Source organism: Gossypium hirsutum, chromosome A05, assembly GCF_007990345.1.
Source record: "Gossypium hirsutum isolate 1008001.06 chromosome A05, Gossypium_hirsutum_v2.1, whole genome shotgun sequence".
NCBI classification, from domain to species: Eukaryota; Viridiplantae; Streptophyta; class Magnoliopsida; order Malvales; family Malvaceae; genus Gossypium; species Gossypium hirsutum.
Genome location: NC_053428.1, coordinates 52,466,983 through 52,539,071, shown reverse-complemented (window position 1 = coordinate 52,539,071; position 72,089 = coordinate 52,466,983). Strand labels below are relative to the sequence as shown.

Here is a 72,089-nt window from a genome sequence, read left to right as displayed (position 1 = left end):
ACAGAAGAACTCGAGAAGTGGGGCTAGTAGTAGAGGTGCACCCAGAAACTCTGCTTGAGCTTCAAGGGCAAAGCACGTGCAAGGAATTATGTCATACGTGCCCTAGAAAAGGCAAAGTCTCTCGATGTGATTACAGGTACCTTCTCTATCCATGATATATCTGTCATTGCTTTGATTGATCCGGGGTCTACCCATTCTTATATTTGTATGGAATTGATACCCCGTATGAACATGCTAGTCGAGTCCACTGAGTTTGTGGTAAAAGTGTCCAACTCTTTAGGCAAACATATGTTAGTTAACCAAGTGTGTAGAAATTGTCCTTTGACAATTAAAGGTTATATTGTTTTTTGGCTAACTTGATGTTATTGTCGTTTAATGAATTTGATGTAATCCTTGGGATGGATTGGTTAACTTCTCATGGTGGGGTAGTAGATTGTGGACGAAAAGTGATTGAGTTGGAATGTGGAAGCGGGGATGTTCTTCAAGTTGAATTAAGTGAATTGGATAATTTTCCTGCAGTGATATCGTCTATGACTGTAGAGAGATATTTGAGAAAAATGTGCAAAGCTTACCTCGCCTTTGTGTTGAGTTCTCAAGCATCTGAATTGAAGGTCGAGTCAGTACCAGTGGCATGTGAGTTCACAGATGTGTTTTTGGAGGAATTACTCGAATTGCCTCCAGTGAGGGAAGTTGAATTTGGAATTGAGTTAGTCCCTGGTACGTCACCCATCTCGATTACTCCATATAAGATAGCTCCGACAGAGTTAAAGGAGTTGAAAGTTCAGCTACAAGAGTTAACAAATAAAGGTTTTGGGAGACCAAGCTATTCTTCGTAGGGTGCTGTGGTACTTTTTTTGAAAAAGAAAGACGGGTCGATGAGGTTATGTATTGACTACAGATAGCTTAACAAGGTGATTGTAAAGAACAAATATCCCTTGCCAAGGATAGGTGATCTATTTGACCAAATGAAAGGAGCCACCGTGTTTTCCAAGATAGACTTAAGGTCTGGTTATTACCAGCTCAGAGTAAAAGAGTAAGATGTACCAAAAACTGTGTTTAAGATGACGTATAGGCACTACGAATTCCTTGTTATGCCTTTTGGTTTAACGAATGCCCTTGCGGTGTTTATGGACTTGATGAACCGCATTTTCCACCCGTATTTGGATAAGTTCATAGTGGTCTTTATCAATGATATAATGATTTATTCTCGAGATGCGAGTGAACACGCGGAACATTTGAGAATTGTTTTGCAGATCTTGAGGGATAAGCAGTTGTATGCCAAGTTTAGTAAAAGTGAGTTTTGGCTCCGAGAGGTTGGATTCTTAGGGCACTGATCACGTGATTCGTAACAAGTAATAAATATTTATAATGAAGATCAAACCTAGACTAACTATTATTACGACGAAAAGGCAAGCGCACCTATCGAACAATAGTATGTAATGGCAAGACCGGGATATCGTACCCAAGGGAACCAAAAGTACTAGTAATAACTATATTTTTATTATCTAGCCTAAGAATAAAAGGGTTTGTTTATTAAACTAATTATCTAAACTAATTAAATAATTTAATTAAAGCAAATAGAAAATTTGGAAAAAGACTTGAAGAAAAGCAATTGATAAAAACGACACCCAAGGAGGAATCCACTTAGATTTCACTTATTATCTAACTCTGAACCAGACGATTTATTCACTTGACTTGATCCGTTAGATCCCCTAACCTATGTTATTATCCCTTTCGAGACTAATAATGTCTAACCCTCAGTTGAATTAATCAAAATTTCTTTCTTAATTAAAACCCCTAGGGAAGCAGAAAACCACTTAATGGACTCCCATATTAGGTTTCACCCTAATCCAGCAAAATCTCGTAACCCTATTTCTAGGCGTTCGATCAACTCCACTTAATTATGCCAAATCTAGTCTTAGGCAGGGTCTATTCCTCCTCTGCATAAGCACTCAAATCATGAATTAATATCTGGAATATTAACTCAAGCATTAAGAACACATAAGTAAGAACAAATCAAGTATTTATCATACAGTTCAGATAATAATAACAAAATCCATCATAGGTTTTATCCCCCTTAGGTATCTAAGGGGTTTAGTTCATAATAAAATAAGAGTACATCTCAAAAGTATAAAAATAACAAAACATTAAGAAAACTCTAAAAAATCCCTGAAGGAATTCTGAGGGAGATCTTCAGTCTTGGAGTAGCTCCGGCTTTTGGGATGGATCGTCTGGCTTCCTTCAAGTAATCCCGGTGTGTGGTTCTGTATTCCAGAAAAGTTCTGGAAGAGGCCCCCTATTACGTCACACTTAGGGTGTTTATATAGCCTTTTGGATTAGCTTTCTTCCTCCCTAAGTATCCATTTTTCGTGTAAAATACAACTCTTGGAAAAAGGGACACGCCCGTGTGCCATGGCCGTGTGACGTGATTGCTAAGCCGTGTTCAATTCGTTAAATTGGACACGGCTGTATGGGTCAATGGCCAGGCCGTGTGAATTGTGAGAGCCTTGGTCGACACCCTCGAAGGACACGGGCGTGTGAGCAACCCGTGTGGCAAGGCTTAGGCCGTGTCATCTTCTCAATTTGGTCCATTTTGTCCCTTTTTTGCTCGTTTTTGGCTCCTTTTGACTCTTGGTGCTTCCTGAGTACAAAACATGAAATAACCAGATTAAGAGCACAAAAATCCACAAATCAAGTAATAAACATCCATAAATATGCTAAGTATTTGGGGTATAAATATGTATAATTTGGTGTTTATCAGGCACATTATGTGAGGTGATGGAATTAGAGTTAACCCAAGAAAGATCTTGGCTATTGTAGAGTGGAAACCACTGAGGAATATGTTAGAGATTAGAAGCTTTCTGGGCTTAGCTGGGTACTACAAACGGTTTCTTAAAGGGTTCTCGATGATAGCTACTCTGATGACTAGACTGCTATAAAAAGAGGTCCAATTCGAGTGGAATGATTAGTGCCAACAGAGTTTTGAGACATTAAAGGCTTTATTGACCGAAGCCCTAGTCTTAGTGCAACCGGAGCTGGGAAAGGAATTTGTGGTATATAGCGACGCCTCCTTAAAAAGATTGGGGTGCGTACTCATACAAGAAGGTAAGGTCATAGCTTATGCATCGAGACAGTTCAAGTCGCATAAGAAAAACTACTCAACGCACGATTTAGAGTTGGCCGCCATTGTACTCGCATTAAAAATTTGGAGACACCATTTGTATGGTGAGAAATGGCGAGTGTTCAACAACCATAAAAGCCTCAAGTATTTGATGACTCAGAAGGAGTTGAACCTATAGCAACAGAGATGGTTGGAGTTGATAAAAGACTACGAGTTGATAACTGACTACCTCCGGGAAAAGAAAACGTAGTTGCCGACGCTCTGAGTAGAAAATCATTATTCGCTTTGAGGGCCATGAACACTCAGTTGTCTGTGGCCAATAATGATTCAGTTCTAGCAAAACTGAAAGCTAGACTGGTGTTCCTTCAAGAGATCTGTGAAGCTCAGAAGGGTGATAAGAAATTGGAGGCTAAGACGACTCAGAGCAAAATAGATGGTGAATTAGACTTTTGGATTGGTATCAATGGGTGTATAATGTTCAAAGGTAGGGTTTGTGAACCCAAGGACCTTGATCTTATTCAAAGAATTCTACGAGAAGCACATACTGGTTGCTTGTCTATCCATCTGGGTAGTGTGAAAATGTATAACGACTTGAAGAAATTGTAAGTATGAAAATGTATAACGACTTGAAGAAATTGTACTGGTGGTTGGGAATGAAAAAAGACATTTCAGAGTTTGTTTCTAAGTGTCTAGATTGTTAGCAAGTGAGGGCCGAACACCAAGTACCTTCAGGTCTACTTCAACCTATAATGGTTCTCGAGTGGAAATGGGACTGTGTAACCATGGATTTTGTGTCAGGGTTGCCTTTGGCACCAAGGAAAAAGGATTCTATTTGGGTTGTTGTTGATAGGCTTACCAAGTCGGCACATTTTATACGGTGCGTACCAACTATTCCCTTGAAAAATTGGCTGAATTGTATGTTTCCGAGATTGTGAGACTTCATGGAGTACCCCTGTTGATTATTTCGAATAGAGATCTAAGATTTACCTCATGATTTTGGAAGAAGTTTTAAGAGGCATTGGTGATAAAACTGAATTTTAGCACGGCATTTCACATGCAAACCGACGACCAGTCAGAAAGAGTGGTTCAGATCTTAAAAGACATGTTGCGGTGTTGTGTTCTCGAGTTTCAAGGTAGTTGGGAAAAGTACTTACCATTGGTTGAATTCACTTACAACGATAGTTATCAGTCAAGTTTAAAAATAGCGCCTTATGAGGCTTTATATGGACACAAGTGTCGGACGCCCTTATATTGGTCCGAACTTAAAGAAAATCAGATTCACGGGGTTGACTTAGTCAAAGCAACCAAAGAGAAAGTTAAGGTGATTCACGACTGTTTGAAGGCCGCTTCGGATAGACAGAAATCCTTTGCAGATTTGAAACGAAAGGAAATTGAGTTTCAAGTCGGTGATAGGGTGTTTTTGAAAGTATCACTGTGGAGGAAAGTCTTTAGATTCTGTAGAAAGGGCAAGCTGAGTCCTCGTTTCATAAGACCCTATGAGATTACCGAGAGAGTAGGGCCTATTACCTATCGATTAGCTTTTCCCTCAGAGTTGGAAAGGATTCACGATGTGTTTCATGTGACCATGTTACGTCGATATAGATCGGATCCTTCACATGTGATCACTCCAACTAAGGTTAAGATTCAGCCGAACATGACTTATGGCAAAGAGCAAGTTAAGATTTTGGCTAAGGAGGTCAAACAATTGAGGAATAAAAGTATAGCGCTTGTGTAAGTTTTGTGCCATAGACATGGAGTCAAAAAATCCACACGGGAACCCGAGGAGACCATGAGAGACTAATACCCCAACTTATTCACAGGTAAGATTTTCGGGGACGAAAATCCCTAGGAGGAGAATTGCAACAACCCGACTTTAGGCTTAGTCGGAACAATGGTTTCAGGACCACAAATCTGAGGTCGAGAAATTATTATTTTTTATTTTGGTGTCATAGTAAGATTATGTGAGTGTATGAAAATTTTGGTGAATAAATTTTAGAGTTTGTGAGCCTACTTATGAAAAATGACTAAATCACATAAAGGGCAAAAGTTCTGTTTTACTAGCCAAAGTGTTAAATAGCTAGAGAACTAAAATTGGGGGTTTTTAAAGTGCAATTAAGCCCTTAAATATAGGCTGGTAGGCCATAGAGACAAAGATGAGACAAATTTCTAAGTTAGGTGAAATTTGGTGGCTTGTTTAACTAAAAAGAAAATAAAATAAAGAGGGAATGATATAATCTTCTTCTCATCTCTTTCTCCACTGAAAATACCAGAAAAGAGGGGGGTTTTGAAGCTTTAAAATTTTAGTTAGGTTATCCTCTTGCAAGAAATACAAAATCTGAACCTAGACTGGGGGAAGGCCAAGGAAGTAGATTAAATCGACTAGTCCCTACATTTTGTAAGCCAAGGTAAGTTGTATGTTAATAATGGAACTATATTGTTATGATGTGTGATTGAATTGATATTGCATAAATTGTTTTGACTGTGAATATGAGTATGCATGTTGAGAAATTAATGTAGTAAAGACTCCCGGTTGAACATTAGGAATAGAATTGGATATTCATACCATGACATTGGGTGATATGTGTGCTAGTGTAAGACATGTCTGGGACATGCATTGGCCACTTTACGAGAGCCAGTGTAAGACATGTCTGGGACATGCATTGGCTTCGAGAGATGCAAGCCAGTGTAAGACATGTCTAGGACATGCATCGGCATTGAGACCAGAGCTAGTGTAAGACATGTCTGGGATATGGATCGGCCTCGAGATATACAAGCTAGCATAAGACCTGTCTGGGACATGGCATCAACATCGATAAATGAGAGCCAGTGTAAGACTTGTCTGGGACACGACATTAGCCTTGATATATGAAAGTCAGTGTAAGACCTCTCTGGGACATGGCATTGACTTTGATGTGCTAGCCAATGTAAGACCATGTCTGGGACATGGCATCGGCATCTTATCCCATGTTTGTGGCTAATGAATATCTTGTAGTATTCCAAATGGTTCAATGGGAGATTTATGGTATATATCGAAATAAGAGAACTTATGACCATGTGGTGAGTGGTACATATACCTAAATGAGAATTACAAAATACTAGCTTAATTTACGTTGTATGTTTAGTAAGGAAGGAAAATGAGTAAGTTATGCTTATGACCACTTGTGTATTTTACATGAAGTATGAAATGTGAATTCAATAGGCATTGTATGCTTGGTGAGAGACAAATATGAACGAATAATATTCATGAACCCTCATTTTCATATGCAAATTGAGTTATATTGGAAGTATGATTCCTTATGTAAACTTGTAGTTATTCATTATTTACATGCAACTTACTAAGCTTTATGCTTATCTCTTTCCCTTTCCATTTCCTTGTAGTGCTGCCAAACTAGCCCGTGGATCGGATACCATCAGAGGCCTCGTTCACACTATCATTTGAAGCTTGGTATAATTAGTTCTTTTATTTTTAATATGGCATGTATAGGACCGTGACTTTTGATTTTTGTATCTTTGTTAATTGGCCAAATGTATTGGCTTAGGGTGAAACCTCTTTATTTTGATAAGGCCATAAGTTATGGCTAATATTTATTTATGATATGCAATTGATGATGTTTCCTGGATGGGCAAATTGCATGATTGAATAAGTGCATGCTTGGATTGTGATAGTGTAGTGAGGGTTGTTTTTAATTATCATGTTGTGGTTGAATTGGCCTTATGCTGATGGATGGAATTGGTAATATTGATGTGGTATAAGTTAGTGCAAGTAAGGGTGGCAAAAAGGCTTGGTAGATAGCCTTATTTTTGTCCACACGGTTAGACGCGCGGGTGTGTGTCTAAGCCGTGTGCGACACACGGGTAGAGACATGACCGTATGTCTCAACCATGTGGAGAACACGACCTCTCACCATGAGCGTGTGCCTTAGCCGTGTGCCCCTAATTGGTTGCTGACATTAGAAATAGAATGTCAAGGTTTTTACACACGGGCTACAACACGAGCGTGTCATGTCCGTGTGAGGGACACGGGCTATAGATCCAGCGTGTGCCCGGTTGTGTGAAAGCCCCTATAGGTTCGAATTTAGAATTAATTCCACATAAATTTGGGACATGGGCATGTCCCTTGTGCGTGGGCCGTGTGAACTACACGAGCCTTTAGCACGACCATGTCAAAATGACCACACAGGCGTGTTGCCCTTTCATACAGGCATGTGCCCTTGTTTCAAGTGACATTTTTCAAAGTTTTCAAAAGTGTTCGAATTAAACCCAAATCATTTCCAAAGTGTGTTTTGGGCCTCGTAGGCTCATATTAAGATTTTCTAGATTAATATTGAAAAGTTTTAAATTTGATCGAGTTTTTGTGACCCGAAATGATTGTATGCATGTGTTTAATTCAGGTAATGCCTCGTACCTAGTTCGGGCCTCGGACTCTGGTAAGGGGTGTTACATACAGAATATCATAATTGGGCTTGAGCCCATGTCAGATACAGATATAAATTCGGGCCTGAGCCCATTTCAGATATAGATAAGGTTACAAATTTGCAAATAAGATAATAGAATCCTACCCCATCCTCTACACACCATCTCCGACCATCCCTACACACCATGTGGGTTTTAAAACACCTACCCAGCCTTACACACCACGTTGTGCCAATGCAACACATATCAGATATAATGCAGCTATGATGCCAGATATTTGGCATAATCTGCCTTTCAGAACACTTCCTCCAATGTATATATCATCCCACCCCAATCACAGTAACAGAACATACATACAGAATTAACAAATAAATCATGCTTAACATGCTTCCATAAACAGGTAATAGATAAACAAACATAGGCATGTTCATAACCATATCTCAGTCTAACAGATCATTTGGTTATAGGGTTAGATAGCATTTACCGACTCCAAGATAGGCCCACGGTCGATTAGGACGACTCGTACGACCTTACAGAAAATTTCAGTAATATAGGCCTACACGCCCGTGTGGGTTGCCTGTGTGGGCCCTAACGCCCATGTGTCCTACACACCCAGATTGGCCTTGCTCGTGTGGATCACATGGCCTGGCCCAGTTACCACACACCTGTGTGGCCCACACAACCAATTCGGTCTAGCCCGTGTGGCCCACACAACCGCACTTCAGCCATCACACGATAGTGTCTTGCGCACAGCCTGGTCTTCGTCGATCACACGGCTGTGTCATCGCACACGGCCTACCACACAACCTACCACATGGCTATGTGGCGTTGATAGTGGGATTTTTTGGCTTTCACCAAACCTCATTTTTCTACTTTTCGGGTACACACCTGGTTCATTTTTGTAGCTAACGCAATTCCAAGAGCTCTAAAACCTAGAAATCGACATTCCAGAATCTGAATTAATAACACTTACGAAATCACAATCGAACTTAATTCACAATCGAAGCCTTATATTATTAATCAACACGCGCGAAAACTTACCGCTATCGAACAGAACCCTAAACACTTAAATCGTTGTAGGAACCCCAGCCAAATATTGCCCTTCGCCTAAATCGAGAGTAACAAAACAAACTCTTCATCAATCACTAAGTCAACTAGCATTAAGACTTAACGAAAACAAGACCTACCGAACGAACACAGTGCAAACATTGCACAAAAAGAACGATACAGATTCAAAAAAGAAATTGACAAGAAAAGAAGTGGAGAAGGCGGAGACAGATTTCGGCAGTGAAGAGAAGAGAAAGAACGTCAAATTTTTTTCGTGGGAACAATTTTGAAAAAAAAGGAATAAAATCAAATTATCTCCAAATCTCCTAATTCATTCCACTACCCCATTACTGATAACTTCCTCAGAATTCTTGTTTGATCAAACTCTCTCTGTCAAATGAGTAAAAATAAACTCCCATGCTCGCGCAGGGATTCAAACATAGAACTTCCACACAACACACACACTCCTTTACCACTCGAACCAACAGGCTCATTTTGATATGGTTTTAGAAATAATTTAATATAAGCCCACTGAATAGAGATCGGGCTTTATTACAAAAATAACAAAATTTGCTAAAGGTAGGGCTTGAACTCAAGACCTCACACACACACCCAGAACACTTAATCACTAAAGCAGATACATAGTAGTGTTAAAATTTTACAGAAGTAGACATAAGAAATTTGGGGCGTTACATGAGCTGTCAAAGTTGATGGAAATAGTGCAACATATGTAGTGGCAGCAACAAGCTTACTGGAGATATTTAAAAATTCGGGATGACTCAATGATAAGTGCTCTTACAAAAATATACAGTGACGCATTTTTTTTTTGCCTGAGTTTCCAATTTCATATTTGAACCATGAAGTCCACTATCGAAGAGGAAGCGCAGTAATTCATGCAAAAACAAAGATGATGGAGCAAAAGATGAGTCGGATTCTGAGAGATCTGAAAATAAATAAAAAAGGGGATCTTAACTTTATTTTATTTTCATTCTTAGGTTAGTTAATGTTTTAGGATTAGATTCTATTAGGATTTTTTTATCGTATAATAAAACAAGAGGTGGAAATAATAAATAAAGATGAACAAGTTGCAAAGTACAAAGTGTGGCAATAGATATATACATGTCTAGGATTGGATCTAAAGAAAGCTTGGTACTTAAGCAGTCAAATTGACTCACCTCCTCTTTTCTAGAATCCTACCTGGTGTATAGTATCTATTCACTTCTAACAATGAGGACATTATTCATCTTAATTAGGGGGCCAAAAAATTGAAATTATTTCTTCTCAGAATAAATTTTTCTTTTAATATGATTAGGCTATATTTTGTTCGAAAATTTGAAATTTTGTTAAGTATGCTAAACTTCAGTATGAATAAAATTCTATTATTTTAATAATTGCTATGTTGGCTGAATTATGACATAAATGTACTCTTAATAAAGCATGCAACTCATACCATAAAATATTTAGCTCCTTAAGAAAGTTAGGCATGCATGAAAGTTTAAGTCTCTAGAATTGACTTAGTAGTTTCTTGAGGCGAAATCCTAATAAGCACAGAATGTTGAAAATGATTTAGGAAACTTTTGTTTGGACCATTTGAGCCTTTCAAGCCAACCTTGATGAAATTTTATCCTTTGAAATCTAGCTTTGAGACTATATGGCCTAATTTTATTTGAACCTTTGCAATATTTAGCCATCACTTTTCTCTTAATTATCTTTAAATGGTCCAAAACACTAGACTCAGTATTATTCAGAATATTCTTTGAAAATAAGTTTGGGGGAGTTGAAAAGAAGTATCAAATGCTCAAAAAATTGTAGTACATACAGCAAAATACTCGTAACAAAAAAAGAAAAGAAAAGAAAAAGAGAAAAAAAGGAGAAGAGCATAAGTACTTGAAAGAAAATAGATGTAAAAAAGAGCATATGAGAGCAAAATAAGTTGGTGTATTGAAGGTAAATATTTCGAAGGTCCAATTAAAGCTGAGTCTAGGGTTTTAAGCCTAAATTTATCTATCTTTTACCTACCCCTAGCCGAGCCACGTTACATCCTATTTAAAAGACCTATTGATTTAAGTTTCTATGCTACCTACATTAGTGGAGAGAAATTGTCATGCTTAACATATGAAGGCATAAATTAAACTTTATGATTGTAGCTTAATCTTAAATAAGGGAATAAAATTATATTGGTAGGGATTTAACATGTCTTTATTGAGTAAGCATTTAGTCTATTTTTGCTTCATAAGAATAATTGAGATAAATTTGAATGATATGTATACTTAAGTAGTGTAAATCTAAAAATTCTTGTTCTTAACCATAAGTATACAAAATTCATAATTTTGGGAAGAATGTTGTTTTGAAGGAATTTTTCAAAGGTGTTTTCAAGAAATTCTTTTCAATTTGTGCATTACTCGGGATGAGCAATGAATTATGTTTGGGGGTGTGGAAACACAAAAATATACATACTTTTTCATGCCTCTTTTAACTCAAATTCATGTAAATTGGTAGTAATTCTTGTAAAAAATATATAATAATTATAAAATAGTTAAATTGTACTTAAATTATTAACATGTTTAGTTTTAATTAATTTTATAATAAATTTTGATTAATTTTGATAATTTTTGATAGATTTGCACAAGGGAGAAAATTGGCTTGGCAGACACTACTAGAAGCATAAAATCAAGAAGCGATTTTTGAAGCATCTAGGCGAATTTATTTTTCAGCCGAAGATGGTCAAAATTATGAATATTAATTCATAATATAATTAATTTTAATTTTAATCTAAATTATTTTGTGTTAAAGAAATTATTATTAATTAATTATGAAAAGAGGCCTAGTTGAGCTGAACCGAGAAAATCGATTCGACCAAGCGCTGGGCAGCCCAAAACTATCCTATATGCTAACCCAATCAGATTTTTTGGTGGATTATTTGGCTTGAAATATAGCACTTGAAGACTCTTTGAATTTGCATTCAAACCCCTCCACTCTTCATGCCTTTCCAGATTTGCCCCTACCTTAAAATAACAAGTTTGAAACCTTCAAACTTACACATGTGTGGCTGGTCATGGGGGAATCTATGGCTGCTGATTTTGGATATTTTTAGAAGCCTACTCAACCTATAAAACCCCCCTTGGCTGCTCATTTGAAACACATCTCAAAACCTCCCATCCTTTCACTTCTTTCTCACTTTCTCTCTTTAATCGCCTTCCATTGTTCTTCAATTTATTCCCCATTCCCTTGCCGATTCCACCTCTTGAAAAAGAGTCTTTCAACCACCATTTGGAACAGCATTCAAGTGTTCATGGAAGTTTCGGCTCAACAAGAACAAGCAAAGAAGGAGGAGCGGAGCAAAGTAATCAAGCCTCTGAGAAACACCGGCTTTGATTCTTGTTCCTTATCCTTTTAATTTTATTGTTGTTGTTATGAACATTTCTATGAATAATTTTGATGTTGATATGTTTAATTTAATTAATATGGCTTAAATTTAATTCGTGTTAGGTTGATTTCATTTTGTGCAATTAATTTATTAAAATTGTGTTTGTGTTGTTATAGGCCTTAGTAAGATGTTTGATTAAGTAAAACCATGATTAAGTTATTCTTGCATTACAATTGTAAGGTAAATAATGAATTAATTATTTAAACGGATTGAAATTGTAATTAATTGACACAATACTTAATCAATGCATGTTTAATCATCTAAGGTAACTGAAGGTTATATTAGCAACGGTATCTAACGATACATTAGCGTTGCATAACTTGCAAGATTATTATGATTAAACTATTTCCAGGTAGGAATACATTGTTACCTCATGTAATCTTTTATGTGCTTATGAGATTGAATTAATTGTTTGAATTGGCATAGAGATGTGTACAAGAGATTATTTTTAATTTCATAAGTATGTATATGCATTAACACATTTGCTTATTAAATTTTTTTTAATCGATTGAATTGACATAGAGATATAGTTAAGAGATAAATGGATTTTGGTAGGTGAGTATGTTCATAAGTTAGCAAATTACCAAGTTGCCGTGAATTTATTCGTAACAACATGAATATGAGTTTAGTAATTCTAAGTTAAGAAATGTAATTAATCTAACACAATTATGTCATCTTGATTAAAATCATCTTTTGAAATCGTGCATTGAAACTTTTATTTCCTTTTTATTTCTTTTACTTAGTTAAAAATCTTAGTTTTTAGTCACTTTCTCAAATCAAAATATTTTTCTTCACCAAAGTTTTTTTAATTGGATTCATAAATAATTCTTTTCACAGTCCCTATGGGTATGATAACTCGACATTTACACGTCATTTTTTTACTTGTTACAATTGTGTACACTTTCACATTTCCATCATTCCAATCCCCAAATCCAAATCTCGTCACGACGACCCTCACTTGACGTTGTGACATGAACTCTATTTTTGCCATAGCTATATCTTTTGGTGCCTGTTTCATGTTAACTTTTCAACCTAAACAATTGGTGTATTATGCACAACATTTACCTATACAAACCATTCCAATGGCATTCCAAAACATCATTTCAAAACTAATTCACACCAACAATTCATTATGCCACATTTGGCACCCAAGCATACCAATTCAACCTAATCTATCTCATTCTATAAAAAAATGTCTTTTAATCATTCAAACCAAACTTTACCATTCCATTTCATGCCTATATATTCCATTCAAACATTACAACATGTTACCAAGGCAAACAAATATACACATAAGCATTAGCTTTTCCCAAAATCAAGTATTAGGTGAGGTTTAACTAAGTTAACATTCCAAGCTAACATATATATACACCTATATACATGCCACATAACTGACTTAAAACTATCAAAATACTATTGATTCATAGCTGGAGTAAGCTTCAAGACAATCCGATAAACATGTTCCGCAAATTGATAATCTACAGAAAAAGGGAAAACAACTAGGTAAGCATTTCAAATGCTTAGTAAGTTCATAGGTATTAAAAGATAAATTTACCTCATTTTACAACTAAACATATCAAAACAATTATCTTGACACAACTTGCCTGACATAGTATTTCACAACAACAAGGTGAGTTCATCATATAACCGAGTCATTTATCAACTCAACATATAACATTTTCTTTCAATTTAGTACCTTTCACATCAAATCAACAATTCAATTCCATTTGCATAGTTTTGACATCATATAAACATTTGAAAACTAATCTCATTTCATTCTACTTCCATTTCTCTTTTACATTAAGGAGATAGCCCGATGAAATATAATGAACAAATTAAAATACATGGCTAACTACATCACACTAGATTGCTTGATAGAGCAGTAACTACACCACACCAAGGCACCAAAGTGCAAAGCCGTAGGCAACATATAATCATATAACAATACGTCCCTCCACCACACTAGGGTCTCTGTAGGGACATATAACTTGGCAATCCGCAACAAATGTTGGATTTTGGTATAATCAGTAATAACTTTGTATCATCACATATATCTCATACCAGCACGCAATTAACCATATTGACATTCCAATCATATCTTATCATTTATTATGCTCACTCAAGCACATTGAACACATATAACCATTTCTTTACAATTTAGTCCATATCTCAACTTTTTGTACCTAATCGTAAACAATTTAAATTACATTTACATAAAGAAAAATTCAAAATTCAATTGTATACTACAATTACATATAAAAATACCACATGAACTTACCTTACAAAAACATCAACAAACAAGATGTCTTGGAGTAATCCACAATTTTTCATTTTCCTCGATTATCCTCTGATGGTTCAATTCCTGATCTATACGATAATTCATTTCAATTTATCAATCCCAAATACCTTATATAACCCTATTTTATGCATATGAAATTTCAATTTCATTTTTCAAAAGTTCCATAAAATTTTGCAATTTAGTCAATTTAGTCCTTAAAACTGAAATTGCTATAAGTTTCAAATTTGAGCTTCAATTTCGAAACCGATCTCAATTCATCATTCTATAACCTATATTATCAATAATTATATAAACTTAATATCAAATTTGAAATTTATGCACTTTAGTCTCAATTTTCAAAATTAACAATTAAACTTTACAAACTAGTCCTTTTTCATATCTAAACTTTAACACCAATTTCATTAAGTATTCAAGAACAGAAACTTTTGAAAACTTTAAACAGGTTTGCAAAATAGTACATGGTTCAATTAAATCTGTAACCTCCCTAATCTGAGCTAGACGTTATGGCTAGATTGAGAATGCTACTTTAGCCACCGAAATGGTTAAGCTAACTTACATTAATTTTGAAGACCTTAAATAAACTCATTTTATAGAAAAAAAACCATAGTTTTACTTTTTGCTAGCTTAAAAACACTCATTTATTAGGTCATCTGTACTTAAGATTCATTTTATTATTAATAGTGTTGTTTTAGAAAAATTGTTTGTTCGTCAGTTTACTTTGTAAAAAACTTGATGTTACCTAATGCAGCTGAAAAACCATTACTCATGTCATTTTGGAAATCTAGTTGCCTTATCGATTTGGCTTTAAAAACCGATTCCTTTGCGATGCAGTGGAAATTAGGAAACAATGTCAAATTTTACTTAAACCCAAAATCATGTATTTTTTTATTATTATGCTTGAGTAATCCATGCTTGAAAAAAAAAATCCCCAAATGAAAAGTTACCAAGCCATAGACCATAAATAATTAAAAATTACAAACCAAAACCAAACAAATCCATCCATAATACTTATTCAATCAATCAAAAATTAACCATTTCATACTTAACATTTGACCGCCTCCGGGCGTACTGACATCCAAAGTGTGAATAGTGCAATAAAATAGAGAGTTATGTGGCAGTATCTACAAGTATAAATGTAACACCCCAAACCCGGCATAGACGTTAAGACCAAGACGGAAGAGTTTCATCTACCGTTATTAGGAAAACTAACTTTTGTAAATGCAGTTTAAAACAATTCAAAATTGTCTTGTAACACCCCAAACCCGGCCCAGACGTTATGGCTGGATCTGACGTGTCACATGGACTTACGACTTAGTATGCATTCGCTAGTTTAAGTGATTGGGGTGGTCTTTGTAAAAACAGCGGTTGAACAAAAAGCCGGTTTATCAATCTTTAGGCTATCCATTTGTTGTGCTTGTTGAGTCTTGAAAACGTTCATTAATTTTGAAAACCCGTGCAGCCTAACACTAGCAGTTTCATCATAGTATAAATATAATCAGAAAATAAAACCATAATGGAAAAAAGAAATTTAAATAGCGGCCTTATTACAACTTAAAACCCAAAATTAAATCAAAATATAAAAAATAATAAAAATAAACTAACTTAGAAAAACCAACTTTGCAGATGATGTGGCCACTCTGAATCCCTCACAGCTCCAAGCCCACTGTTGTTGGGGATTTCCTGCAGAGATGAAAATAAAGGGTGAGTTCGGTAAACTCAGTGTGTAACATAACCCAACCATAGCCCAAAACAGATCAAACATCAGAGTCAAACTTATTTGAGCCTTGGCCCAATACAGAAATCACAACGAAACCCATAGGCCCATAGCAGATACAGAACAAATATATCATGAATGCAGAAATCCCAACCCAGAGCCATCCATAACACCCCCGTACTAGCCTTACACCATGTGGGGAGACTACTCGACCCACACAACCGCTACACACCACAAAAATTGCAGCGAGGCTACCAGATATTGTGACGAAGTCACCGGATACAGATATTGTGGCTAGGCCACCAGAACAGATATATATATGTGGCGAAGCCACGAGATTGCAGCGAGGCTGCCAGATATTGTGACGAAGTCACCAGAACAGATATATGTGGCGAGGCCACTAGATTACAGCAAGGCTGCTAGAACGCTTCCTCCATCAATATAAACCCATGTCCCATGCAACAGAAATAATATGTCATGGCATACGTATACAGAAACAAAACATCATGCTTTTCAGAAAAAAATAACCCTAGGGGTAAAATCGTAATTTTGCATGCATAAAGGTATTTCAGTAATTATTACCTATTGCTAAGGTTTCATGCTCATTCTGACATTTACCAAGTAATCAGAAGTACTTACCTCGTCTTTTTACCAAGTCGGCCTGTTGGCCCATTGGCCCGTTTTCGGCCCATTAAGCCCAAAAATATCATTGTGCACGAAAATGCACACTGCACTCTAATCATCCAAATGCACCATATTCATTAACAACTGTGTCACGAGTGCTCGTACGCTCGCGAGTTCACAAAATACCAACGTTTCGGTATTTCAGCTTTTACCGATTCAGTCTAATGGAGGGTGTCGTTTACACACCTGGTTGATGACGATTGATGACGATATCTCCCACGCGATAATCCTACAATCGATCACTAACACATTAGACTTACGAATTAATGATAACTAACATAAATCCACGTCAACTAACCCAATCATCACACAAGTTAGTCATTTACGCACGAGGGGCAAAATAGTCATTTTACCCTCCAGGGGTAAATCGGTAGTCTTACCCTACAAGGGTATTTTAGCAATTCTACAACTTATCCACTTGGGCCTACGGACCCATTGGGACCACATGGCCCATTTCAGCCCATCGCGGCCCGAAATAGCCGTCCTACTGCTAGAGTAATGAGAAATACACACCTCTTAGGAGACTGCAGCTAATCCGCGCTCCAAACACTCTTAGTTGACGCCTAACCCAAACGAGCACGTCATAAAGCGAAAGGGATCAGCCAAGAAGGGTATGCCTACTCTCCTCATGGTTTGCTCTATTTAAAGCCAGCTCTCCATCTACTCTTATGTTAGCTTCTCGATGTGGGATCCCTCCATCACCAGAGTTTAAAACCAACACCAACTCTTGCCGTCCCAACATAGCAAAATAATCAACCTTTATGTGCCAAGGGATTCGAACCAAAGTCCTCTGACATGCCAACTCACGCCACCACCACTAGGCCATCAACTCATTTGTGTCATAAATCCAACACATTAAACTTTAAAGTGCACCTACTTGCTTCCAGATTTATTGAAAAGAAAAACCAAAATATATTGCAAGAGCCAAGACTTGAACCTTGGACCCCTTGCTTCCTCTATGGCGTCACTTCCTTGTCCCCTAAGTGGTGCCACCTTGCCACTACACCACACTCCTTTTTGTGTCATCTTTTACCCCTTTACTCTTAAAAGCCCAAATGCCAATTGCATCACATGTTCATAAAATTAAAATTCCGAAGACTACCACAGATTTAACTTAATTTTGGGCCTTCTAAAAGCCCACTAACCTACTAAAATATATATTTTAACCAACCAGAACACACACAAATTTTAAAAATCACAGAAACACAGAAAACCCAAAAATTGGGGCATTACAAATCTACCCTCCTTAAAGAAATTTCGTTCTCGAAATTTTACCTGAATCAAACAGATAAGGATATTGTTGATGCATCGCCACTTCTGGCTCCCAAGTAGCTTCCTATCTGCCATGATTACGCCACAGCACCTTTACTAGCGAAACTGGTTTCCTCCTCAAAATCTTAACATCTCGATTCAAAATCTACACAGGCTCTTCCTAAAAAGTCAAGTCTGTTTGGACCTCGATCTCTACAACCAGCACAACATGAGTAGGGTCAGAACGATACCGCCTTAACATGGAGACGTGAAAGACATCATGAATCCTATCCAACTTTGGAGGTAGCTCAAACTGATAAGCCACTGGACCCACTCGCTTAAGAATCTGATAAGGCTCAATGAACCGCGGACTTAACTTGCCTTTCCCACCAAACCTTAATATTTTCTTCCAAGGCAAAACCTTCAAGAAGACCATATCACACACAGAGTACTCAATTTCCTTGCGCTTCAAATCTGCATATGACTTCTGTCTATCAGATGCTTCCTTCAACCGGTATCTAATCAACTTGACCTTATCCTCAGTATCTGCCACCAACTCAGGTCCAAGAACCTGTCGTTCACCCAACTCGGTCCAACAACTAGGTGTACGACATCTTCGCCCATACAGTGCCTCATAAGGAGCCATTCGAATACTTGCCTGATAACTGTTGTTGTATGCAAACTCTGCCAATGGTAAGTAATCCTCCCAATTGCCTCGAAAGTCGATAACGCATCCCATCAACATGTCTTCCAGAATCTGAATAACCCTTTTCGACTGACCATCAGTCTGAGGATGAAAGGCTGTACTAAAGTTCAACCGCGTACCCAACGCCTCATGCAACTTTTTCCAAAACCAAGATGTGAATCTAGGATCCCGATCAGAAATAATCGACACTGGCACTCCGTGAAGTCACAGTATTTTCGCCACATACAATTTGGCTAACTTATGAAGTGAATAATCAGTGCGGACAGGTATGAAATGAGCATATTTGGTAACCTATCCATAATTACCCAAATCGAGTCCTTTTTCGACAGTGTCAAGGGTAACCCACTGATAAAATCCATGGTTACCCTCTCTTACTTCCAAAGTGGTACTTTCACTGGCTGTAAAAGTCTAGAAGGTAATTGATGTTCAGCTTTCACTTGCTGACAAGTCAGACATTTTCCCACAACTTCCATTACCTCTCGCTTCAATCCAGGCCACCAATACAAATTCTTTAAGTCGCGATACATTTTACTCCCTCCAGGATGCATAGCACATAGACCTCCATGAGCTTCTTTCAGAATTGCTTGCCTCAAGTCAGAGTCCTTTGGAATACAAACTCTACCTCGGTAACACAGAACTCCCTCACTGTTCAGTCTGAACTCAGAAGTATCCCTATTCTTAACCTGCCAGAATCGAGAAACTAGGGACTTATCCCTCGACTGTTTTTCCTTAATCTCATCCACCCAGGTCGACCTAACTTACAGTTCTGCTAACAAACTATCGTCGTCATACAAACTCAAACGAGCAAACATGGCTCTCAGATCAGATACAGTTCTACGACTTAAGGCATCGGCCACCACATTAGCTTTGCCTGGGTGATACTCAATCGCGCAGTCATAATCCTTAAGCACCTCTATCCATCTCCGCTGCCTAAGGTTCATCTCCTTCTGAGTCAGCAAGTACTTAATACTCTTATTATATAATACACCTTTCTCCGTACAGGTAATGTCTCCAAATCTTAAGCGCAAAGATTACCGCTGCCAACTCCAGATCATGAGTAGGATAGTTAACTTCATGTGGTTGAAGCTGTCGCGATGCATACGGTAAAATCTTTTCCAGACTCCGGCTGAATCAGTACAGGTGCCTCAGTTAGAACTTTCTCCAGCTTCTCAAAAGATTCCTATTATTTCTCAGTCCAAACAAACGGTACTCCCTTCCTTATAAGCTTTGTAAAAGGCGCTTCCATCACAGAAAATCCTTCCACAAACCTTCTATAGTACCCAGCTAACCCCAAAAAACTTCAAATTCTAACACTGACCTTGGTGGCTTCCATTCCAGAATCGCTTCAATCTTTCGAGGGTCCACCTTGATCCCTTTAGCAGAGACAACATGCCCCAAGAAAGTTACCTCTCTCAACCAAAACTCACACTTACTGAATTTCGCATAAAGCTCATTCTCCCTCAGCACTTGCACACAATACGAAGATGCTCATCATGCTTCTCCTCAGTTTCAGAATAAAACAGAATATTGTCGATAAAGACGACCACGAATCGATCCAAGTATGGCTGGAACACTCGATTCATCAGATCCATAAATGCCGCAGGTGCGTTCGTTAACCCAAATGGCATAACCAAGAACTCATAGTGACCATACCAAGTTCTGAATGTCGTCTTGTGACTATCCACCTCCTTAACCCTCAACTGATGATACCCAGATCGAACGTCAATCTTGGAAAATATTGAAGCTCCTCTAAGTAGGTCAAATAAATCATCGATTCTCGGTAGTGGGTACTTGTTCTTAATCGTTAGTTTGTTCAATTGCCAATAATCGATGCACATCCGCATTGACCCATCTTTCTTCTTTACGAACAACACTGGTGCTCCCCACGGAGACACACTTGGTCTAATGAAGCATCTATCCAATAACTCTTGAATTTGGGCTTTCAGCTCCACCAACTCCTTCGGTGCCATCCTATAAGGTGCAATGGACACCGGTGCCATTCCAGGCAACAAGTCGATTCCAAACTCAACCTCTCTGTTCGGGGGCAAACCCGGAAGCTTCTCTGGAAAAACATCTTGAAAATCCTTGACGGTTCTAACTTTATCCACTATCAGATCCTCAATTTCCGATTGGCTTACAAATGCCAAATAAGCCTCACATCCCTTTCGAATCCACTTCTCGGCTCTCAATGCCAACACCACATTAGACAGATAATCCCTACGCTCGCCTATCACCAAAACCTCCTCATCTTTTATGGTATTTAACATTATTCACATAGCAGCACAGTCCAGAGTAGCCCTATGCTTAACAAGCCAATCCATTCCCAAAATGAGATCGAATTCTTTGAAAGGTAGCTCCATCAGATCTCTAGAGAAAACTTTTCCTTGAGTTTCTATAGGCACATCTCTATACAGTTTATCTACCCTAACCGAGTGGCCCAAAGGACTTAGTACAGATACCTCACTTACGGTCTCCTCAGAGCGCACACCCAGCGACCCAGATATAGCACATGCAACATATGAATGGGTAGATCCAACATCTATCAACGCAGTATATGCCATACTGGAAATCAGAAACATACCATTTATGACGTCAGGTGCATCACCCTCCTCTCGGCGGTGAGTTGCATACACCAACGCCGGCTGATGAGCCTCAACAAATCCAGTACCCCTGCCAGACGCTCCTCTTCCTCGACCATTTCCATTACCACCTTTGCCTTGCCCACGTCCTCTCGGAAACTGTGGTCCAGTCCTCACTGGTTGAGCGACCCTCTGCTCTAAAACTTGAACCTGATCTGGTTCATGGGGACAATCCTTAACCCTATGCTTCATAGATCTGCATCGAAAACAAGCACCAGAACGTTTCCGACACTTTCCCATATGCATCTTCCAACAATTCCTACAGCCCGGCGGTCTAATAGCATTCATCGGTACTGCTCAAACTGTCTCCATTACCCTTGCTCTCTTAACATTCCTGTTCATACCACCTGAAAGTCCTAAATCTCTCCTAAAACGGTTCTAATCTTTCTCATGATTCTGTCTTTCTGTATGCTTCACTTCCTCAGCTATCTTAGCTTTCTCCACTAAAGCAGCGAAGTTACGCTCCCTCTGTGGAGCAATTAGCACCCTAAGTTCATCTCTCAGACCATCCTCGAAGCGTACGCTACGCTCATACTCTGTAGCGACAATCCCAGAAGCATACCGGCTCAGTCTCAGAAACTCAGACTCATACTCAGCCACTGACTTACTCCCTTTGACCAGGTTCAGAAATTCTTTCTCGTGAGCGTCCACATAACTAGCCCCAACATACTTACCTTTGAAGGCTGTCTTAAACAGCTCCCAAGTCATACTGTCAGTAGGAGTTCCATCTCTCACCGTGAGCCACCACTGATAAGCCTCATCCCTGAGTAACGATATGGCTCCCTTCAGCTTCTGCTTCACAGAGCAGTCTAGATCATCCATAATCCGCTCTGTAGCTTCTAACCAATACTCAGCCACATTCGGAGCTACACCAGATATGCCCCTAAATATCTCTGCTCCATTGGCCCAGAACCGCTCAGAAATAAACCCCCGAATTTTGTTTCCCGTACTTGCCCCAACAACCCTTTCCAAAACTCGGAGCATTGCCTGGGACAAAGCATCCTCCCCGGCACCTTGATCATGAGACTTTACCTCCGTTGCCAGTGGTACTGGTGCATCTGCTGCCGGCACATGTCCTGAAGACGAAGATTCAGCCTGAGCATTACCTCGGCCACGTTCACCGCCTCTTCCACGAGCTGCTCGTGTACTCATTTCGTATTATCTGATTAAGAATTTTATGAATCAGTTTAATATTTCAGTGTTTATTACAGATCTCTTATGAATAACAGTAATTCAGAGTTTGAGTTTGTTTCCTTTTGCGGTAGCCTAGCTACAGTCTCAGTCTACTTATCAGAGTTTCTATAGTTCCAGTGTTACCCTAACTAAAGTACCATGATAAGGTTTTGTACAAGTATATAATAGATATTTCAGAAACAATCAGAAAGGCTCAAAAAACCTACAGACTTGGCCCGGAGATTCGGTGTGCCACCTTCTAAAAAAACCTAATTTTAGAAAATCGATTTTAATCTGTAAAATCATCTATTTGTAAAGAGAAAATATTGGAAACATTCTCGAAAACAATTTAAAATCAAGTTAAAAAAAAGATTTTCGAAAACCTTTATTCAGTGTTTCTTTACAAACTCCCGTTTTTAAACCCGTTCCACAGCCGAGTTGTTACAACTTGGCTCTGATATCACAAAATGTAACACCCCAAACCCGGCCCAGATGTTATGGCTAGATCTGACGTGTCACATGGACTTACGACTTAGTATGCATTCGCTGGTTTAAGTGATTGGGGTGGTCTTTGTAAAAACAATGGTTGAACGAAAAGCCGGTTTATCAATCTTTAGGCTATCCATTTTTTGTGCTTGCTGAGTCTTGAAAACGTTCATTAATTTTGAAAACCTGCACAGCCTAACACTAGCAGTTTCGTCATAGTATAAATATAATCAGAAAATAAAAACATAGTGGAAAAAAAGAAATTTAAATAGTAGCCTTATTACAACTTAAAACCCAAAATTAAATCAAAATATAAAAATAATAAAAATAAGCTAACTTAGAAAAACCAACTTTGCAGATGATGTGGCCATTTCGAATCCCTCACAGCTCCAAGCCCACTATGGTTGGGGATTTCCTGCAAAGATGAAAATAAAGGGTGAGTTCGGTAAACTCAGTGTGTAACATAACCCAACCATAGCCCAAAACAGATCAAACCTTAGAGTCAGACTTATCTGGGCCTTGGCCCAGTATAGAAATCAGAATGAAACTCATAGTCCCATAGCAGATACAGAATAAATATATCATGAATTCAGAAATCCCAACCCAGAGCCATCCATAACACCCCCGTACCAGCCTTACGCCATGTGGGGAGACTACTCGACCCACCCAACCGCTACACACCACAGAAATTGCAGCGAGGCTGCCAGATATTGTGACGAAGTCACCAGATACAAATATTGTAGCTAGGCCACCAGAACAGATATATATATGTGGCGAAGCCACGAGATTGCAGCGAGGCTGCCAGATATTGTGACGAAGTCACCAGAACAGATATATGTGGCGAGGCCAACAGATTGCAGCGAGGCTGCCAGAACGCTTCCTCCATCAATATAAACCCATGTCCCATGCAACAGAAATAATATGTCATGGCATACGTATATAGAAACAGAACATCATGCTTTTCAGAAAAAAATAACCCTAGGGGTAAAATCGTAATTTTGCATACATAAGGGTATTTCAGTAATTATTACCTATTGCTAAGGTTTCATGCTTATTCTAATGTTTACTAAGTAATTAAAAGTACTTACCTCGTCTTTTTACCAAAGTGGGCCCATTGGCCCGTTTTCGGCCCATTAAGCCCAAAAATATCGTTGTGTACGAAAATGCACACTGCACTCTAGTCATCCAAATGCACCATATTCATTAACAACTGTCTCACGAGCGCTCGCACACTCGCGAGTTCACAAAATACCAACGTTTTGGTATTTCGGCTTTTACCGATTCAGTCTAAGGGAGGGTGTCGTTTACACACCTGGTTGATGACGATTGATGACGATATCTCTCATGCGATAATCTTACAATCGATCACTAACACATTAGACTTACAAATTAACGATAACTAACATAAATCCACGTCAACTAACCCAATCATCACACAAGTTAGTCATTTACGCACGAGGGGCAAAATAATCATTTTACCCTCCAGGGGTAAATCGGTAGTCCTACCCTATAAGGGTATTTTAGTATTTCTACAACTTATCCACTTGGACCTACGGACCCATTGGGACCACATGGCCCATTTCAGCCCATCGCGGCCCGAAATAGCCGTCCTGCTGCTAGAGTACTGAGAAATACACACCTGTTAGGAGACTGCAATTAATTTGCGCTCCAAACACTCTTAGCTGACGCCCAACCCAAACGAGCACGTCACAAAGCGAAAGGGATCAGCCAAGAAGGGTATGCCTACTCTCCTCATGGTTTGCTCTATTTAAGGCCAGCTCTCCATCTACTCTTATGTTAGCTTCCCGATGTGGGATCCCTCCATCACTAGAGTTTAAAACCAACACCAACTCTTGCCGTCCCAACATAGCAAAATAATCAACCTTTGCGTGCCAAGGGATTCGAACCAAAGTCCTCTCACATGCCAACTCACGCCACCACCACTAGGCCATCAACTCATTTGTGTCATAAATCCAACACATTAAACTTTAAAGTGCACCTACTTGCTTCCAGATTTATTGAAAAGAAAAACCAAAATATATTGCAAGAGCCAAGACTTGAACCTTGGACCCCTTGCTTCCTCTATGGTGTCACTTCCTTGTCCTCTAAGTGGCCCCACCTTGCCACTACACCACACTCCTTTTTGTGTCATCTCTTACCCCTTTACTCTTAAAAGCCTAAACGCCAATTGCATCACCTATTCATAAAATTAAAATTCTGAAGACTACCACGTATTTAACTTAAGTTTGGGCCTTCCAAAGGCCCACTAACCTACTAAAATATATATTTTAACCAACCAGAACACACACAAATTTTAAAAATCACAGAAACACGGAAAACCCAAAAATTGGGGCATTACATGTCTAACGGTTTAAAACAATCTTAGAAAGTCTTAATACAAAGACAATACTGAAATTACTGATAATATAAAAGGTGATAAAGCAAAATGACTGAGCTCCATTACGCCAACCTGATCAATACTATGAGTTACCTATAATTTAGTCAACAGACAAAATGAGTTGATAACTCAATATATATAACAGATACAAGTTCAAATAGAATCATAGGTATAATAGTAAATTCCCAAATTTGTGTTCAAAATCAAAATCAAAGGACATTTATTAAAGTCTTAACAATTTTGATGAAAAGTGGAACAATTCAAATTCGATACAGAATATATAAAAAAATTGAAGTTTTCTTACCCTATCTGCTACACACCATCTCCGACCAACCCAACACACCATAAAGGGGATTTAATACCCATGTACACACTACATAGTGTCGATAAGACACGTTCAACATGATTGCAAACTAGCTGCCAAATCAAATTGCAATAAAACGCTAGATACAAATATAGATTGTGGCTTAGCCATTGAACCAAAACAGATCACTTCCTTTATTACACAATTCCCATCCAATGCAGATCCAAACTATAGAAGTCAGATTCAAGAACGTCCACAAAATTATCCAGATACAATTCATAATTAGATAATATAGATCAATATCATTAATAGTCACTACATTTAGTATATTTTTATATAATCAACTACTCAGTCTTAGATCATTTGATAACAACTTATACAGTCTAATTCAGACCATACAAACCCTACAGAAGGCCTACTTTTGAGTCAAATGACGCCTATGGCCTTAGGGAGAAATCCAATTTCTGACCCAAACACCCATGTCGTTTCAGAAGGCCTAAATGGCTGGCATGTATGGCTCTACATAGCCTAGCACACACCTGTGTGTCTGCCCGTGGTACGTGATATCTGCGATAGGTTTTAAAAATTTATAATTAATCGTTCTTGAAACTAACTATTATCACGATAAAGGCAAGTGTACATATCAAACACTAGTATAGGTTTAGCAAGACCGGATTGTCGAACCTAAAGGAACCAAGAGTACTAGTAATTACTTTCTTTTTATTATCTAGCCTAAAAATTAAGGGATTTGTTTATCTAAACTAATTAACTAAACTAAGAGTGCACAGAGAGAAATTGGGGAAAAGCTTTTGGGAAAATTTGATTGATTAAGGCAATACCCAAGGAAAAATCCACCTAGACTTCACTTGTTATTTGACTCTGAATCAGACGATTTATTCATTTGACTTGATCTATAGAAATCCTTAAGTTATATTATTATCTCTCTCAAGACTAATAACGTCTAACTCGAGGTTGATTTAATTGAAATCTCTTTCTAATTAACTCCCCAGTGTTGCATTAACTCGATCTATGGATCCCCTTATTATGTTTCACCCTAATCCAGAAACATCTTAGCACCCTATCTCTAGGCATGTAATCAACTCCACTTAATTACAACAAATTTACTCTTAGACAGGGTCTTTTCCTCCTCTGAATAAAAGCATTAACTTGAATAAATATCCTAGAATATTAAAACAAGAATTAAGAACACATAACTAAGAACAAGTCAAATATTTATCATACAATTCAGATAATAATAACAAGATCTGCCTTAGGTTTCATTCCCCTTAGGTATTTAGGGGTTTTAGTTCATAATTATAAAAGAAAACATCTTAGAAGAATAATGAATACAAAACATAAAGAAAACCCAAAACCCCTAAATAGAAATTGAAGGGAGATCTTCAGTCTTGACGATGAATCTAACTTCTGAGATGGACCAATCGGCTTCCCTTGAGTAATTCCTTCTTTCCTACTCTGCGTCCCCCTTCTAAGTGCCTCTTCTGGTGTTTAAATAGGCTTTCGAATGCCTAAGATCCTTCAAAAGTGGCCTTTTCCAAATAGGGTTATACTTGGGCTCGGTAGGGATACACCCGTGTGACACGCTCGTGTGCGATTACTCCAGCCCGTAGTAAAGGTTGTTGAATCGGGACGGGCATGTAGTCTACCCGTGTAAGTCATGCTTCGATCTTGCCAAATGGGCATGGCCATGTGACACACCCGTGTGAGGAAGTCCAGGCCGTGTTAATTTCCCACGTGGGTCTATTTTCTCCTTTTTCGACCCGTTTCTCGCTCTTTTTACTCTCCTATGCTCACCAAAGTACAAAAAAAGAAATTAAAGTATTAGGAGCATCGAATTCACCAAATCTAAGGAGAAACCATCCATAAATGTGCTAAGCATGGGATAAGAATATGTATAAATTACAGTTTATCAAATACCCCACACTTAAGCGTTTGCTTATCCTCAAGCAAAATCCTAAACTCACAACCAAAATAAATTCTTCTCAATTTATAATCCCTATCAACAATTCTCAACATAATCCATAAGTAATCATACATTGAAAATTCAACTAAAAGTACATCAAAGTTTCAAACATTCCAAGTTGAGCATTTTATCATGAAAACATAGGTGTCTCCCCCCCTTATCTAAGTAATAACCTTTGATCAAAATATCACAGAGATTAACATCCTCACTTAAGATTCACTCAAATCACTCAAGGTGTTTAAGGACATCAAATAAAGCACTCATTAGTCAATATGAAAAGTTATTACCATAGGCTTGCATGAAAATCAAATCTCCACGACTAGATATTGAGATGATACATCAATCAAAAAGGTTTTTAGAGGGTTGTAACGTGGCTTTGGTTAGGAGGTGTGGTCACAAGCTAAAAGAAAAGGTTAGAATCGAGATTGAATTGAAGAAATCACCTAACTAGAAAAATAAATAATTATCAGTTGAACACAAGTGAGCTTCTTCTCAAAATATGGAATTAACACTCAAGCTCAAAAATGACGAATTACTACTAATATGTATGTAAGTATATATATATATTTAGAACAAGTCAAATAACATATAACTTAATTGTTGCAACGAGGAATAAAATATAGCTAAGCAATTAGTTCAAATCAAATCTCGACAAAAAATAGGGATCAAATTAGGGGATTTCAAAAATAACAAGTTATGGGTTAATATTGAGGGTAAATCAACTGATGGTTTGTTAGGCTCAAAGGGGTTCACTAAGGGTTAATTATGAAGGTATTTATTTGTGGAGTGAGTGGGTTAAACCTAAGTGCCTTTATCATCTTGACATATCAAATCAAGCGGTGTGGTCTTGACATGCATAATCAAGCAAGTTCTAGAATAACAAATCAATACTGACACACTCATAATAAAAGTGAGCACGAAAGAAATAAAATATGCTCTAAAGGCTCAAGATCTCACAAAAAATTTTGGCGTTTTGAAGTTTAAACTTGTGAATTTCAACTCAAGATAATACCTAAACTTAGGGAAGCAACCTAAAAGTTTTTAATTCTTCAAAAATAAACTTATCATGCGTGATTCTGTAATGTCTTAAAGTTTAAAAAATCAATGCATAAATGCCTATGTTTTAATTCAAGACATATTAATAAAAATCATAAATTAATTAAAATTTATTCTAATAGTGATATGAGTGATTCATGTGAGAATAAAATAAAATTCAGGGATTTCTAATAATGATATAAAAGACCCCCACACTTAAGATGTACATTGCCCTCAATATATAAAGATAGATATATTGAAAAATATAGATATATAATCATAAGATAGGGAGAGAAGTGAAGCTTCCTGAATGATGAATGAATTCCTTGAATTGGAGTTATAGAGAATAATAGGCCAAGGCAATGATGAGAGTGGAGGAGGATACTCCAGTGGTGGTCGAGCAGGACTTGGCAGTCGTGGAGAACCTTTTCCACTAGAGTTGCAAGTTCCTAAGTAATAGTAAGCTTCGGAGCTCCTTATAACTGTGATAGAATCAGGAACTTTTTAGGAAATATAAAGAAGCATAATTACTCGTAAAGAAATAGCCGAATAAAAATTATAAAATCTCAAGATAAAATAGTATTAAAAGGAAATAAAAAGTAAATTTCAAAATATAAAGATAAAAATAAAATAAATAATAGGTGTTTATAAAGAAATTGGGGCAAATGACCGTGGGGCACGTCCGTGTGCCCTCATTTCAGCTCGTGCGTTTCGTGGTTTTCGAAATTGGGCGCATTGGTATACACGGCCATGTTGCACAGTCGTGTCAATCTTCGTTTGCTTCTCCCACGCCTGTGTATGCAGGCGTACACCTATGTTATTTTGACAGGCTCGACCATGATCAGTGGGCACGGTCGTGTCATAAGCTCGTGTTAAATTTGGCAGGATTGCCCACGACCATGTCGCACGACCGTGGCAACTTATCAGATCCCGTGTTGGGGAAATGTTTTTGCTCTGTTTTCATATCCCGTGGTATGTGCACGGCCTATGGCACACCCGTGTGCCTGGCTGTGTGGTTCTGGAAATCCTGTGTTTAGTGACTCAGTTAGTGAATTAAATGTTAAAGAATAAATTTAAAGAAGTTAACACCGTTAGTGCTCGGGTTGCCTCCCGAGTAGCGCTTGTTTATAGTCTAAGCTCAACTCTACCTTGTGGGTATATTTAGGTAACTTTGTGGAGCTGTAGCTCCTCTTTATCATCTTTGAAATTCTCACCGTTATAAATTTTGAGACAATGTCCATTTACCTTAAAAATGCCTTGTGATGGATGACTTACCTCTACTGTGCCATATGGAAACACAATTTGAACTACAAAAGGACCTGACCATCTTGATTTAAGCTTTCCAAGAAACAACTTGAGCCTCGAGTTATATAACAGGACAAGATCTCCAACTTCAAATTGCTTTCTTTGCTTCAAACGGGCGTCGTGGTGGCGCTTCGTCGCTTCCTTGTATAGGCGTGAATTTTCATATACATTTGCTAGCTACTCATCTAACTCACTCAACTACATCAACCTGTTTTCACCTACAAGTTTGGGGTCAAGGTTTGAAATTTTATACCCTAGAATGCCTTGTGTTCTAACTCAAACGGTAGATGACAGCATTTCCCATAAACAAGTCTGTAAGGCGATGTTCCTATGGGAGTCTTAAAAGTAGTTCTATAAGCCCATAAAGCATCATTTACTTTCATTTCCCAATCCTTCCTGTTTAATTCTACTGTCTTTTCTAGGATACGTTTAAGCTCTCAGTTTGCTACTTTGATTTGGCCACTAGTTTGAGGGTGATAAGGGGTAGTTGTTCTGTGATGAACTCTGTATTTCTTAAGGGTCTTGTCAAATTGGGCGTTACAAAAATAAGTACCCCTATCACTGATAATTGCTCTAGGTGTACCAAATCGAGAGAAAAGTTTCTTAAGGAATCGTACTACTACTCTATCATCATTAGTAGGTAAAGCTTGGGCTTCAACCCATTCGGACATATAATCAACAACTACTAAGATGTATTTAGTCCCGAATGAACTAGGGAATGGACCCATGAAGTCGATACCCCAAACATCAAATATTTCACATGAGAGCATATATGTCTGAGGCATTTCATCCTGTTTGGATATATTCCCTGTCCTTTCACATTTGTCACAGGAGGTAACATACCTGTTAGAGTCTTTGAATATAGTGGGCTAATAAAAACCTAATTCAAGGACTTTATGTATGGTCTTATTTCCACTGTAATGTCCTCCAGTCGGTCCTGAGTGGCAATGTTCCAAGATTTTCAATGCTTCTGTCCTTGTAACGCATCTTCTAATGATTTGATCTGCACATTTATGGAAAAGAAAATGGCCTTCCGAGAAGTAGTTTTTCACATCAGTGAAGAATTGCTTCTTTTGCTGATGTGTCAACCCTTTTGGGATAATGTTAGCGGCTAAAAAATTTGCAATATCTGCAAACCAAGGTACCTCTTAATCAGATATAGCAAAAAATTGTTCGTCAGGGAATGAATCATTTATTTCAATGTCATCTGGCTCTTTGGTACTTGAGTTTTCAAGACTGGAGAGATGGTCAGCCGTGAGATTTTCAACTTCTTTCTTATCTTTAATCTCCAAGCCAAATTCCTGCAATAATAAAATCCATCGAATGAGTCAAGGTTTTGCATCGGTTTTAGTCAAAAGGTGGCGAAGAGCGGAATGGTCAGTATAAACGACAACTTTAGACAATATTAAATATGGCCTAAATTTATCAAATGCAAAAAACACAGCTAGCAGCTCTTTCTCCGTGGTGGTGTAGTTTTCTTGTGTGGCTGTAAAAGTTCTGCTAGCATAATAGATAGGTTGAAAATGTTTATCTCTTCGCTGTTCCAAATCTGCACCTACTACAAAATCACTCACATTGCATATTAGTTCAAAAGGTTAATTCCAATCAGGTGCAATTATAATTGGAGCTTTAGTCAGTTTATCCTTTAAAGTATTAAATGCTTCTTTAAATGCTTCTAAACACTACTGATCGAAATTAAAAGGCACATCTTTTTCTAGTAATTTAGTCAAAGGCTTAGCTATTTTAGAAAAGTCTTTAATAAATCTTCTATAAAACACAGCATGTCCTAAAAAGCTTCTAATAGCCTTAACCGAATTAGGGGAGGTAGTTTTTCAATGGTTTCAATTTTAGATTTATCAACCTCAATCCCTCTACTAGAAATTTTATGTCCTAACAAAATACCTTCTTGAACCATAAAGTGACATTTTTCCCAGTTAAGCACAAGGTTTGTTTCCTCACATCTTATTAACACTTGTTTTAAATTTTTTAGGCAAAGATGGAAAGAGTTATCGAAAATCGAGAAATCATTCATAACTACCTCCATGACATCTTCTAAGAGTTCATCAAAAATGACTATCATGCAGCGTTGAAAAGTAGCATGAGCATTACATAATCCAAAAAGCATTCTACTATAAGTAAACGTACCATATGGACATGTAAATGTCGTCTTTTCTTGGTATTCAAGAGCTATTGGGATTTGGAAATAGCGAGAGAGTCCGTCTAAAAAGCAGTAGTACATGTGCCCTGACAATCTTTCCAACATTTGGTCAATGAATGGAAGGGGGAAGTGATCTTTTCTCGTGGCATCATTTAGCTTCCTATAATCAATGCACACTCTCCAACCTGTGACTATCCTTGTTGGGATTAATTCATTCTTCTCATTGGCTACAATAGTCATGCCTCTTTTCTTAGGAACAACCTGCACTAGACTCACCCAAGAATTGTCTGAAATAGGATAAATAATTCCAGCATCTAAGAGTTTAATTACCTCAGCTTTAACAACTTCCTTCATATTGGGGTTCAGTCGTCTTTGGGCTTGCACTCATGGTTTATATTCATCTTCCATTAAAATTTTGTGGGTGCAAAAAAAAGGGCTGATCCCTTTAATGTCAAAAATTTTCCAAGCTATGGCCCTTTTATGCTCTCTTAATACTTGGAGTAATTCCTCTTTCTCCTTCGGTTTCAAGTTGGATGCAATAATTACCGATAATGTAGAATTATTTCCAATGAATGCATATTCCAAGTGATTCGGCAATTGTTTATGTTCCAGTCTGGGAGGTTCTTCAATAGAGGGTTTTTGCTTAAGTTCATCTTTTACCTTAATTCCCTCATATTCTACTAGTTTTGGGGAGGTTTCATTAGAGTTTAGTTTGGTTCCTATCTTAGAATCATCATCCACCCCCTTTCCTTGGGCGAGACACAGTTCCATCCTGTCCTTGTGTACAATTTCCTGAAAAGAATCTTGAGTAGCAAGATCAATAGAGTCGATAAAATAACATGAGTCATTTTGTTCCCTAGAAAATCTCATGGCATCATAAATTTTAAAAATAATCTCTTTGTCACCTACTCTAAGTACCAATTTACCATCACCCACATCAATTACAGCCCTAGCAGTGGCTAAAAATGGCCGACCTAAGATTAAAGGCACCTTAACATCTTCATCCATGTCAAGCACAACAAAATCAACAGGGAATATAAATTTATCTACTTTTACAAGTATGTCCTCTATAATTCCCTTAGGATATTTAACAGATCTATCAGCTAATTGAATACTCATCCTAGTGGGTTTAGGTTCCCCAAGACCAAGTAGTTTAAACATTTTATATGGCATCAAGTTAATGCTGGCACCTAAATTAGCTAGTCTTTATCAACATTCAAACTACCAATTAAGTAGGGAATAGTAAAACTTCCTGGATCTTTCAGTTTGGTTGGTAGTTTATTTTGGAGTATAGCTGAGCACTCCTCATTAAGTTACACTATAGATAAGTCTTCAAACTTTCTTTTATTTGTTAGAAGCTCCTTTAAAAATTTTGCATATATAGGTATCTGCAATATAGCTTCAAAAAAAGGTAAGTTAATATGCAGTAGTTTAAAAAGTTCAAGAAATTTACCGAATTGTGCATCCATGTGGTCTTTCTTCAACTTTGTTCGGTATGGGGTTGGTGGTTTATATTCTTTTGCCATTAGACTGTCATTTTTTTTAGGTTCGACCTCCTTTCTGTCAGCTTCTTGTGGTGGCTTCTTTTCAGATTCAGCTAACACTTTCCCACTCCTTAGTGTAACTGCTTTCACGTGCTCTTTTGGGTTAGGTTCAGTGTTATTAGGAAGACTTCCTGGTGGTCTTTTAGAAATTAGTTTGGCGAGCTGTCCTATCTGAGTTTTGAGCCCTTGAATCGATGCTTGTTGGTTTTTAAGTGCTGTCTCGGTATTCTGGAAATGAGTTTCTGACATCGAGATGAATTTTGTTAGCATCTCCCCAAGGTTCGGCTTTTTCTCTTGTTGGTAGGGTGGTTGTTGGAAACCTAGAGGTGGTGGTCTCTGATTCCCTTGGCCTCCCCATGAGAAATTTGGGTGGTTCCTCCAACCTGCATTGTAAGTATTACTATAAGGATTATTTTGAGATCGAGGATTATTACCCATGTAATTTAACTGCTCGTTCTCCATGTTGTGGCCATAGGGTGGGTATTCTGAATTGCTTGATCCACCTCCACTTGCTTCGCACTGCATTACTAGGTGAACCTGTGAAGAACCAAAAAAACTGTCAATTTTTCTATTCAAAAGTTCTACCTAATTAGAGAGCATGGTGACCGAATCAGCGTTAAAAACATTTGCTATTTTAGTTGGCTTTGTCCTCATGACTTGCCACTGATAATTATTCAGTGGCATCTCTTCTATAAATTCATAAGCATCCTCAGATGTCTTATTATTGATAGTTCTGCCAGCGGCTACGTCGATCATCTGTCAAGTCGAAGGATTCAGGCCATTGTGAAATGTTTGAACCTGTAGCCAGAGTGGTAACCCATGGTGAGGGAACCTTCTCAACAGATCATTGTATGTCTCCCATGCATCGTAGAGTGTTTCTAAATCCATATGCACAAAAGAGGAGATATCATTACATAATTTGGCTGTTTTAGCTAGCGGAAAATATTTTAATAAAAACTTTTCGATCATTTGTTCCCAAGTAGTGATTGACCCTCGTGGTAACGAGTTCCACCATTGTTTAGCCTTATACCTCAATGAAAAGGGAAACAACCGAAGGCGAATGGCATCATTAGAAATGCCATTGATTTTAAAAGTGTCGTAAAACTCTAAGAAATTTTCCAAGTGAGCGTTGGGATCCTCGTCCTGCAAACCATCAAACTGAACAAACTATTGGATCATTTCAATGGTGTTAGGTTTCAGTTCAAAATTATTCGCAGCAACAATAGGCTTAACTATGCTCGATTCATTTCCTATTAAAAACAATTTAGCATAATCGTACATAGTACATTAAGCAGGATTCTGATTAGCAGCAATTGCAGGAGGTAGCGAATTTTCTTGGTTTTCAGTCATCTCCTCGGTTGTAGTTGAAGTATCGTCCTCTTGCTCTTTTTCTATGTATCGTAAGCTTTGCTTTATTTCTCTTCGGTTTCTACGAACTATGTGATCGATCTCACTATCAAACAGTAATGGTCCCGACGGGTTTCTTCTAGTCATACACTATAAAAACCTGCCACGAACGAATAAAAGAAAAATTAGAAAAGAAAATAAAAATTTAAATTGCAAATAAAGTAGAATGGCTAAAGTAATAAAAATCGAGTGTTCCTAATATCCTAGTTCCCCGGCAACGGCACCAAAAACTTGCTACGTGATATTCATGATAGGTTTTAAAAATTTATAATTAATCATTCTTGACACTAACTATTATCACGATGAACACAAGTGTACCTATCGAACAGTAGTATAGCTTTAGCAAGATCGGATTGTCGAACCCAAAGGAACCAAAAGTACTAGTAATTACTTTCTTTTTATTATCTAGCCTAAAAATTAAGGGATTTGTTTATCTAAACTAATTAACTAAACTAAGAGTGCACAGAGAGAAATTGGGGAAAAGCTTTTGGGAAAATTCAATTGATTAAGGCAATACCCAAGGAAAAATCCACCTAGACTTCACTTGTTATTTGACTCTAAATCAGAAGATTTATTCATTTGACTTGATCCTAAAAATCCCTAAGTTATATTATTATCTTTCTCGAAACTAATAACGTCTAACCCTAGGTTGATTTAATTGAAATCTCTTTCTAATTAATGCCCTAGTGTTGCATTAACTCGATTTATAGATCCCCTTATTAGGTTTCACCCTATCTTTAGGCATGCAATCAACTCCACTTAATTACGACAAATTTACTCTTAGACAGGGTCTTTTCCACCTCTGAATAAGAGCATTAACTTGAATCAATTTTCTGGAATATTAAAACAAGAATTAAGAAAACATAATTAAGAACAAGTCAAATATTTATCATACAATTCAGATAATAATATCAAGATCTGCCTTAGGTTTCATTCCCCTTAGGTATTTAAGGGGTTTAGTTCATAATTATAAATGAAAACATCTCAGAAGAATAATGAATACAAAAAATAAAGAAAACCCAAAACCTCTGAATGGAAATTGAAGGGTGATCTTCAGTCCTGATGATGAATTCGACTTTTAAGATGGACCAATCGGCTTCCCTTGAGTAATTCCTTACTTCCTACTCCGTGTCCCCCTTCTAAGTGCCTCCTCCTGTGTTTAAATAGGCTTTAGAATGCCTAAGAACCCTCAAAAGTGGCCTTTTTCGAATAGGGTTATACTTGGGATCGGCAGAGACACGCCCGTGTGCGATTACTCCAGCCCGGGGTCAAGGCTATTGAATAGGCACGGGCGTGTAGTCTACCCGTGTAAGTCATGCTTCGATCCTGCCAAATGTGCACGGCCGTGTGAGGAAGTCGAGGCTGTGTTAATTTCCCACATGGGTCTATTTTCTCCGTTTTCAGGCCATTTCTCACTCTTTTTACTCTCCTATGCTCACCTAAGTATAAAACATGAAATTAAAGGATTAGGAGCATCGAATTCACCAAATCGAAGAAGAAACCATCCATAAATGTGCCAAGCATAGGATAAGAATATGTATAAATTATGATTTATCAGCCCGTGTGTCCCACACGACCTAACATACACCCGTGTTATCATCCCGTGTAGTCCTAAATCATAAAAAGTTGGTCACACAACCTAGACACATGCCTGTGTCTCTAGCTCGTGTGCTCTTTAATAGCAAACAGTGAGTCACATGACCTGGACATATGCCCGTGTCTCTGGCCCGTGTGATCCTTAATGGAAAACAGTGAGTTACACGGCCTGGAGACATGCCCGTGTCTCTAGCCCGTGTGGTTTCTAAAGGTAAAATAGTGAGTCACACGGCCTAGACACACAATCGTGTGATGCACACAACCTGACACACGGCTGTGTGGTGTTGACTTCCATGTTTTTCAGCGTCCAAATTTCTCAAAAAGTTGGGTTTTCAGTATGCACCTAAAGTGGTTTTGAAATAAGATCAACATAGAGGACTCCTAAGACCTAAAATGAACATTTAATAACCAATTAAGCAATAATTTGTAACAGACACCAAGATTAAGGTGCAACCAGTTTCGTCAAAGAATTTTGACATAAACCAAACTCAACACCACAATTACCTTTGTGCAAAATCGTGATTCATGAATCGAGAACGTCAGGAAAACCATTATCCTTAAGACCTTCTCCTGATGACATTAATCAAACATAAAAACAAATAATTAAATAGTTTAGCCAAAAAACCAACTTTGGTGAATGTGACAACAGCAACGATTTTAGTTTTGGAACCACTGAAGTCACGACATTAATGGAAACGAACTTACCCAGAAACAGTAGCAGATACAAAGTACGGATTTAAGTGAAAACCAAGCAAAAAAGAAAAAAGAAGCAAAGGAAAAGAGTGAAAGGAAGAAAAAGAAAACAAAAGTAAGAAGAATAAATAAATAAATATTGGAAAGGAAGAAAAAGGAAAATGTTACATTCTAATTTAACTACCGATCATAATTCTAACATGTAGCAAAAATATTCCATAATACAAGCACCGAAACTAGAACTCAAGACCAGATGGTATATAGAGGCTTAACTATTGAACTAGCAAGCTCATTCTTAACACAGATTCCCACAAAATTAAACTTAAGTCAAAGGCTCAAGAGTAGAGGTTAATTAAAATAAAAAAAATAAAACTTCCTAAGAACACTACTCGAACCCCTGACCTCAAACACATACGCAAAGTAGATAGCCACAAATACAGAGACTTAATTACAATGGAATATAACAGTCAGGCATTCAAAATTTTGGGGCATTACAACTTTCTTCCCCTAAAAGAAATTTCGGCCTCAAAATTTAAATGACTCAAACAAATACGAAAATTTTTTATGAATGGAATTTTTGGGTTCCCACGTAGCCTTCTCAGTACTATGATTCCACCACAACAACTTAACCAGAGGAACAATTTTCTTTCACAATACCTTGATATCTTGATCTAAGATTTGAACAGGCTCCTCGTCAAATGCCAGATTCAGTCGTGCCTCAATCTCTTTGACAAGAACGATGTGCGACGGATTAAACTGATACCGTCTCAACATCGAAACGTGGAACATATCATGGATCTGATCCAATTCAAGGGGTAATTCTAAGTGATAAGCAATAGATATGACATGTTTCAAGATACTGTGAGGTCCAATAAACCTCAGCCTCAAGTTGCCCTTACGTCCAAATCGGGGAACAAATTTTCCATGGAGACACCTTCAGGAACACTTGATCACCTACATTAAACTCAATATGTAACGCCCCCACACCCGAGACCGTCACCGGAGTCGAGCTTGAGGTGTTACTGAACATAATTTATCAAATTAAGAACTTCGAATCATTTGTTTCTACATTCATAACTTTCTAGTTACCTGCATCACATTTACAAAAAAAATCTTATCTCGAGTTACGAAACTCGAAATAAATATCCATAAATTTTCTCTAAATCTAGCCTCATATATCTACTTACTAATTTTTTCTAGAATTTTTGGTTGGCCAAATTAGTACAGTTTATTAGTTAAAGTTACCCCTGTTTTAGGACTTGGCTGGACTGACCTCTGTTTACTACGAACCATATATCTCTCTGTGAAAAATTTATATGACTGTTTCGCTTGTTTATAATGAAACTAGACTCAATAAGGATTCCAAGAATATAAAATACAACACCTAATTATTTTTTTACAATTTATGGTGAATTACTAAAGTTGGAACAGGGGATCCAAAAATCACTCTGGCCCTGTTTCACAAAAATTCAAATATCTTCTAACATATAATTCCTTTAACTGTTTCATTTGTTTTATGTGAAAATAGACATATTGGGCTTCAATTTCATATTTAGTCCATCACCAAATTCTATTTCTATGATTTTTAGTAAATTTTCAAACTCACATCTGTGTTGCTGCAATGTTCTGTTTATGGCAAATTTCATCTTTTCATGAGTTTTTATGGACTAGATAACCTATTAACTTTCCATGACATCAAACATGGTCTAAATTAGTCATTTCCATGACCTATCATTATCAAGCATTTTCTCAACCAAATCAGTGCCATATCACAAAATTATTTACACAAAATAGGTATATTGCTATACATGCCATACTTAAGTTTTACAAGCCATTTACCGAAAAGTGTCCTTCGGATAGTGTGATCGAACCTTCGACCTGTCCCGATTCCTGAGCCGGCTTGTTCAAAACTATAGTGAATAAAAAGGAGGGAGTAAGCATAAATGCTCAGTAAGTTCATATGCAAATAACAAGTAACATAACAATACAATTATACCAAACAACCTTAGCATAGTATCACCAAAACATATATCACATTTCTAAACATCATTCATCATCTTACCACCTTATCGTTGTTGTATCTATTTTCAACCTGAGGGTTAAGTACATACCTGTCCAAAGTGTCCATTTCACAACACTTACCAAAATGTCACTTGCATCTTAAGTGTTCTTCCATTTCATCATCAACGAGTTCGCATGCCTAGTTACATCTCACGAACTCGGACTCAACTCAACGAGTTCGAACATTCGCATCCGTAAGTGAACTCGGACTCAACTCAACGAGTTCGGATGCTCAACCATCCTAGTGACATGTCACTTGTATCCTAATCTATTCCTAAGGTTCAAACGGGATTTTCATCGAACACATATCCTTCCCATCTTCTGTAAAATACCGAAACCAATACTCTGTAGCACTTTATATTTAACAAATAATACACATAATTTGCATTTTATTCAAAAATAACCACAAGGCATATATTTCATGATAAAAATCAGCATATCATATAATTAACATCAATGACTTATAATTATGCTACATTATTCACACATGAACTTACCTTGGTACCAAAATATAATGATTTTGCAATTTAGTCCACAATCTTTTCTTTTCCTCGACTGGGGTCGATTCCACGTCTTTCTTGATCTAAAATAACACATTTAGCTTATTTAATACTCACATTATCAAATTAGTCTTTAATTCAAATTTTAGCAAAATTATAATTTTACCCCTAAACTTTTGCATATTTACACTTTTGCCCCAAATCTCGGGAATTAAACTTAATTCCTTATTCTTATGTTTTATAACATGCTGATCACTTTTCCCTTCTATGGCAACATCAAATTCTCACTCTAACATGTACTTATGACTATTAGGTATTTTTGCCGATTAAGCTCTTTTATTCGTTTTCACTCAAAACCGAGTAGCACAAGTTGCCTAACATAATTTAAAACCTCATATTCTATCATAAAACATCAAAATTCAAAAATTTAACCTATGGGTATTTTTCCAAATATGAACTCTAACTCAAAATATTACTATCATAAGCTATATCGAGTTACCGGGATTTCGAAAACGTAAAAATCATTAAAAACGGGGCTTGGAATCACTTACTATGAAGCTTGAAAGTTGAAGAAACCCTAGCTATGGAGAGAGGGAGCATTCGGCAGCAACTAAGGAAGATGATAACCAATTTTGTGTTATTTTTCCCTTTTTATTTCATTTAATATTCAAATGACCAAAATGCCCCTCCTTAATAAACTTTCAAAAAAATTCCTTCCATGTCCTAATTTTCTCCATGAACTTAAAATTGGTCAAAGTACCATTTAAGACCTCCTAATTAATATTTCAAAGCAATTTCATACTAAAAACTTCTAGAATGCAAGTTTTACAACTTATTCTATTTAGTCCCTAACTTTAAATTAAACTCGTTATGCCAAAAATTTATTCACGAAATTTTCACACAATTATGCAATCATATCATAAACCTAAAAATAATTATAAAATAATTATTTCTATCTCGGATTTGTGGTCATGAAACCACTATTCCGATTAGGCCTTAATTCGGGATATTACACAATATCTTTTCACTTTAAATATGTGCAAGATTTTTATCGATCAGAAGTGACTTTAAGACAGTCTCGAATAAATTTGACAGTATTCTCAGTCTCAAAAACTAGCTCGGGACCTGTAAACAGAAAAATATATAGGATTTTTCCTATGTCATTTGTCACCTTTTTACTTAAATTTGTTGTTAAAACTAAGTAATTATTTAATAAATTAATGAAATATGTGAAAATATGAAATTAGGACATAGAAATTATTAAAATGTGATTCTATGCTTTATTATATAGTTTTCATGCAATAAATGGCTTATTTTATATTAATTTAAATAACTTATATTTTTTAAGACATAAAGTGGGTCATGCATGATTAATTAAATAATAAAATATAAAAATATATTTAATAATTCATTTTAAAATATTTCATTAATAATTTGTGTTTTAAATTAATTAATTAAATTGAATAAATTTTATTTTTTGGTCCTCTAACTTGTTGATTTATTTCGGACAAGTCTGATACCTTTGCTAGATTACAAAACCATCCAATTTAGGGACCAAGTCAACCCAAAATTCGGCTGCATATGGCTGTCCATAAACCACTTTTTGGTTTAATTGCACAAGGTCCTTGAGGATTTGAAAAACTTAGAGATTTACCTGAAGATTTGTACTTGATCGAGTCTTAGTCCTAAGTTGTTGTGGCACTCAAATTGACCAAAAATCAAGCAAAAATCAGCTCAACTTCCTCCATTTATGGCCGGCCACCCATGGAAGATGCTTCAAAAGATGAAAACTCCTATTTTTAGTAAACTATCCCCCTCTCCTCACCTATAAATAAGACCTCATTCTCACATTTCTACTCATCCCTCATCCCTCATCCCTCATCATTCATCATTCTCTCCTCTCTAAATTCTCTTAGCATTCTTCTTTTCTCTCCATGCCTACCATCATCTTTTCATAAATATTTTAGCATTTGAGCCTCTTAAAGAACCCTTGGTTGGCCACGTTAGAGAGGCATCAGCAAAAGGAGCGAAGCAAAGTAATGAAGGAGCCTCGTCAGTCAGAGTCTTGGGTGACAACCACTCTGAATTAGGTTTAATCTTTCTTTTATTTAATTTAATTTAAAGATGTTTGCTATGTGCTCTTTGTTCTTGTTTACAACAATGTTAGCTTAATTTTATTTAAGCTAGGATGATTGCTTTGATTAAATAATATTTATTAGATTTATGCTTATAATGTTTGTGCCTCAATCGATAATGTTTTCAATTAAAATCAAGTTTGTTTTTCGTTCATACATGATTGAAATGCACCTGAAGTAGCTGAGCGATCCTAACCAGACGACGACTAGTGGACACATAATTGAAATGTGGATGCTCAATTTAGATCCTAACCCGATTAAATTGCAGGTTGCATAACAACCCTAACCAGGCTCTATTATCTGCATAGCTTTTTGATTTGTGTGATTAAACTGTTTCAAACCTAATAAGTCCCTATTACCTCACACGAATACTAAGAAACCTTTAATAAATAAGGATCAATAAAATGCGTATTTCCTAAGTAAAGGATTCCGAAAGGACCTAACGTGGTTTCCAAACTCATGAAATATCGAGTTGCCATGGAATGTTTTTCCAAATATTATTAAGCATGTCGATAATAATTTGAGTTTAATTAAAGTAATTGTCCGAGTTTGTTTATGTTATAATTGTTTCAAATTGTGTTTAATTTTGCTAAAATCTATTTCATTCATATAGTTGGCATACTTTGGTCAATTTGCATTAGGGATCATTGCATTTAGTTTAATATATTTTAATCATCACTTCTCGACTAAATTGTGTTTTTATTTACCAAATTGTTAATATAATTTTACAAATTAAGTAACCTAGCACAAATACAATCCCTGTGGAGACGATAACTCGATACTTACTTATTACTTGTTAACGACTGTGTACACTTGCACAAACCCCAGCGTTACAAGTTTTTGGCATCATTGCTGGGGATTGTTAACTGTTGCCACAGTCATTTCTTTCGTGAAGTTATTTATTTTCAATTTGATTAACTTCTAACATTACTAACTTATTCTTTTTAATTTTGTGATTTTCTTTTCAGTCGTTTAAGAGCATAGATCGAATTATCGATTTACTCCCTGTAGACCCTAAAATTGAGCAATCTTTCAAACAAAAAAGATGTGAATGAACAACTTAAAAAAAAGTCGAGATGGACCGTTGAAATCAGAATCAAGACCAAGGTAATGAAGCCGATCATGTACGAAATCCTATCCTTATTACCTATGATAGAGATCTATGCATCAGACAATATGCTGTGCCACTTTTAAGTGAGTTAAACCCAGGAATTAGAAGGCCAAATATTGAGGCAACCCAATTTGAATTGAAACCAATGATGTTTCAAATGCTCCAAACGGTGGACCAATTTAGTGGTATGCCCATAGAATATCCACATCTCCACCTTGGATTGTTTATAGAGGTGAGTGATTCATTCAAGATAGCTGGTGTGACTAAAGACGCACTGAGGTTGAAATTGTTTCAATACTCGTTGCGAGATCGAGCATGAGCATGGCTCAATTCATTTCCACCAAGTTCCATATCTACATGGTAAGAATTGGCAAAGAGATTTTTGGTTAAGTATTTCTCGCCTAGCAAAAACGCTAAGTTGAGGAACAAGATCACAACCTTCCAACAATTGGATGACGAGTCTTTGTATGAGGCTTGGAAGTGATTCAATGAGTTACTTCGTAAGTGTCCTCATCATGGGATTCCTCATTGTATCCAGTTGGAGACATTCTATAATGGTCTCAATGCACATATAAGATTGATGGTAGATGCTTCTGCGAATGGTGCAATTTTGTCTAAGTCTTATTATGAGGCTTATGAGATCATTGAGAAGATTGCGAGTAATAACTATCAATGGCCAACAAATCGAACAGCTTCAGGAATACGTGTAGCCAGAGTTCATGAAGTTGACGCCCTCACTTCGTTATCAGCTCAGGTATTGTCTATTTCCTCTATGTTAAAATAGTTTACCGCTAATAGTACTAATAATTTTGTAGCTCAGCCACCAAGTTTGCACGAAGTACTTTCCTATGTGTACTATGGGGAAGGTCATTCTTTTGAGAATTGTCCATCAAATCTTAAGTCAGTGTACTATGTGGGGAACCAATATAAAAATAGAAGCGGACAAGGACCCTAGTCCAACTTCTATTCATCCTAACTTTTCTTGGAGCAACCAAGGAAATGGACCAAACCATAACACATTGCAGCATAGACTCAACCAATCTCAAGGTTTTAATCAGCAAGCTCCAAAACCACCTCAAACTAAGGCATCAAACTGTTTGGAGAACTTCTTGAAGGCGTACATGGCAAAGAATGACGATTTGATCCAGAGCCAAGCAACAACACTGAAAAATTTGGAAAACCAAATGGTTCAGTTAGCTACAGAGCTTCGTAATAGACCACAAGGAACCTTGTCGAGCAGTACTGAGAATCTAAGAAATTTGGGTAAAGAACATATCAAGGCAGTGGCATTGCAAAGTGCTAAAACTCTGGAACCTCGATTTATTGATGTCGAAGATAAGCCTGTTGAGAAGGAGGAAAGTCAACTCGTTGTTGAAGTTCCTACACCAAAATTTTAACACCCCCACGCCCGAAACCATCGCCGGAGTCGAGCTTGAGGAGTTACCGAACATAATTTATCAAATTAAGAACTTCAAATCTTTTGTTTCTACATTCATAGCTTTCTAGCTACTCGCGTCACAGTTACAAGAAAAATCATATCTCGAGTTACGAAACTCAAAATAAAGATCCATATATTTTCTGTAAATCTAGACTCATATATCTATTTACTAATTTTTTTCTAGAATTTTTGGTTGGGCCAATTAGTACAGTTTATTAGTTAAAATCTCCCCTGTTTCAGGGTTTGACTGCTCTGACATATGTGTATTACGAATCAGATATCTCTCTATACAGAATTTCAATGACTACGAGGTTTGTTTCTATTAAAACTAGACTCAATAAGGAATCTGTACATATAAATAATGACTTCTAATTATTTTTTTACAATCTTTTATGAATTGTTAAAGTCAGAACAGAGGATCCAAAAATCACTCTGGCCCTGTTTCACAAGGTTTCAAATATCTCATAAAGTATAATTTATATGCCTCTTTTTTTTATCCATATGAAGATAGGCTCATTAAGCTTCAATTTAATAACTTGCTCATCATTTAATTCCATTTATACTATTTTTAGTGATTTTTCAAATTCATGTCATTGCTGCAGCAATATTCTGTTTTAAGGCAAATTTCATCTTTTCATGAGTTGTTATGAACTAGATAACCTATTAAACTTCCATGATATCAAACATGATCTAAATTTAACCATCACCATGACTTATCAATATCAAACATTTTCTCAACCAATCATGGCCATATCATAAAATTATTTACACAAAATAAATATATTGCTATACATGCCATACTTAAGTTTTACAAGCCATTTACCCAGATGAAAGTCCTTTGGATAGTGTGATCGAACCTTCGACCCGTCCTGATTCCCGAGCTGGCTTGTTCAAAACTATAGTAAATAGAGAGGAGGGAGTAAGCATAAATGCTTAGTAAGTTCATATGTAAATAACAAGTAACATAACAATACAAATATACCAAACAACTTTAGCATGGTATCACCAAAACATATATCATATTTCTAAACATCATTCATCATCTTACTACGTTATCGTTGTTGTATCTATTATCAACCTGAGGGTTAAGAACATACCTATCCAAAGTGTCCATTTCACAACACTTACCAAAACGTCGCTTGCATCTTAAGTGTTCTTTCATTTCACTAGAAATTTCACCCGTTGAACACATCGGAATACAACTCGGATACACGGATAATTTGCACATAAGTGCCTCATATGTAATCAAGAAATCATGTAACCCGCCCCTAAGTGAACTTGGACTCAACTCAATGAGCTCGGGCGTTCGCATCCATAAGTGAACTCGGACTCAACTCAACGAGTTCGGATGCCTAGTTACATCTCACGAACTCGGACTCAACTCAACGAGTTCGGACATTCGCATCCATAAGTGAACTCGGACTCAACTCAATGAGTTCGGATGCTCAACCATCCTAGTGACATGTCACTTGTATCCTAATCTATTCCTAATGTTCAAACGGGCTTTTTCCCTCGATCTCACATTTGCCGTCTTCCATGGAATATCGGAACCGATACTCGGTAGCAATCATATTTATCAAGTAGTAAACATAATTTGCATATTACTCAATATTGACCACAAAGCATAATATTTCATGATTAAAAATCAGCATATCATATAATTAACATTAATAACTTAAAAATAACATTTATGCTACATTATTTACACATGAACTTACCTCGTATACGAAAATGGCTACTTTTACCATTTCGTCCACAACTTGGTATTTTCCCCATTTTAGCCCGAATTTTAGGTTTCCTTGCTCTATCATTTAAAATATAGTCTAATTAGGACTCACATTATTCAAATTGACCCAAAAACATATTTTGGAAAAATTACAATTTTGCCCCTAAACTTTTGCATATTTACACTTTTTCCCCAAAGCTCGTAAATTAAACTTCAGCCTATTTTCTTATGTTTTATGACATGCTGATCATTTTTCCCTTCTATGGAAACATCAAATTCTCACTCTAACATGTACTTATGACTATTAGGTATTTTTACCGATTAAGCCCTTTTGCTAGTTTTCGCTTAAAACCGAGTAGCACAAGTTGTCTAACATAATTTAAAACCTCATATTCTATCATAAAACACCAAAATACACAAATTTCACCTATGTTTATTTTTCCAAATATGAACCCTAGGTTGAATTATTGCTAGCATAAGCTTAATCGAGCTACCGGGACTCCAAAAACGTAAAAATCATAAAAACGAGGCTAGAACGGACTTACAATCAAGCTTGGAAGCTTGAAAAACCCTATCCATGGTTTCTCCTTGCTATATTCGGCCATGGGGTTGAAGATGAGCAAAATTGGCTTTTAATTTTGTATTTTAATTCATTTTACCCCTAAATGACCAAAATGCCCTTACTACTAAACTTTCCAAAAATTCCATCCATGTCCAATTTTTGTCCATAGATTTAGAAATTGGTAAAATTTCTATTTAAGACCTCCTAATTAATATTTCAAAACAATTTCATACTAGAAACTTCTAGAATGCAAGTTTTACAAATTATTCGATTTAGTCCCTAATTTCAATTTAAGCACTTTATGGATAAAATTTCTTCACAAAATTTTCACACAATCATGCAATCATATCATAGACCTCAAAATAATCATAAAATAATTATTTCTATCTCATATTTTGTGGTCACGAAACCACTATTCCGACTAGGCCCAAAATCAAGATATTACAAAAATAGTTAGAATCTACAAAGATTGAAAAGGTAAATCCTAACTTAGTGAACTCAGATACTTTAACATCTTCTTTGGATGCAGATTTACCTATTCAGAAAAGTTTTTCGGTCCAACTAAAAGTTTCATCACATCCATATCCGCAAAGATTGCAACAACACAAGCAGAAACAGGAGGTGCAATTCAAGAAGTTTTTCGATGTTCTGAAGTAGTTACACCTCAATATTCCATTGGTGGAGGCTTTAGAAAAAATTCCAAATTATGTGAAGTTTATGAAGGATATAATGTCTAAGAAGAAACGACTTAGTGAGTATGAGACTATTGCCTTGACAAAAGAGTGTAGTGCATTCCTACAGAACAAATTGCCACTGAAATTGAAAGACCCAAGAAGCTTTACTATACCCTATAACATTAGCGAATCTTACTGTGGTAAAACTTTGTGTGATTTAGGAGCAAGTATCAACTTGATGCCTATGTCTATTTTCAAGATGTTGGGGATAGGTGAAGTAAGACCTACAACTATGACGCTTTAGCTAGCGGATTGATCTTTAGCATATCCTGATGGAAAGATCGAGGATGATTTGTTAAGAGTCGATAATTTTATTTTTCCTGTTGATTTCATTGTCTTAGATTTTAAAGCAGATAAGGAAGTGTCGATCATTCTTGGGAGACCTTTCTTAGCCACGGAAAGAACGTTAATTGATGTACAGAAAGGTGAACTCAACATGCGAGTTCAAGATGATCAGGTAACCTTTAACATTCTTAAAGTAATGAAATTTCCCGATCCGAAAAAAGAGTGTTCAGTTATGGAAGAGATAGAAACCTTATTTTCTATGGCAAGCAATTTTGAAGAAGATCCATTGGAGAAAGCCTTAGATCTTGACCTTTTAAAGGATGAAGAAGGTGAAAAAAGCATGGTTTTGATGGAAGCCAATCCAAGAAATTTTATTCAATCCACACTATTTGAACCGTTGGAGTTAGAAGTCAGGGAATTTGTGCAACCTAAGTTGTCAATCGAAGAACTACCTAACTCGAACTAAAGGTACTTCCTTCCCATTTGAAATACATTCATTTAGGTGACTGTTCTACTTTGCCTGTGATTGTTTCAGCAGAACTGACGAAAGATCAAGAGGAGTAACTAATTGCTGTTCTAAAGAAATTTAAGAAAGCAATTGGAAAGACCATAGCTGATATTTGAGGTATAAGCCCTTCTTTTTGCATACATAAAATTATTTTGGAAGAAGGTGAAATAGCTCGAATTGATAGGAAAAGGAGGCTCAATCTTATTATGAAAGAGGTTGTGAGAAAGGAAGTGATCAAATGGTTAGATGCAGGAACCATCTATCCTATTCCAGATAGTTCGTGGGTAAGTCTGGTACAGTGTGTGATGAAGAAAGGTGGAATCGCGATTGTCGAAAATGAGCATAACGAGTTAGGGCCAGTTCTTCATTGCTTTTAAAAAGTGCTTTTGAGAAGTGCTGTGGAAAAGTGCTTTTTAGAAGTGCTTTTAAGAGGTGCTTTTGAAAATTTTGAGTGTTTGGCATTGCTGTTAAAAAGTGCTTTTGAAGAATAAAATGTCCATTTTAGACATTATATTATAAAGTAACAAATATGTATTTAAATAATGTTCAAATTAGTTAATATTATGATATTTTAGTAAAAATATAAAAAAATTTATTATAACTTATTATTAATATTTTAATATATAATATTAATTTTAAATATTTCTAAGTAATTAAATTTATTTTTAATTTTTAATTAATGCTTTTAACACATTTGTATTATTTTATTTTAAAATGTATTTGAATATATAACTCATATTATATGTAAACATAACATAGAAAACATAAAACTAACAAATTAAAATATTACATATATTTGGATTGAAGTTTTAAAAAAGGATAATATATAAATACTAAAAATTTTACAATAGCATTTACAATTTAAAGTGAATTCTTTAAACTAGAAGCTATAGCATCTCTTGTTAATTCCATTTATGTAATTAATATTTATGTAATTATAAGTTTTTAATTAATATTTATGTAATTATAAGTTTGTAATTAATATTTATGTAATTAATTTTTATGATTTTAGTCCCTTTGTTTCATTCAAGAAAATCTATTTATGTAATTAATTTTTATGATTTTAGTCCCTTTGTTTCATTCAAGAAAATCTAACTCAATTTTGTTTCAAAAAAGAAAAATCAACTCAGTCAAAAGACCTTTTACATTCTTTTCTTCTCTCACGCCTCCTCTGCCAAGAATATGTTGCTCATCTTAGAAGGAAAAGTAGTGGATTTTCTAGAGGGGCTTCAATTTACAGAGGAGTAACAAGGTTAGTATATTGAAACTCATCAACCCTTTTTTTATTATTTTTGTAAGATTTCATATATTCATTCTTTTGTATCTTAAGCTTGGAATCATGGAATCAAAGAATTGGAATTGGATTTGAAGATAGGCTTTGATTGACTGAAAATGGTGAGTGAGAGATGGGGTTGCTGATAGGGTTGCTGCTCCACTTTTCAATCGTTTTTCATTTTGTTGATTCTGGAAAATTTTGCTGCTTGTCCTTAATGCTGTCTGCTATATATAATTATTGCAGTCAGCTACTAAATATGAATCTCTCTGGAACTTTAGCGCCTGAACTTGGCCAACTTTCTCACCTCAAAATACTGTGAGTTTGTTATATCTTAAATGTTCTTGACACATAATTTCCAGTAGAGCTAACTCCTTTTCTCTTTTTGTTTGTGGAAGACATTTCATGTGGAATGAATTGACTGGTAATATACCGAAGGAGATAGGACATATCTCTACCTTAAGACTCCTGTAAGTTGGATTTTTCTTATTCCTTCTTCTTCTTCACTAAAGAAATATGAGGTAATAATAAGTTTCTCAGCCTAAGATCAATTTTATATGGTGCAAAGATCTATTTAAAGTTATTAAAATATATAAATGAAAGGCTCTTTGAGTTTGAAGATGAAGTGGTTGTCCAAAAATAAAGAGAAAAACGTGATATTTGTTAGTTAAGAAGCAGAGGAACAAAGAACCAGCGAGAGAAGAGATGAGAGCAAAGAAGTAAAAGACCAGCTAAGAAGCAGCAGTAGTTTGTGTGTGGGGCTAAAAATGTAAAAGATCAGTTAAGAAGCACTTTTTGGCCAGAAAAGCAGAAATTTTCTGCGTTTTCATCTGCCCAAAAGTGCTTTAGAAAAGCTAGTGTACTGGCCTCAAATGAAATATGTTCTCTGTTACTTTTCACCCAAAAGCACTTTTGGGTGTAAAAGTGCTTTTCAACCAGATTAAAGAACGGGGCCTTAATTTCAATGAGAACTGTTACCAATTGGAGAATCTGTATTGATTACAGAAAATTAAACAAAACCACGCGGAAGGACCATTTTTTGTTGCCTTTTATGGATCAAATGTTAGATCGACTGGCAGGTAATGAATTCTATTATTTTTTAGATGGTTATTTGGGATAGTCCATATGGTACATTTTCTTTTAGGCGAATGCCTTTTGGTTTATGCAATGGACCTGCAACCTTTCAACGATGCATGATGGCAATATTCACTGATATGGTTGAAAATTTTGTTGAGATTTTCATGGATGATTTTTCTATTTTTGGTAACACATATGATATTTGTTTGAGTAATTTGGCTAAGGTACTGAAGAGATGAGAAGAGACGAATCTTGTCCTTAACTGGGAAAAATGCCATTTTATGGTCAAGGAAGGGATTGTCTTAGGGCATAAAATGTAACACCCCAAACCCGGCCTGAAAGTTTGGCTCGAATCTGGCGTGTCACATCGAAGTGTTTTTTGAAAACCATGTTTCCATTAAAAACCCTTCGTAATAATTAAAAACTTATACCCTTTTTAAACCTTGTTAGAAAACCTCAGCTGAATAACATTCCTAACAGCTTTGTAAAAATCTTGGCAGTTGTGGAAGCTTAATTTAAAAACAATTGCTGATACGTGATGTTTTGAACAATAGTAGTTGCTTTGGAAAACCATGTTCTAATACTAGCAATTAGAAGAACAATAAATAAAATTCCAATTTTGAAATCCAGAAAATTGCAATAGCTTTACTACAACCCACATAAAAACATTTAAAAGTAATAATTAAAACTGTAACATAAACAGTGTGTGTGGCTTCCTCCGAGCCCCTCGCAGCTCCGATCTGTCTAAGGCTGGAAATTACCTGAAAGGTTAATAAACGGGGTGAGTTTACGAAAACTCTGTGTGAAATCCCCTACTATATAAAAGGAACAGTCAGTCATATAAAAGAATTAAAAGTCTGGCCCCAGCCCTACTTACAGTTTCAGTATCAATTGGGCCTTAGCCCATTATAACAGACAGTACCAGATGGACCTTAGCCTATTACAGAATAAGAAACATTATCAGAACTAGAATCAAAATGAGAATCAGAATCAGAATCAGGTGACAGAATCAAAATCAAAATCAGAATTAGGTGACAAAATTAGAATCAGTATCAAGTAACATAATTAGAATCAGAATGTGAATGCAATCCCAACCCAATCCAGCCGTATACACCCCCGTACCAACCTTACACCATGTGGAGAGACAACTCGACCCACCCATTCGCTACACACCACAAAATTTGCAGCATGGCTACCAGAACAGATATTGTGACAGAGTCACCAGATACAGATATTGTGGCAGAGCCTCCAGAACAGATATTTGTGGCATAGCCACCAGAAACAGATAATGTGGCAAAGCCACTTAACAGAATACGTGGCACAAAGCCATCGAAACATGCATTATGTTAGGCACATAGCCCTCAACTAGAGTAACATAACTGGCACATAGCCCTGGGTAAATGTGATCGACACAGAGTCGTCAATAATCATATATTGGCACATAGCATTAGGCAAATACGTTTGGCACACAGCCATAATCAGGTTGGCACAGAGCCATATATAGGTTGGCGCAAAGCCATAATCAGAATAATTGGCTTTAAGCCATTGGTAGTTGTATCATGTCAGGCAACCGGCAGATCCACAGTCGTCCAGCAACCATGCGATCCTAACAGATTAGATCTTCCTCCGTACAATATCCTAACCCATGCAACATGTCATGTATGCAGAATGTTATGCCCATATTTGAATCAAACAATCACAGTCAAGTCATTCATATCACCAACATATATTCACAATCAAATCCGTCAACCACACAGTCCAAGTCAGTCACTTGCCCACAAAGGCAAAACAGTCATTTAACACTCTAGGGGCAAAATGGTAATTTTACCCCACAAGGGTATCTCGGTAATTCTACCCTACAGGGGTACTTCGGTATTTCTACCCTACAAGGGTATCTCAGTAATTCTACCCTACAAGGGTAATTCGATATTTCTACCCTACAAGGGTATTTAGGTAATTCTACCTTACAAGGGTATTTCAGTAATTCTACCCTACAAGGGTATTTCGGTAATTTTGTAAATCGAGGGTAAAATGGTAATTCTATAAATCGGGGGTACTTTGGTAATTTTACAAGTTGAGGGTATTTTAGTAATTTTACAGGTCGAGGGTATTTTAGTAATTTCACAAATCAGGGGTATTTTGGTAATTTTACAAACTAGGGGTATTTTGGTAATTTTACAAACCAGGGGTATTTTGGTAATTTTATAAACCAAGGGTATTTTAGTAATTTTAAAAACCAAAAGTATTTTGGTAATTTTGTAAACAAAGGGTATTTTGGTAATTTTACAAACCAGGGGTATTTTGGTGATTTGGTAAACTAAAGTATTCTAAACAAGGATAACAATACGAATGAGCTTAAAGCCCATTCTCGACCTAAATGGGCCCATACGCTCGTGTGGCCCTTTTAGCCCAAATCTAGCCACAGATATGAGATTCACCTAGCCTAGTCCAATATTTACTACACAATCAAACAACTTATCCAATTGGGCCCGTAGGCCCATTGGGCCCACATGGCCCCTTTCGGCCCATTGTGGCCCGAAGTAGCCATCCTATAGCTAGAGTAGTGAGAAATACACACCTAATAGGAGACTGGAGTTAATCCGCGCTCCAAGCACTCTTAGCCGAGGCCCAACCCAAACGAGCATGCCATAAAGCGAAAGGGATCAGCCAAGAAAGGTACCTTTACTCTCCTCATGGCTCTCTTTCAACACCAACTCTTGCCGCCCCCTGTTAGCAAAATAAATTCTCTTTGATTGCCATGACACCACCTTCCTGCCTCTTATGTGGCGCTACTTTGCCACTAGACCACAAGGCTTTTTGTGGCACAATTTCTCCAACAATATTCTTAAGGCCTACCTACTACACCCAGGGTTTGATTCACCTTAAACCAAATTTTTTGCTAGAGTCCAGGTTTGAACCCAGGACTTCTCCAGCACTTCTCAGCACACTTAACCACTAAAACAAGCCGTCATTAACGAAATTTACATGCACAACAAAACATTATAAGCTGCCTTCAACTGCTCCCATGCTCAAGGCCCAAAACTTCTAGGCCCAAATTTAGGGTGTTACAACTCTACCTCCCTTAAAGAAATTTCGTCCCCAAAATTTCCATCTAACAGGGTAGTCGTGTAACATTTACTCCACTACGCTACCGCTGCACACTCTGATCTTACTATCACTATCACACTTCAACTAGAACTTGAAATATCTCATACATACAACACTTATTCACAAAAGCAGACACATATTTATCACACATATATACAATCCAAACATCACATCCACATAAAATAAATACCAAATTTAAATTCAGACCAATATCTAAGGAATCCCCAGTATTTCAATTTCTAAACAGACAAATGTATTCAGAAGACTTACGGATTCGGCGCCGGAGACTCGGTGTGCCACACTTTTTAAGAGAAATATTTCAAACAGACCACGTGGTTGAAAATAATTTTCTGAAATTCAACCTTTGAAAACCATATCCACAGCCGAGTTGTTGCAACCCAGGCTTTGATACCACTAAATATAACACCCCAAACCCGGCCTAGAAGTTTGGCTCGAATCTGGCGTGTCACATTCAAGTGTTTTTCGAAAACCATGTTTCCATTAAAAACCCTTCTTAATAATTAAAAACTTATACCCCTGTTAAACCTTGTTAGAAAACCTCAGCTGAATAACATTCTTAACAACTTTGTAAAAATCTTGGCAGTTGTGAAAGCTTAATTTAAAAACAATTGCGGATACGTGATGTTTTAAACAACAGTAGTTGCTTTGGAAAATCGTGTTCTAATACTAGCAATTAGAAGAACAATAAATAAAATTCCAAATTTGAAATCCAGAAAATTACAACGGCTTTACTACAACCCACATAAAAACATTTAAAAGTAATAATCAAAATTGCAACATAAATAGTGTGTATGGCTTCCTCCGAGCCCCTCGCAGCTCTGATCTGTCTAAGGCTGGAAATTACCTGAAAGGTTAATAAACGGGGTGAGTTTACGAAAACTCAGTGTGAAATCCCCTACTATATAAAAGGAACAGTCAATCATATAAAAGAATTAAAAGTCTGGCCCCAGCCCTACTTATAGTTTCAGTATCAATTGGGCCTTAGCCCATTATAACAGACAGTACCAAATGGACCTTAGCCTATTACAGAATAAAAAACATTGTCAGAACTAGAATCAAAATGAGAATCAGAATCAGAATCAGGTGACAGAATCAGAATCAGAATCAGAATTAGGTGACAAAATAAGAATTAGTATCAGGTAACAGAATTAGAATCGAAATGTGAATGCAATTCCAACCCAATCCAACCGTATACACCCCCGTACCAACCTTACACTATGTGGGGAGACAACTCGACCCACCCATTCGCTACACACCACAGAATTTGCAGCATGGCTACCAAAACAGATATTATGACAGTCACCAGATACAGATATTGTGCCAGAGCCGCCAGAATATATATTTGTGGCATAGCCATCAGAAACAAATAATGTGGCAAAGCCACTTAACAGAATACGTGGCACAAAGCCATCGAAACATGCATTATGTTAGGCACATAGCCCTCAACTAGAGTAACATAACCGGTACATAGCCCTAGGTAAATGTGATCGACACAGAGTCGTCAATAATCATATATTGGCACATAGACTTAGGCAAATACGTTTGGCACACAGCCATAATTAGGTTGGCACAGAGCCGTATGTAGGTTGGCGCAAAGCCATAATCAGAATAATTGGCTTTAAGCCATTGGTAGTTGTATCATGTTAGGCAGATAGCCATCAACGACGGTAATATAGTCAGCACACAGCCTCGGGTAAATATGATCAACACAGAGTCATCAATAATCATATATTGGGCTTGAAAGCCACCGGTGGATCCACAATCGTCAAACAACCATGCGATCCTAACAGATCAGATCTTCTTCCGTACAAATCCTAACCCATGCAACATGTCATGTATGCAGAATGTGATGCCCATATTTGAATCAAACAATCACAGTCAAGCCATTCATATCACCAACATATATTCATAATCAAATCCGTCAACCACACAGTCCAAGTCAGTCACTTGCCCACAAGTGCAAAATAGTCATTTAACACCTTAGGGGCAAAATGGTAATTTTACCCCATAAGGGTATCTCAGTAATTCTACCCTACAAGGGTATTTCGATATTTCTACCCTACAAGGGTATTTAGGTAATTCTAACCTACAAGGGTATTTCGATAATTCTACCCTACAAGGGTATTTCAGTAATTTTGTAAATCAAGGGTAAAACGATAATTCTATAAATTGGGGGTACTTTGGTAATTTTACAAGTCGAGGGTATTTCAGTAATTTTACAGGTCGAGGGTATTTTAGTAATTTCACAAATCAGTGGTATTTTGGTAATTTTACAAACTAGGTGTATTTTGGTAATTTTACAAACATGGGTATTTTGGTAATTTTATAAACCAATGGTATTTTAGTAATTTTACAAACTAAGTGTATTTTGGTAATTTTGTAAACCAAGGGTATTTTGATAATTTTACAAACCAGGGGTATTTTGGTGATTTGGTATACTAAAGTATTCTAAAAGGGGATAACAATACGAATGGGCCTAAAGCCCATTCTCAGCCCAAATGGGCTCACACGCTCGTGTGGCCCTTTTAGCCTAAATTTGGCCACAGATAAGAGATTCACCTAGCCTAGTCCAATATTTACTACACAATCAAACAACTTATCCAATTGGGCCCGTGGGCCCATTGGGCCCACGTGGCCCCTTTCGGCCCATCGCGGCCCGAAGTAGCTATCCTACAGCTAGAGTAGTGAGAAATACACACCTGATAGGAGACTGGAGTTAATCCACACTCCGAGCACTCTTAGCCGATGCCCAACCCGATCGAGCACGCCATAAAGCAAAAGGGATTAGCCAAGAAAGATACCTTTACTCTCCTCATGGCTCTCTCTATTTAAAGCCAACTTGGCATCCACTCTTATGTTAGCTTCCCGATGTGGGATCCCTCCATCATCAGAGTTTAAATTCAACACCAACTCTTACTGCCCCCTGTTAGCAAAATAAATGCTCTTTGATTGCCATGAGTTTCGAACCCTGGACCTCCTTGCCAACTCTATGACGCCACCTTCCTGCCTCTTATGTGGTGCTACTTTGCCACTAGACCACAAGGCTTTTTGTGGCACAATTTCTCCAACAATATTCTTAAGGCCTACCTACTACACCCAGGGTTTGATTCACCTTAAACCAAAATTTTTGCTAGAGTCCAGGTTTATCAAAGATTTCTCAAAATTTTTTAAATTGTTGTGTTTGTTGTTAGAGAAAGATACAGTGTTTGATTTCAACAAAGCATGTTTGGAAGCTTGAATATCTAAAAAAATGGTTAATCTCAGCCCTAATTATTATTACACTTGATTGGAACTCACCTTTTTAGTTGATGTGCGATGCAAGTGATTATGCTGTTGGAGCTATGATGGGCCAAAGAAGAAACAAAGTGTTTCACCCTATTTACTATGCAAGTAGAACTTTGACAGGTGCCCAACACAACTGAAAAGGAACTCTTTACAATAGTTTTTGCTTTTGAGAAATTTCGCTCGTATTTTATAGGTACCAAAGTCATAGTATTTAGTAACCATGCGACCATTAAATACTTGCTCACGAAGAAAGATCCGAAACTGAGGCTAATTCGTTGGATACTATTACTTCAAGAATTTGACCTTGAGATCCAAGATAGAAAAGGTGTCGAAACTCAAATAGCTGATCATCTGTTGAGGTTGGAACAAGATGAGGCAACTCGATCATGTGTGCCTATCAATGAGAATTTCCTAGATGAACACTTATTTGAGGTAAATCAAATTCATGAAACACCTTGGTTTGCTATTTTTTCCAATTATCTTGCATGTGTAATAATTCCTCGAGAAGTGACATACAAACAAAGGAAAAATTCCTTCAGGATAGTCGGTATTATTTTTGGGAGGAACCATTTTTGTTTAAACAATGTGCAGATGATATAATCCGAAAATGTGTAGCTGAAAGTGAGATTGATGAGATCTTGTATCATTACCATTCATCTCCAAGTGGGGAACACTTTGGTGGCTTACGTATTGCAGCAAAGATTTTACAAGCAGGTTTCTTTTGGCCTACGCTATTTAAAGATGCTTATGCTTATGTGAAGAACTGTGATAAATGCCAAAAGACCAGGAATATATCAAGGAGGAATGAGATGCCCTTGACAAGCATTTTTGAGATTGAATTATTCAACATGTGGGGCATTGACTTCTTAGGCCCCTTTCCTTCTTCGTATGGGAACAAATACTCCTTAGTTGTTGTGGACTATGTATCCAAGTGGGTTAAAGCTGAAGCATACCCTACAAATAATGCTAAGGTAGTTATGCGATTCCTACATAAGCATGTGTTTACACAATTTGGGGCACCAAGAGCTATTATTAGTGATAAAAGTTCTCACTTTGTGAACAAATGGCTTAATTGGTTGCTTGACAAATATGATGTGAAGAACAAGATTGCTACTACCTATCACCCCCAGTCTAATAGGCAAGTTGAGAGAGTGAACCATGAAATCAAAGGTATCCATGAAAAGGTAGTACGCACTAGTAGAAAAAATTGGTCTCGAAGGGTTGATGATGCATTATTGGCCTATCGGACAACATTTAAGACACTGTTAGGAATGACTCCTTATCGGTTAGTTTTTGGGAAGGCATGTTATTTTCTATTAGAGTTGGAGAATAGAACTCAGTAGGCTTTGAAGTAGTTGAACTTTGATCTTAAGCAAGCCGATGAGAGAAGGATGTTACAACTTGATGAGTTGGAAGAGCTGAGGCTGGTTTCCTATGAGAATTCCAAAATGTGTAAAGAAAGATCAAAGAGATGGCATGATAGTCATATACAACCTCGCGAGTTTAAAGAAGGTCAGAAGGTTTTGTTGTTTAATTCAAGGTTGAATTTATTTCCTGGGAAGCTTAAATCCCGATGGAAAGAACCCTCGAGTGTATCCTTATGGAGCTGTTGAATTATACGAAAATCGCGGAGGTACGTTTAAAGTTAATGGTCAATATCTCAAACATTATTGGATGGAGAAGTTGAGCGAGTTGAATCCTCGTTCAAATTAACAGACCCTTGATTTTTCATGAACTTGTTTTGTAAATAAATAAATAGCTAGAATTTATTTTCTTAATTTAGTACATTTAATTAATTCTATCTAAGGAGATTGGAACTTAAGTGGGACCGCTGCAACTCCTCCAACCTTTCCTGGGAATTAATTTAATGTAATTTATTGAGAAGAAATTTTCTAATTGAGATTTAAAATTTTTAAGTTTAATTTGTTTTGTTTAAATTTTAAATTTTTAAAGGGAGTCAAATTTGGCCCAAGTACAAATCAGTTTTTTCTCTTGAGTAAGCCTAAAAATACAGTCTGAATTTGAGGCCCAAGACAACAAAGAAGAAGGAAAAATCCATACCTATTGCCACCACTCCTATTACTTGCCGCCTAAATAACCCTAATGTAGATAATTTTTGCTATATTTTGCCCTAATTTTTCCTATATAAACCCCTCTTCATTCTACTATTTTTCATATCCCTCAAAGAAATTTGCTTACACCTAAAAATCCCTAAATCATCCTTTTGTGCCGTCAACCTCAAATCCCAAAAGACACCTTAGTTCTCTTTCCTTTTTGCTGAAATCACTTATTGTCGCTGCACCATCCTTATCATCGCACGAGTTTTTCCATCGCAAGTTCTACCCACTTGCCAATTTCTCTTCTTCACCGTTAAGCAGAAACTTCGTCGAATTTTCGAGAAAAGATACCATGTCTCGTAAAGAACTAGATCATCAAAGACTACTCTTGAAAACCCAATTTTGATCGATGAAGAAGTGAAAGAGAGATTTGATTCAATTTTCAAGCATCAACCTATGATGTCGGAAAAAGGCTTTAACTTGAAGAGTAATAATTTGATAGTTGTTCTTGTGCCAATTAGAAAGATAATCAATGCTCTCAAGTGGGAACGATTTTCCTATGCTCGTTCACTTCGCGATGATGAATTAGTTCGAGAATTCTATGCAAGTTTGACGACACAAGATGCTACTGAGGTCATCGTTTGAAAGAAAAAGGTACCTCTTCCTTCTAAGTCCATCAATGATATGTTTAACTTACTTGATGTTGAAGAAGATGAGTACTACCCTATGATGGACAATATCAATTGGGATTTTCTTCAACAAGTGCTTGATGTTGTGACAAATTCGGATCCCAATGGATTATAAGAAGTAAGGGAGTCATTCTTGCCGAAGTGAATACCTAAACCAGTAGCAAAGGTGTTGTTTTATTTTGTTCGCTATAGTTTTATACCTACCTCATATAGTTCCACCATCTCGATGGAACGGATGCTCTTGTTATATGCAATCTTGACAGAAATGTCCATTCATGTTGGGAAAATTATCCTCAAGGAGATTCACGATTGTGCTAAAAAGAAGGCAGGAAGTGCTTATTTCCCATCATTAATCACCTCACTTTGCTTAACGGCCCGTGTTAAAACACAAGAAAATCTGAAGGGGCGATATGTTCAAGGGTGCATTTCAACTTATGATCTTAAAAGGTTAGTAGAGAGGGTGCATGAGCTGAATCGAGGCGAGCAAGAAGAGCCAACTGAGCCAAATACTGAGGAGTCAACAAATGAAACTAAAACTGAAGCTAATTTAGTTACAGACACTGAAAAGGACGAATCTGATAAGCAACCAAATAGTCCTAAACCAGTTGAAAGATTTGAAAACCCTGAACCAAGGGTTGAGTTAGAAAAGGAACCAGTCAAGCTAAGTGTTGAACCTAAATTTGCAACTCTTATGCCAACTTCTACAAGTGCTTCAAAGAAATCGGAGTTGTCAATTTTGATGGATATGTGCAAGTTCTTGCACAATCAACAACAAACTTACTGAAATATGCAAAAATTAGAGATGACTCAATTTGAAATTCTTTTAAGAATATCTCTAATACTTTTTTTCTTGAGTTCCCAGATGCTATCTTTGAGACATGGACGGAAGATACTGACAATACAAGCAGAGATGGAACTAAAAAAGACAAACGGAACGAGTCAAGAAAATAAAAAGGGGCACTCTTGTCGTATTATTTATTTATTTTTAGGTCATTAGGAATTTATTTCTTTCCTAATTAGAATTTAATTTTCGTAGAATAAAACATAGCAAGCATGAATAAACTTAACACTTCTTTAAAAAGAAAAAGACTAAGTGATGTGGTAATGGCAATGATCTTGTCTAAGATTGGGTTATTAGGAAAGATTTGGTATTTAAGCAGTCTTAATGACTCATCTCTCTTTCTTTACAACCCTACCTAGTGTTTAGTTTTCATTCATTACTTTGTTCTTGCAATGAGGACATTACTTCTTTTTAAAGGGGGTAAGGCAAATAAATTGCTCAAACTTTTAATTTTTTTTCAAGTATGTTTCAATCATTTCTTTCATAAATATGTTTTAATAAATGAATGTTTAAAAATATTTTTTTAATAAGATAGTTTGTATGCAAGTATGAATGATGATTTTATCTGAGTGAAAGTATGTTATCATGAAGAATGGAATGCTTGTATGATCTTAGCCTTAGTAATGTTTGCCATGAAAACTTAGTTTCTTTTGAGATTAGACATGCATGAAGGTTTATATCTTTAGAATTGACTTAGTAACTTTCTTGAGGCGAAATCCTAGGGGATATAAAAATCTAAAATGATATAGGCACTATTTCTTTGGATCGTTTGAGCCTTTTCAAGCTGACCTTATGATATTTGACCCTTGAAACTGAAATTTTGAGCTTAAAAGCCTATTTATTGCAATGAACCTACATTATAAGCCACATTACCATCTTTTTAAGTTATCCTAATTTTGTGCACCCATCTTAACTAAAGTTGTCTTGGTAATTAACATTTGAGGAAATTTTCAAAAAGATTATGTGTTCATGCTTAAAACAAAAGAGCAAAGAAAAGTTTACTCAGTCTCTAGAAAGAACAAATGTATGAGCTTGAGTTCAAAATAAGTTTGGGGGTGTTCCAAAGGTTCATTTAAAGAAAAAAGTTGTATTACGAGAAAACCAAGACAAAATTAAAGGTTAAGATTTCTAAAACTGAAATGTCTCATCTCTTAAAATCCCTACCTTTAACTGAGCCCCATTAAAACCTTATAAAAGACCTATTGAATTGATGATTATGTCAACTACATTAGTGGAGAGGTAATCCTAAGTTCAACATATGAAGATCATAAATAAGCCTTGTGATTGTTTTCTTGATTGATAGGAAATTATGTTGAATGAAGAATGTTATCTATGACTGTAACATACACACAAACTATGATTCTTTTTGGCATATTTTGAAGCTTAGTATCTTAAGGAATGTTTGCATATGAATTACTTGTTAATAAAGAAGATTGATGAGCATGAAGTTATTAATGCATGATTATGAGACAAAGATTGATGCTATTTACACAATTAGAAATTTTGCCTTAGCAAGACCTTTTGCCATGCTTGAACATTACTCGAGATGAACAATGATTTAAGTTTGGGGGTGTGTAAACGGAAAAATATATGGGATTTTTCCTATGTCATTTATCACCTTTTTACTTAAAATTGTTGTTAAAACTAAGTAATTGTTTAATAAATTAATGAAATATGTGAAAATATGAAATTAGGACATAGAAATTATTAAAATGTGATTTTATGCTTTATTATATAGTTTTCATGCAATAAATGGCTTATTTTATATTAATTTGAATAAATTATATTTTTTAAGACATAAAGTGGGCCATGCATGATTAAATTAAATAATAAAATATAAAATTATATTTAATAATTCATTTAAAAATATTTCATTAATAATTTGAGTTTTAAATTAATTATTTAAATTGAATAAACTTTATTCTTTGGTCCCCTAACTTGTTGATTTATTTCGGACAGGTCTGACAGCTTTGTTGGATTACAAAACCGTCCAAATTGGGGACCAAGTCAAACCAAAATTTGGTTGCATATGGCTATCCATAAACCACTTTTTGGTTTAATTGCACAAGGCCCTTGAAAAGTTGAAAAAATTAGATCCTAACTCGATTAAATTGCAGGTTGCATAACAACCCTAACTAGGCTCTTTTGTCTGCATAGTTTTTAGATTTGTGTGATTAAATTATTTCAAACCTAACATGTCCATGTTACCTCGCATGAATACTAAGAAACCCTTAGTAAATAAGGATCAGTAAAATGCGTATATACTAAGTAAAGGATTCCGAAAGGACCTAACGTGATTTCCAAACTCATGAAAGATTGAGTTGCCATGGAATGTTTTTCCAAATATTATTAAGCATGTTGATAATAATTAAAGTTTAATTAAAGTAATTGTCCTAGTTTATTTACGTTATAATTGTTGCAAATTGTGGTTAATTTTGCTAAAATCTATTTCATTCATATAGTTGTCATACTTAGGTTAATTTGCATTAGGGATCATTGCATTTAGTTTAATATATTTTAATCATCACTTCTCAACTAAATTGTGTTTTTATTTAACAAATTGTTAATATAATTTTACAAATTAAGTGACTTGGCACAAATACAACCCTGTGGAGATGATAACTCGATACTTACTTATTACTTGATAACGACTATGTACACTTGCACAAACCCCAGCGTTACAGGACCCAAAACATGACATTCACCTTTCTCAGTCCAACACAAAGGAGTACATCACTTATGACCATACAGAGCCTCGTAAGGTGCATCTCAATACTAGACTGGAAACTATTATTGTACGCAAATTCAGCCTACGGTAGATAATCCTCCCAACTACCTCAAAAATCAATAACACAACCCTGAAGTGTATCCTCCAGAATCTGAATAACTCGTTTAGAATATCCATCAGTCTAAGGGTGATACGCAATACTGAAATCAATTTGAGCACCTAATGCCTCATTAAGCTTCTTCCAAAACTAAGAAGTAAAATAAAGATCTCTATCAGAGATGATCAAGACTAGAACCCCGCGTAGTTTCACAATTTTAGAAACATATAGCTTAGTGAGCTTCTATAGTGAGCAATCTATCTTGATTGGAGAAAAATGAGTGGACTTGGTCAATCGATCAACGATGACCCAAACCGAATCTTTCCTAGTGGGTGTTAAAGGCAACCCACAAACAAAGTCCATCGCTATACGCTTCCACTTCCACAGAGGAATCTTAACTGGCTAAAGTAGACCAAAAGACAACTGATGCTCGGTCTTAATCTTTTGACATGTTAGACAGTGCGATACAAAGGAAATCATTTCCCATTTCAGACTAGGCCACTAATAAAGTTCTCGATAGTCCCAATACGTTTTATTTTCACTAAGATACATAGCATAAGGGCTACTATGCACCTCTTGTAGAATCGATCACCTCAACTATTTATCGCTAGGCACACAAATTCGACCCCTAAAACATAAAACCTAGTTTTCGTTCAAACTGAAATCCGAAGTTTCACTCAAATCAATCTATTGTAAACGCTGAGCTAGAGACTTATCACTCAATTGTTTATCTCGAATCTATTCGACCTATGTTGGTTTAACCTGTAGTTCAGCTAGCAGACTCACATCTTCAAACAAACTTAAAGGAGCAAACATCGCCCTTAGATTTGTCATCTCTCTACGACTGAGAGCATCAGCCACCACATTCACCTTACCGGGGTGATACTCTATTGTGCAATCATAATCCTTAAGCAGCTCAACCCACCTACACTTTAATTCCTTTTGAGTTAACATATACTTAAGGCTTTTGTGATCGGTGTAAATGATACACCTCTCACTAAATAAGTAGTGCCTCTAGAATTTCAGAGCGAATACAATTGCAGCTAGCTCAATATCGTGCATAGCATAATTACCCTCATGTGACTTAAGCTGTCGTAATGCATAAGCTACCACTTTATCTTCTTACATTAGAACACATCTCAAATGAATGTGTGACGCATCATTATAAACCACAAACTCTCGACCTAGTTCTGGTTGAACCAAAACAGGAGCTTGTGTTAAGACGAATTTGAGCTTCTCGAAGCTCTCAACTACTGTTTATCAAACCATACAAACTGGGTTTTCTTGCGTAATAGTTTAGTCTAAGGGGATGCGATCAGCGAAAATCCCTCGATAGACCTCCAGTAGTAACTTGCTAAGCTTAGGAAATTCTGAAGTTCAAGCTCATTCTTTGGTTGTTTCCACTTGACTACAACCTTAATTTTCTTAGGGTTGACTCAGATTCCTTCGACAGTCACAACATGCCCCAGAAAAGAGATCTCTTGCAACCAGAACTCACAATTACCAAATTTATCATATAGTTGTTTTTTCGAAAGTGTTTGCAGAACTATACGAAGATGTCCGTCGAGCTCAATCTTAGTCGTTGAATAAATCAGTATGTCATCAATGAAAACTACTACAAGCTAATCCAAATATGGATGAAATGTAACAGCCCAATTTTGGGCCTAGTCAGAATAGTGGTTTCTGGACCACATGTAACACCCCAAACCCGGCCTAGATGTTATGACTGGATCCGACGTGCCACATCGAAACGTTAAAAACATTTTCTATTTTTAGTCCAGAAAATCGTACTTAGGGTTCAAAGAATGATTCCATTATAGGTTAAAGTGAATGGAAGCTGTGCACTAGGTAGGAAACTGTGAAAGAGGAGGTGAGTCCATCGGACTGCTTAAGTACCAAGCTCCCTTCGGATCCAATCTTAGACATGCACACCACCATTGCGACACCTTAACTTAGTGTATGTTCTTAGGAAACCAATTTAATTAAGTTCAGCTTAGGGAAAAAGTGATTAATTTTGGAAAAAGTTTTCGTTGTGGAAGTTTTGATTTGTTATCGTGATATTTTGAAATCAATTACTATTATTGAAAACGCGCCCTAAAAAAACTAATCAGTTTTAGTGATTAAGATAATATCATACCTGTTCTAGTAAAACATATTAAAAGTAATTAAAAATCATTAAAGTGGCCTTATTACAACTTAAAACCCAAATCATAAAAGTAAATAAAAAGATGTCCAATTCACCAGAAGAAAACCAAATTTGCAGAAAAAGTGGCCACTCCGAACCCCTCACAACTCCAAGCCCACTATAGTTGGGGATTACCTTCGTGGATGAAAATAAGGGGTGAGTTTAGGAAACTCAGTGTGTAAAATAACCCAACCATAGTCTAAACCAGTTCAAACCACAGAAACAGATCAAATTGGCCTTAGCCTAGAACAGATTTCAGAATGAAGCCCATAGGCCCATAACAGAACAGAACAGATATTACATGTTTATGCAGAAACCCAACCCATATCCAACCATATGTACCCTCGTACCAGCCTTACGCCATGTGGGGAGACTACTCGACCGACCCATCCATTACACGCCACAGAATTTGCAGCATGGCTTCCAGAACAGATAAAGTGACATAGTCACCAGACACAGATATTTGTGGCAGAGCCACCAAAACAGATATTTCTGGCAGAACCACCAGAACAGATAATTTGGCATAGCCACCAGGATGCTTCCTCCATAAAATATAACCCATGTCCCCGTGCAACAGATATGCAAATCATGGCATACATCATACAGAATCAGATCATCATGCTTTTCAGTCGAATTAACCCTAGGGGTATAATGATCATTTTACACCTAGGGGTATAAAGGTAAATTTCCATACTTAGGGGTATTCTAGTAACTTATCTATTTTAGGGTTTTTATGCATATTTCCACCATTCACGTACTAACAGAAACACTTAAGGAGTATTCTTACCGAAATGGGCCCGTTGGCCCATTATGTAACACCCTGAATTTGGGCCTAGAAGTTTTGGGCCTTGAGCATGGGAGCGGTTGAAGGAAGCTTATAATATTCTGTTGTGCATGCAAATTTCGTTAATGAAGGCTTGTTTTAGTGGTTAAGTGTGTTGAGAAGTGTTGGAGAAGTCCTGGGTTTAAACCTGGACTCTAGCAAAAAATTTGGTTTAAGGTGAATCAAACCCTGGGTGTAGTAGGTAGGCTTTAAGAATATTGTTGGAGAAATTGTGACACAAAAAACCTTATGGCTTAGTGGCAAGTGCCGTGTGGAGCATTTGACGGGAGGCATGGGTTTGAATCCCATAGCAAGCAAAGAGCATTTATTTTGCTAACAGGGGCGGCAAGAGTTGGTGTTGAATTTAAACTCTGATGTTGGAGGGATCCCACATCGGGAAGCTAACATAAGAGTGGATGGGAAGCTGGCTTTAAATAGAGAGAACCATGAGGAGAGTAAAGGTACCTTTCTTGGCTGATCCCTTTCGCTTTATGGCGTGCTCGTTTGGGTTGGGCGTCGGCTAAGGGTGCTCGGAGCGTGGATTAACTCCAGTCTCCAATCAGGTGTGTATTTATCACTACTCTTGTTGTTGGATGGCTACTTCGGGCAGCGATGGGCCGAACGGGGCCATGTGGGCCCAATGGGCCTACGGGCCCAATTGGATAAGTTGTTTGATTGTGTAGTAAATATTGGACTAGGCTAGGTGAATCACATATCTGTGGCTAGGTTTTGGCTAAAAGGGCCACACGAGCGTGTGGGCCCATTTGGGCCCAGAATAGGCTTTAGGCCCATTCGTATTGTTATCCATGTTTAGAATACTTTAGTTTACCAATTACTGAAATGCCCTCGACTTGTAAAATTACCAAAGTACTCCCGATTTACAGAATTACCGTTTTACCCTCGATTTACAGAATTACCGTTTTACCCTCGATTTTTAAAATTACCGTTTTAACCTCGATTTACAGAATTACCGTTTTACCCTTGATTTTTAAAATTACCATTTTACCCTCGATTTACAGAATTACCATTTTACCCTCAGTTTACAGAATTACCGTTTTACCCTCGATTTACAGAATTACCGTTTTACCCTCAGTTTACAGAATTACCGTTTTACCCTCGATTTACAAAATTACCGTTTTACCCTCAGTTTACAGAATTACTATTTTACCCTCGATTTATAGAATTACCGTTTTACCCTCGATTTGTAAAATTACCGTTTTACCCTCGATTTAAAGAATTACCATTTTACCCTTAGTTTACAGAATTACTATTTTACCCTCGATTTACAAAATTACCATTTTACCCTCAGTTTACAGAATTACTATTTTACCCTCAATTTACAAAATTACCATTTTACCCTCGATTTGTAAAATTATCTTTTTACCCTTGATTTATAGAATTACTAGGTTACCCTCAGTTTACAAAATTATCGTTTTACCCTCGATTTACAGAATTACCATTTTACCCTTGATTGTAAAATTACTAAAATACCCCTGTAGGGTAGAATTTCTGAAATACCCCTATAGGGTAGAATTATTGAAATACCCTTATAGGATAGAATTACCAAAATACCCTTATAGGGTAGAATTATCGAAATACCCTTATAGGGTAGCAATACCGAAATACCCCTGTAGGGTAGAATTACCGAGATACCCTTGTGGGGTAAAATTACCATTTTTCCCCTAGAGTGTTAAATGACTGTTTTGCCCTTGTGGGCAAGTGACTAACTTAGACTGTGTGTTTGACGGATTTGATTGTGAATATATGTTGGTGATATGAATGACTTGACTGTGATTGTTTGATTCAAATATGGGCATGACATTCTGCATACATGACATGTTGCATGGGTTGGGATTTTGTACGGAGGAAGCGTTCTGGTGGCTATGCCACAAATATCTGTTCTGGTGGCTCTGTCACAATATCTGTTGACCGATTGATGGCTAAGTGCCGATCACTCTACCGAAGGCTGTGTGCCGTTGTTGTGGGCTTCGTGCCGATTATAGACCCGTTATTAATGGCTCTATGCCAACCTAAATATGGCTTTGTGCCATCTTGACTATGGCTTCGTGCCAAACGTATTTACCTGTAGCTATGTGCCTAACATATTTGTTGACGACTCTGTGTCGATCATATTTACTGAAGGCTGTGCGCCAGTTATATTACCGTCACTGATGGCTATGTGCCGAAGTTATTACAATTATCTATGGCTTTGTGCCACGTATTCTGTTAGGTGGGTTTGCCACATTATCTGATTCTGGTGGCTCTGCCATAATATATGTATCTGGTGACTCTGTCACGATATCTGTTCTGGCAGCCATGCTGCAAATTCTGTGGTGTGTAGCAAATGGGTGGGTCGAGTTGTGTGTAGCAGATGGGTGGGTCGAGTTGTCTCCCCACATGGTGTAAGGTTGGTACGGGGGTGTATACGGTTGGATTGGGTTGGGATTGCATTCACATTCTGATTCTGATTCTGTCACGTAATTCTGATTTTGTTACTAATACTGATTCTGATTCTGATTCTGTTACTGATTCTGATTCTGATTCTGTCACCTAATTCTGATTCTAGTTCTGATTCTGTTACTAATATTGATTCTGATTTTGATTATGTTACTGATTCTGATTCTGATTCTCATTTTGGTTCCAATTCTGATAATGTTTCTTATTCTGTAATGGGCTAAGGTCCATCTGGTACTGTCTGTTGTAATGGGCTAAGGTCCGATTGGTACTGAAATTGTAAGTAAGGCTGGGGCCAGACTTTTAATTCTTTTAGATGACTGACTGTTCCTTTTTATAGTAGGGGATTTCACACTGAGTTTTCGTAAACTCACCCCGTTTATTAACCTTTCAGGTAATTTCTAGCCTTAGATGGATCGGGGTTGCTAGGGGCTCGGAGGAAGCCACACACACACTGTTTATGTTACAGTTTTGATTATTACCTTTAAATTATTTTATGTGGGTTGTAGTAAAGCCGTTGTAATTTTCTGGATTTCAAATTTGGAATTTTATTTATTGTTCTTATAATTGCTAGTATTAGAACACGATTTTCCAAAGCAACTACTGTTATTCAAAACATCACGTAACCGTAATTGTTTTTAAAGTAAGTTTCCGCAACTACCAAGATTTTTACAAAGTTGTTAAGAATGTTATTCAGCTGAGGTTTTCTAACAAGGTTTAAAAAGGGTATAAGTTTTTAATTATTAAGAAGGGTTTTTAATGGAAACATGGTTTTCGAAAAACACTTAAATGTGACACGCCAAGTTTGAGCCAAACTTTCAGGCCGGGTTTGGGGTGTTACATTTAGTGGTATCAGAGCCTGGGTTGCAACAACTCGGCTGTGGATTGGGTTTTCAAAGGTTGAATTTTAGAAAATTATTTTCAACCACGTGGTCTGTTTGAAGTATTTCTCTTAAAAAGTGTGGCACACCGAGTCTCCGGCGCCGAATCCGTAAGTCTTCTTAATACTTTTGTCTATTTAGAAATTGAAATACTATGGATTCCTTAGATATTGGTCTAAATTTAAATTTGGTATTTATTTTATGTGGATGTGATGTTTGGATATAGAAATTGTATATATGTGTGATAAATATGTGTCTACTTTAGTGAATAAGTGTTGTATGTATGAGATGTTTCAAGTTCTAGTTGAAGTGTGATAGTGATAGTAGGATCAGAGTGCGCAGCGGTAGCGTAGTGGGGTAGATGTTACACGACTACCCTGTTAGATGGAAATTTCGAGGACGAAATTTCTTTAAGGGAGGTAGAGTTGTAACACCCTGAATTTGGGACTAGAAGTTTTGGGCCTGGAGCATGGGAGCGGTTGAAGGCAGCTTATAATATTCTGTTGTGCATGCAAATTTCGTTAATGAAGGCTTGCTTTAGTGGTTAAGTGTGTTGAGAAGTGTTGGAGAAGTCCTGGGTTTAAACCTGGACTCTAGCAAAAAATTTGGTTTAAGGTGAATCAAACCCTGGGTGTAGTAGGTAGGCCTTAAGAATATTGTTGGAGAAATTGTGACACAAAAACCTTATGGCTTAGTGGCAAGTGGCGTGTGGAGCATTTGAGGGGAGGCATGGGTTCGAATCCCATAGCAAGCAAAGAGCATTTATTTTGCTAACAGGGGGCGGCAAGAGTTGGTGTTGAATTTAAACTCTGATGTCGGAGGGATCCCACATCGGGAAGCTAACATAAGAGTGGATGGGAAGCTGGCTTTAAATAGAGAGAACCATGAGGAGAGTAAAGGTACCTTTCTTGGCTGATCCCTTTCGCTTTATGGCGTGCTCGTTTGGGTTGGGCGTCGGCTAAGAGTGCTCGGAGCGTGGATTAACTCTAGTCTCCAATCAGGTGTGTATTTATCACCACTCTTGTTGTTGGATGGCTACTTCGGGCCGCGATGGGCCGAAAGGGGCCATGTGGGCCCAATGGGCCTACGGGCCCAATTGGATAAGTTGTTTGATTGTGTAGTAAATATTGGACTAGGCTAGGTGAATCGCATATCTGTGGCTAGGTTTGGGGTAAAAGGGCCACACGAGCGTGTGGGCCCATTTGGGCCCAGAATAGGCTTTAGGCCTATTCGTATTGTTATCCATGTTTAGAATACTTTAGTTTACCAATTACTGAAATGCCCTCGACTTGTAAAATTACCAAAGTACTCCCGATTTACAGAATTACCGTTTTACCCTCAGTTTACAAAATTACCATTTTACCCTCGATTTTTAAAATTACCGTTTTACCCTCGATTTACAGAATTATCGTTTTACCCTTGATTTACAGAATTACCATTTTACCCTCAGTTTACAGAATTACTGTTTTACCCTCGATTTATAGAATTACCGTTTTACCCTCAGTTTACAAAATTACCGTTTTACCTTCGATTTACAGAATTACCGTTTTACCCTCAGTTTACAGAATTACTATTTTACCCTCGATTTATAGAATTACCATTTTACCCTCGATTTGTAAAATTACAATTTTACCCTCGATTTATAGAATTACCGTTTTAGCCTAAGTTTACAGAATTACTGTTTTACCCTCGATTTATAGAATTACCGTTTTACCCTTGATTTGTAAAATTACCGTTTTACCCTTAATTTATAGAATTACTAGGTTACCCTCAGTTTACAAAATTATCCTTTTACCCTCGATTTATAGAATTACCATTTTACCCTTGATTGTGAAATTACTGAAATACCCCTGTATGGTAGAATTTCCGAAATACCCCTATAGGGTAGAATTACTAAAATACCCTTATAGGATAGAATTACCAAAATACCCCTGTAGGGTAGAATTATCGAAATACCCTTGTAGGGTAGAAATACCGAAATACCCCTGTAGGGTAGAATTACCGAGATACCCTTGTGGGGTAAAATTACCATTTTGCCCTTAGGGTGTTAAATGACTGTTTTGCCCTTGTGGGCAAGTGACTGACTTAGACTGTGTGTTTGACGGATTTGATTGTGAATATATGTTGGT

The 72,089-nt window shown here is 36.8% G+C and overlaps 1 long non-coding RNA gene and 1 other non-coding gene across 2 annotated transcripts; one reads left to right on the top strand and one right to left on the bottom strand.

Moving 5' to 3' along the window:
- Window positions 1-43,603: 43,603 nt before the first annotated feature.
- LOC121229928 (small nucleolar RNA R71) lies at window positions 43,604-43,710 on the bottom strand. The gene has a single exon (XR_005927879.1). It is a non-coding gene; the product is annotated as a small nucleolar RNA R71 (small nucleolar RNA).
- Window positions 43,711-49,520: 5,810 nt separating this feature from the next.
- Window positions 49,521-50,259, top strand: LOC107961484 (uncharacterized). Its single transcript, XR_001701306.2, has 4 exons — window positions 49,521-49,693; window positions 49,772-49,836; window positions 49,961-50,032; window positions 50,113-50,259. It is a non-coding gene; the product is annotated as an uncharacterized lncRNA (long non-coding RNA).
- Window positions 50,260-72,089: the final 21,830 nt, after the last annotated feature.